General features: G+C 37.4%; 2 protein-coding genes across 2 annotated transcripts; both read right to left on the bottom strand.

Moving 5' to 3' along the window:
• Positions 1–15231: 15231 nt before the first annotated feature.
• On the bottom strand, positions 15232–67295 carry LOC149233505 (U-box domain-containing protein 13-like). Its single transcript, XM_089379779.1, has 4 exons — positions 66560–67295; positions 65948–66064; positions 17142–17582; positions 15232–17052 (listed from the first exon to the last, which is right to left on the bottom strand). Exons 1-4 carry the CDS (start codon positions 66881–66883, stop codon positions 15991–15993), a joined length of 1944 nt encoding a protein of 647 aa, XP_089235905.1. The 5' UTR covers positions 66884–67295; the 3' UTR covers positions 15232–15990.
• LOC149233506 (uncharacterized) lies at positions 45992–46644 on the bottom strand. The gene is made up of 2 exons (XM_089376905.1): positions 46574–46644; positions 45992–46457 (listed from the first exon to the last, which is right to left on the bottom strand). Exon 2 carries the CDS (start codon positions 46430–46432, stop codon positions 45992–45994), a length of 441 nt encoding a protein of 146 aa, XP_089233031.1. The 5' UTR covers positions 46433–46457; positions 46574–46644.
• Positions 67296–72089: the final 4794 nt, after the last annotated feature.

Raw genomic sequence — 72089 nt, 5'->3', positions numbered from 1 at the left:
AGCCATGTGGCTCCCATGGCCATCTAATATCAAAAGGTGTCTGTTATTAGGCGAGACGCCACCTGGTACCGATGCAGCAAAGTGAAAAAGCCAACTTAGAAACAGTTCTGTAGTCATCCATGCATGGGGATGTGCAGCCATGCATGCACCTGGTTCACAGTTCTGTATATAGTTTTTCAGTTGATTTTTACCTTTGAATAGATAAAATCCTGGGATTGAAGTACCAATTGCATTAACACAACATAAAATAGTTATCCACTCCCTGCTCTTGGGAAAAATCTTTGGCACATTTCGGCTCCCTCTCTTGGCAATTACCCGCATGCCACAATTCCTCCCTGCCTGTAAACCTGTTTCATCACAGTTCCATATATGGTCTGCTCCATAAGAATGTTTATCATAAGCACTAGAAAGTGTGTCATAGAATTTTTGCACAACTGCAGGGCGCAAATTTAATGTTCTGTCTCTGTCAAAGCCCTCAGCAGTACGCAATACAAGTTCTGGATGCCTTTTTTAAAACCCAAACCACCATGATTTACCAGGAAACCCATCTTTGAATGGGTTTGGCCTCCCTTGACAGATTTGAGCAACTGTTGATTTGAGTTGTATCAACTCTAGCCCATGTCCCTGTTGGGCCATCTCTTTACACCACTCAACCACCTCGGCCTCCTCATCCTCAGTCATAACTGTAAGAGGCCCTCTACGTTTTGTATGAGTCAGTCCATTTATCCAATAATGTATTGATGAGGGAGGAATACCATGTTTTTTTGCAGATGCCCGAACTGAGTATCCATTAAACTCTATGTCGTCAATTGCAACTAACATTTGTTCTTTTGTCCATCCTCTTATAGCACTGATCTTTTTAGTTGAGCTTGCCCCTTGGACTGTTGTTGATGGTGGTTTTGTGGCTGATGCTGTGTTAACATCAGCGGCTGTCACATGCTCATCTTCAACAATGTTCCCTGGTGCATTGCTGGCATCGACATCAGCTGGCCTGTCATCATCAGACGATGTGCATCGCAGCTGCGCACCCCTTGTCACTCTCCTGCCACTTCTCCTTGTACGAGCAGAGTAACTTCCTTTTGCCATAGATGCAACAACCTGTAAAATTATTGCATGCATTTAGACATTAGAATATATGTTAAATTATGCTTTATTACTTCTGCAAAAATTACTTTTCCTCTATTACAGGAAATTATCAACATGTATGTTGCATTTAGACATTAGAATATATGTCAAATTATGCTTTTTTACTTCTGCAAAAATACTTTTCCTCTATTACAGGAAATTGTCAACATGTATGTCATTGTTTTCATAATGAGAGCAAATGTTTCACTTTCATAGGGCAGTGTCAGGATATGCGTATACATTAGGATACAGAGCTTGTTACATTAGGATATGCGTATACAGTGATTACAGTCTATCCATATGTATTACATTAGGATATGCGTGTACAGTGATTACAGTCTATCCATATGTATTGATTATGTATTACATTAGGATATGTGTATACAGTGATTACAGTCTATTCATATGTATTGATTATGTATTACATTAGGATATGCGTATACAGTGATTACAGTCTATCCATATGTATTGATTATGGAGAGAACGGTACTCTATATACCAATAAGAAAAAAGGTATTTATATAATAGGAATGACTAAGAGTGAGAACCCCAGGATATCATGTTGTATATTGATTAACTTGTCACCTTTGTATCTTATCTAAGCTTATGACAAGATATGCAATTAGAACACAGTAGTTACACATGACTCTTTCTAACCATGCTTGTTTACCTAATCACTTGCTTGTCTCATTCTCATTACACTCGGCATAAGTAATAGCACAGATATTTTACAAGTAACATCATCTAAAGGTTGACCTATCAGTGCTAACCTAAGAAATACATGTATAGATATGATAAAGTACCTGTATCACAGGTTGGTTATCTCCCTAATAGACTGGATTCAGCTCACTCATAGATAAGGGTGAACTGAAACCATGCTCAGATACTAATACGATCTTTTTAGTGTATAGAGCTTACTAGTGATAAGATGAATGAGATGTATTCAATAGGTTCAATTCCTGTACGCTAAGGTTCAATTCCTGTAAGCTAAACAAGCTATGACTACAGTACTAACACGACATACGTAACCTCTGTGATATGTAAGCTGTAATCACTATCACATTTTATTCTATGGTCTCCTAGGTGTCATAGACAATTGGTTTTACTTCAGTTTAATCGAGTTTCATTGTAGTCATTTATTTTTTATATTTTTCATATAATTTATTTAGTTATTTTGAATATTGTGAAGAACAATCTCTGCTCCAAGATTTCTCTCCATTATCTGTGACTTAATTTACAGTGCTGAATTATGTAAATCCCCATTCCTTTGGTCCAACTTTTACAACTCCGTATGGCTCGGGCTCTCCATACCCTAAGGTCTCGAGCTCAACGAGGTGAAAAGATATGAAGGCCAATAAGACTGTCATCTGCTATGTTACTTATAATTGTGTTTTCTCATTATCTAAAATCTTACAGTCATCTAATCCAATAAAGAGAAATGGTCATCCACTCGAGCTTCCATTCTAAGAAACCATTCCTCAGTTCTATGGTCCATTCACCAGTAGCAGAAATTCACTTATTTGCATTCTTTCGACTCAATATCAAAATTTTTGCTTTCTCAATAGCTTCATGCTTCTGAAAATACATGTCTTTCGATTATGTTTCAATGTGATGTCTCAATGATGATTGTCAAGGTCTGAAAATATGTGAAAAATTACTAAGTTTATCAGAGTCATTAAAGTTACAATTCGTTTTTGTTCTATGTTTTAACTCATTCTGCATAGAACCCAAGCCATAATAATCGCTCAATTCCTGTAAGCTAAGGTTCAAGGTTCAATTCCTGTTAGGTAAACAAGCTATGACTACAGTACTAACACGACATACGTAACCTCTGTGATATGTAAGTTGTAATCCCTATGAAGCTGATGATCGAATAATTCCTGTAAGCTAAGGTTCAATTCCTGTAAGGTAAGCAACCTGTGACGTTGATTAGATGGATACGACTGTATTCAATAGGTTCAATTCCTGTAAGCTAAGCTTCAATTCTTGTAAGCTAAACAAGTTGTGACTACAGTACTAACACGACATACGTAACCTCTGTGATATGTAAGCTGTAATCACTATGAAGTTGATGATATAATAAGCTAGAACACATACATAAACTCTGTATAAAAAAGGTTAACTGTAACTGTATAGGTTAACTGTCACCCTATGGACAGAACTGTAATGTAAGAAATCTGATAAATGAAAACAATGAAAACAGAACTGTAAGAAGAATGAGTTGTAATTCATATAACTAACTTGAATATATTGGCCACTGTTTTGTGATGTTGTCTTCAAGTTTGCTGAATAGTTTGAAAGCATAAGATGCAACTTCAACAGTGGGTGGACTTCTTTTATAGTTTTGGGGACTTGATTTTAATTGGTGGACATGGATGCACATGGATTGCAATGGCTTCATTTTGAATGTGTGGTATGGATTTAATTTGATGTGATCTAATGGTTGGGAATTGTTTATTTGTTGATCCATGTGCTTTGATCTGTTTTAATGAGAAATAGAGTGAGTTGAGGGTCATTTATTGTAGTTATTGGGTCTGGGTGTCATTTATTGAACAAAGTGGATTTAATTGTTATTGGGTTGGGTGTCATTTATTGAACAAAGTGGATTTAATTGTTATTGGGTTGGGTGTCATTTATTGAACAAAGTGGATTTAATTGTTATTGGGTTGGGTGTCATTTATTGAACATAGGGTGTTTAGTTGTTGAACAACACAGCAGTTATGGCTGACATACATTCCTTTTGTTATGTGCAGGTAGGCATATTTATTTGGGATGCAAAGTTGCAGTTCTGATGAGTGGGGGTTGAAGTGACTGTTGTTTTGTACTTCTGGAATAGACCAGTTTGGAAGCCTTTATGGCTCTAGCTGTTTTCTACTTGGGTCAATATGTTTTGCAATATTAAGTAGTAAAATACTATTTATGGACAGTTGTGGGCCCAGTGAATGTATGGGTGATTTTTGGACATAATTTAATACTTATTTATACATAATGTTATTTATTTCTGTTTAAATTTTGGTTTCAAAAGTCTTAATCACTGGTGGTTTGGTGGGACCAGTATTATATCAACTACTGGTCCCTGCACAACATTAGGAATCTCTCCCCTATCTCTCTGGTGTACTAGCATGTTCAAATAGGATTACACTGTAGCAATGCCACTCGTAAATTCTTATGATTGTTTGGTTATTTATGGTTGTCTACTTATTTATATCAACATAATCAAAGTCCACGAAGGAAAACATATGCATGTTCACCTCTACTTTATCATACATTGATTTAACGCTCTGCGGGAATTTCTAGAAGCTTATCATCAAATGAACCATCACTTTGACTTGTTGTTGGTTGATTGACCAACTCTAGCCAACGTGCATTTGGTGCAAATTCAAGTAGTCATCATTCTAACCCTCGAAGAAGCAATGGAGAACTTGCACTCTGCTCTCAATTTTATTGCAAAAATTGTGAACGAAACAAAGTCTCCACCTCATCCAAAGATCAAATATGTGTTACAACTCAAATAGGGATACTGAAACTTAGTTTGTTTCGGCCATTTGAGCCCTCTAAGGTGGGGCAATGACAAAGAAGTGGAGTAGAAGAATGAGATTTGGGGAAATGGTTAGTGGCAACACTTGTTGCGGCTTTTGTTGTGAGTTCCACGGAAGTAGAGGTCTACATAGTGAGGCCACTGTTGTATGCAGATAGAAATTTGATAGTGCAAGTGAGGATAATAAATTCTACTCTTAGCACTTGGAAAACCAGCTGAAACTTTGAGGGAATTCACTGAGGACACTAGTAAAAATAATAATCGTGAAATTTATAAGGTGTGGGCAATTTTACGATACAGAGTGGCTTTATCTCCATCTTGGCTTCTTCATAGCTCTAATACCATGATAAATTTAGCAGAAGTGTCCTCGAACACATTTTTATTAAAAAAAAAATTACATAACAAGTTAGAGGCATAACATATATATAACCTTTCTAGCCTCATCTCAACAACAATCATTGATCAACAATTGATAATCATTATGACAAGACCTATCTATCTTCTAGGAAATACAACGCTTCTAGAATTAACTTTATTATTTTATGAAAAATATATATCTATATTAACTTTATTGTTTTAAGACCAGCTTAGATCCATCTGAACTTCGAATCTACCAAGCGTCAAAAAGGATCAAATCTCTTGAAATGCAAACCTCTTTTAGAGTGAAAAGAGATTTGATCCCTCTCAACGTTTGGTTGATCCATAGTTCAAATGGATCTAGGCTAGTAGATACATAGTTCACATTGAAATATTTTATTTATGATTCAACATTCTCCACCTTAAAATGTCAATGCATGCCCCTTCATATTTAGAAATAAAAAGCATCTCTCTCTCTCTCTCTCTCTCTCTCTATATATATATATATATATATATATATATATATTTGGTATTAATATTTTCTAAACTCTATTTATGTTATGAGTGCGTGTGTATAGATATATTATTAATATCTATTTAAATTTTACATATGAATTTCATATTAAGTATTAAAAGAAATAAAAAAAATTGCATTATACCTTGAATTACAAAACATCTTTTATTAGAATAATAACTCTCTCTCTCTCTCTCTCTCTCTCTCTCTCTCTCTCTCTCTATATATATATATATATATATATATATATATATATTTTATGGATGGAGTGATTAAATCAACCTTTATGGCGATTATCCCAAAGTCCTCTTATCGTAAGACTTTCAGGGATTTTCATCCTATTTCTTTATGTAACATCACATATAAACTAATATCGAAGATTATTGCTCTCAGAATTGAAGAGAAGCTATCTAACTTCATTATAGACAAGCAATTTGGGTTTCCTCGGAATCAGAAAATACATGATGTAATTGCCATTGCCCAAGAATGTATTCACACTCTAAAGGCCCACAAGAAAGAAGCATTGATTCTCAAATTGGACCTTCATAAAGCCTACGACTGTGTAGATTGTACATATCTACATATGGTCTTGTTCAAAATTGGTCTAAGGCAAAGCATGGTTTTTTGGATCATGGCATGTGTCTCTTCAGTCAACTGTGTTGTACTCATCAATGGTTCTCCAACTTTCTTCTAGCCACAGAGATGGCTAAGACAGGGTTTTTATTTGTCTCCATTATTGTTCATCCTTGTGATTGATGGTCTGAGCAGGAAGACCCAGGAGGTGCGTAAGAATGAACATTTTCGTGGTTTACATATCATTGAGAGGACCCCTATCTCCCGCCTCATGTTTTTGGATGATGTATTGGTCTTTGGACAGGTATCCAAACCACAATGGAGCGCCTTATTCCACATCATCTCCAATTATGGGCAAGCCATCGAGTTAATTGTGAATACCCACAAATCTGTGTTGATTAAGGCCTCTGAAAATGATGATGCAATGGTAGAAATTGCTAATTTATTTAGTCTTAATACCTCCCGGTTGGACGATGGCTTCACATATTTGGGTACCAGGCTAAATTCAAACAATTACATGATCAAAGTTTGGTTATGGATCATGGATAAATTTGAGAATCAACTTGCACACTAGACCCATCGATGGCTCTCATTGGGTGGCATGTATATCCTCATTCAATCTATTTTGTAGAATATTTATGTTTATTGGATGCATTTGTTTATGCTACCTTGTAATATTATCAACAGTGTCAAAGCTATCATGGCCAAATTATTATGGGTGGGTACTAGTGGCAACAAAAAATTCCATCTGGTGTAGTTGGGTGCAATATCATGTGACAAAGAACATGGGGGCTAGGGGCTTAAGGATATCAAAATTTTCAGTTGGGCTCTACTTATTAAGAGACTTTGGTGGGCTTTATTAGGGAAGGGCATTTGGCAAGACATCATACAAGGTAAATATATGAAGAGTGTGTTGATTTCCCAATGGTTCATATCTGGTTTTAATATGCCTCTAAAGGGGCCATACATCTAGAATGGTTTGCTCAAAATTAGCGCCTGGCTTATTAAAAATCTGAGATGGTCCTTTGCTACAGGAAATCATATACTCATTGGCATTGACCCTATTCAAGGTATGAGTAATCACTACTTATTTAAGGATATTTTAAATGCCCTACACGCACTTAGTTTCTTTCTATTATCACAAGTCATCATGGATACAACTTCAAGGAACTCTAGTCTCACATGGAAATTTGCATAGGATATTGGGCTAAGGGATTCATTGGCAGATTAATGGGAAAGATATACCCTCGACCTTAGGATGGCAAGTATTTCTTTTCATAAACGAGAGGATAGACTATGCTAGAATGGTAACTTGAAGAATGACAATTTGATTGTAATTGAGACATACTCCTTCATATACCATGATCTACACCCTGAGATAACTAAAGGTTGGTATGTTAACGTATGGAGTTGGAACATTCCACCAAAGTTGATTCTTTTTGGATGGCTAACATGGAAGAATCAGATTCTCACTATTGACAATATCATCAAATGTGGTATGTATGGTCCAAATTGTTGTTTATTATGCATGGGGCGAAGGAGAATGTCACTCATCTATTTTTGCAATGCCTACACGCTTTTTCTATATGGTATGGGGTTACAAAGTCTCTCAGGCTACAACATAATAGATCATTCCCTTCTATTGTGGATTGCCTCACTTGGTGAATGTGCAAAATCAGACCTATAGATTCCTCCCTTGATTCATAATATGGGGAATATGGTGTGCTCATAACGACCTGATTTTTAAAGGTCGTCCTCTCGAGATAGGTAAGGTTGTGTCCCAAATTTGTGCCCACTTCGACGAATCAGCCAGAAGGTGTGGGATTCCAAGCCTGACAGGAACCTGGTGAGCCACAAAAATATGGTATACCCTCCTGGTGTTTTTGATGGGGCAACGCAACATAATCAATGTGGGTGTGATGCAATTTTGTTATTGAACTCAGATCAACAGCTTAGTGTTTACTGGAGCAAAGGGAATGGAACCAACACTCTTGCAAAGGCTATTACACTGTGGGGATTAATGTTCTTTGCAAAGAGGATGAACCTGGCAGACATTAATATCCTAGGTGATGCAAAAGTCATTATAGATTGGTTGAATGGTAAGGAAAATATTTGTGTTCCAAATCTAGCAGACTGGATGGACCGTATTGCAAAGTTGAAGGTATATTTCTCTAGTATCTTCGTCAAACACATTTTCAGATTGTTAAATTTTTCCGCAGACTCCCTATCCAAAAGGGGAATTAGTGTAGAGTTGGGTTCTTTCTATTACAAAAAGCCCTCAACAATGGAGTGATTCAGGAATAAATCTGTAGTGCCCCGCTCTAGTTGACTGACAATGATATGTCATTAACATTTATTTAGCCCTAAGGCCCACACTTTATTCTTTGGGGACCTCAGGTCGGGGATCCAAACACTTAACTCTACTATTAGTGGACGTGATGGATGTGTTTATTTCCTATTCGATATTATGATGATGATATATTTGATGAATATGTATTATTTCTACTGATGTTATGTTGATGATATCTATGATGGACATGCTTCTTACATTGGCTACTGATATTAGTTCTAGTTCACGATGAACAATGATGTGAGTGACTAGGAGTTGTTAATAATGCTATTATGACAATGACTAACACTGAAAAACCTGGTTACTGATTATTATTGAGTATGGCAGGAACCCACCAGAGGCACTCGCACATGACGAGTTGACGACACCGGTTTGATGAAAAATTATATTATTTTATCTTTGAAATTCTAATCGATTTTGAAATCTGCTATATATGTTTATCTATATTCTGATGATATGGTAATGGTTGCAGGCACATATGAGTTGCTTGACCGAATGACTCACATATGGGTGATGGGGTTGTACAGGTGGATGGAATTACATGGGAGGAGTGGAACAGTGTCCCTGATCTCACCCACTAGCACTCCCACCGTGACTTGCGCTGGAAGGGTTGAAACACCTTCGCCTTGAAGATCACGATGCCATGAGGGCAGGTCCCAAAGTTGGGTCGCTCATGAGGACTTTACCGGGGAGCGTGCATCAAGGCGGATTCCTTGATCCCCGACACCATTAGTCTCACTATAGCAGGCAACATAGGAGATGATAGTGGTCTATGACGTTGCACTATACTTTCCCCTCGTAGTCACTGGATGCTTGAAGGGCAAGTGGTGTGGCACCCTTGGAACTTCAGGGGAATTTCTTGAAGGGCACGACCAACTTGGCACCCTTGGCATCACAAATAAACTACTAGATGTGGCACCCTTGGAACTTCTAGGGAAGTTCTTGAAGGGCACAACCAAACTGGCACCCTTGGCATCACAAATAAACTATTAGGTGTGGCACCCTTGGAACTTCTAGGGAAGTTCTTGAAGGGCACAACCAAACTTGGCATCCTTGGAATCATTAAAAATAAATAATAATAAATAAATATAAGCAAGGAATGAAAACTAGGTAAATTTACATCAAGGGTAAATGATGATTAGAAACCAATGTAATTAAATCAAAAATAAAACTTGGAATAAGGAGGATCATAGGAAGAATTAAAATAGAGTACCTTAAAAACTCTACCCTTCCCATGTTGGAAAATACTAGAAAGATTATGTGGTTTAATTAGGAAAAAGGGGAAAGACAAACATAATTGTAAGGATAAAGATTAATCCTAAAACTAATTTAAACCTAATTAAGAAAAGAGGAAGGTGAATTAAAATGAGAATAATTAATTTTTTTAGAGAAATGTAGAGAAGCTCCATGTGTCAACAACCATCATAAGAATATCCATCTAGGAGATAACCTGAGTTAAATTAGGGAGTAGATTGGGAATAAAATCTTGACTCATTAATTGACTTCAAGTAATGAACACAAATTAAGGAATAAAAGGGGGAATAAAGAGACAACTAGGAGGAGAAATAGGAATCTTGTTGAGGTGAGGAAAATATTAGTTTTAAATAAAAATTTAAGTAAATAATTTTGGGAGACCCTTGATGTGAGAATGACACATGGGTGGGTGAATAATCAAGCTATTGAATTATAAAAAAAATAATTAATTATGCATGACATGACAAGTGTCACCTATGAGGACTCCTATAAAAGAAGGGGCAAGCCATGGGAGAAGGGACTTTTGGGAACCCTATTGTTGGATGGATAAGATGGTGTCAGAGCAGTGATTACGAAGCTATAGTGAGTTTGGTGAGGTAGAGGATTTTAGAGAGGGAACTCTGGAGCCAAGGTGTGCTCTCCTCTACCAGCTAGTGCTTTCCTCCATTGTACAACCCCATTGCAGCTCGGGGGTCCACGGGGAAGAAGAGTACCCAAGGAGTAGGCTGGGAGGTTAACCGGTGGGTCTTCGCATTCGGATCAAGTGCGTCATCATTCACTCGCGGAGGTGACCAGCTACAAGGGAATACCAGCAACAGCAGAGCAAGTGGAGTCTCACCTTCTGGTGAACGGTACATATGTATTTCATTACTATTGATCTTAGTTAAAAGTATGAAAATGTTATGATATGTTTCCTGAAATGAGTGGCAGGAATGTGTGTTAAATAAATTTGAATTCCAATGCATTTCTTTTCTAGTTGAATTTGCTAAAAAAAAAAAAAAAATGTATACAGTCTGGATATGGTTCTTACAAAATCTCACTACATAATGGATAATCCACAGGCTAATGCCCTATTTTTCGCAAGACTGTCTTTTTTGTTGTATGTAGTCAATTTGATAATCTTTTTTGCTCCTCATGGAACTGTACAATTAAGATTAGACCATCCATAACGGGTTTTAACTATTAGAACTTTCTCCTCACTGTCTTAATGCCAGGGATTCGTTATCATTATTAGTAGTGTTTAATGCTTTTGATGATGTTATATTTTGTGATAAGGCACTGTATGAGGACAATACAGTCCATATTAGCTTCATATATTACATGTACTAGTACTTTCATATAAATGGAACTATCAGCATTTTTTTTTCTGAATATATATATATAATGTGAAAATATTTTACTCAAGAGGCATATCAAAATATTTTTTTGTTATTAATATTTTTAAATGTTATATATCAACTCCATATTAAGAATGAAATAAATCACATATATCACTTTAAATGGAAAGTGAATTTCTTTTTATTTAAATATAAAATTATGTTATTTAGTATGGACATTGAAATATTTTATTTATGGCTAACACTAAAATAGTCTTCTCTATTAATATATTTTTATTTTAAATACCACATGTCAATTGAACATAGAATTGATTACACAACATGTATTATCAATAATATTATTTTTACTACTATCTGTAAACTCCATATTAAGTAGTAAAGAAATTATATGTCCCTCATCCATCCTAAAAAGTTATTTTTTTATTTTTTGTTATTAATATATTTTTGTTTTAGATATTACATGTCCACTAAACATAGAATGAATTAGACATCATGTAATATCAATAATATTATTTTTATGTGCTATCTGTAAAATTCATATTAAGTATTGCAAAAATTATATCTCCCTCATCCATCCTAAAAAATATTTTTTTTAACTTTAAAGTTGATGTAAAATTAAGGTGGCAATTGAAGTATTTTATGTATGGTTAATATTAAAGTTTTTTATTATTACTAATTTTTATTTTTTAATGTAACTATTTATTTATTATTTTTAAATGTAATATTACATGAGAATATCTCTCTCAAATTGGGTTGTAGAGCACCTCTCGGTGCAAAAACTATTTGACTAAATAAATTTTAAGATTATGAGATTAACAACATGTGTACTATTAGCACAAACTCCAATGAAAAGAAACATGCTAGATATATAAGTGTAACAAGATCTAAAGAGACATGAAATTGACATAAGCCTATATTTAAACATTACCATATATTTGGAAGTACTAAATACTGACATATTCCAAAAGAACAACATAGCTCAAAGCTAGTTGATTAAGAGACGGGTAATTTTTTTGCTATCGCCTAAAAAGGTTTATACGGAATCAAATGTATATGTAATAATTGGTCAACTTGGTAGTGGATTCACATGGGCAATGAGTGAGAAGAAGTGTAGATAGAGATCAAGATATTCATCAATGTACACATGAACTTATCATTATGATATAAAGATGTAATTGGGTTATTCGAGAGTTCTCCTAAGGTATAAAGAGTCACTGTAAGTCATCATTATTATTTTTGAGAGTTGTGTCCCATGGCTATATTTGGCATACATTTGTATGTGTAGACTTATCACGCTTTATCGTGCATTGGGTTCACAACATTTCGTAGCAAATTGATGATTTTTGGTCTAACGCATTCAAGCCATTCCTCACACGGTTTGAGTTATTTCTTTGGATAAGGATCTCTAAATTCAATGTCACTTGTGGGAAAGAAGACATCTTCTAATATATCTATTCAAAATTTCAACATTGAAAGCATAGGATTTGGAAAGCTATAATCCATACAATTTAGGCGTTTAGCCAGAGCTAAAACCCTGCTTAAACTACTAATGTTCACTAAATCAGATCTATTTAAAGATTGTGAGTTCCAAATGCAACAAGACTAATGGACTCTAAAAAGTGCAACAATATGTTGTAGGTTCAAAATTCAAATTTGTTAGGCCAAAATTGGATTGTCACTTATACAACCTCACCCTTTTGATATAGATTAAAAGTAGCGAGATTCAATGAATCCTCCATAATTCTCGTGTACAATGATGACTTTTATATATATATATATATATACTCATTGATTTGCCTATGTGAGCCCACTATCAAGCTAACCTGCTAAGCTACTGTGACATATACTTGTCTGTGTTACGAATTCCATTAGGGTTATATCAATATTTTATTTTCATGGAGCATGTGCATTTCATCTTAATTTACAATGTCGAGTAAAACTTTACAAGAATTGCCCCTTATACAATCCATTGTATGTGTGATGATAAAAGAATTGGAATCGTTGATCTTTACTACTTTAGAAGGAACATCTAAGATTGGTCCAGGAATCATTTAACTCTTCAATCATATTGTTTGTGTAAAAATTTTACAGCTTTGAGTCCCTATAATGTGAGTGTGAATATACTTCAGTTTTAATGATAGTTTAATAAATTCATTAACAGCCTTACATAAAGGGATAAACAATAACCTTTTTTTATTTTGCAAAACATCAGTAAAATAGTTTCATGAAGGAATAAAAAAATCTTCAGCCCATCATGTATGATTTACCATACACCCTAGATCATTCAAAAATCAAGATACACGGTGTGCCATTCTTACAGCTATCAAAAGTTGGGAGCTTCATATAACTTGCAAACCATGTCACCTTGGAAATTTTGGAAAATTTCAAGGTCTAATATTCATGATGGCGGAGATTGAGGTCATGGCAACAACGATGGAGCCTGAGATTACAATGAAATTGGTGATGGAGTTAAAGGCAGTAGTCAAAAAGCAGTGGGTGATGCATCTAAAAAGGGGTTATTCTCTTTGATACAATACTATGTACTGTCATAGTAAATTGTGACTTTCCCTTATCTTCTTGCATAGTCAAATATGATTTTCCTTTCCCTTTTTGCAATTGCCATTTAAATATAATAGTATTTGAAATTGCAATAGGTTTAGGTTAAAGTTTTATGAGAGCCAACATTCTCATATGTCAATTTTCTATTTGGTATATTTCAATATTATTTCACAATATTCGCCATTTTTTTACAATCCTGATGATAGCATCCCACCCACTGGTAGACAGATGGCTTTTCATCCAACATTGAGGATAGCAGCTAGCCCAGCCTAAGCCTAACCCCAACCTGGTTTAGATTATTAAAAAAACAAAAAAACCAAAACCAAAACCTTCACCACTTTTTGGTTTGGTAACCTTTTCATCCAACATTGAGGATAGCAGCTAGCCCAGCCTAAGCCTAATCCCAACCTGGTTCAGATTATTAAAAAAAAACAAAAAAACCAAAACCAAAACCTTCACCACTTTTTGGTTTGGTAACGATAGGTTCAATACAATGAACCTCCAGTATGGGAAAAGACAGCAGAACATATAAATACAATATATACATAAAACACTAAAATTAAACCATTTTTTAAATCTGACCATTTTAAATTCCTCGTAACAAACATGTTTACTACAAAATTGGAATGCTTAAATTCCCCCAAAAAAAATTGTTCAATGTAACCACTGATTGTCTTGGCCGTTTTTGGCCTGTTTTTCTACACTCTGCACAAAAATGGAAGAAAAGCGCAGCGCAGCAAACAAAATAACTATTTTCTGTTATTATGGTGTTGCCCATATTTAGCCTGCAATTTCTAATTTTCTATGGCTCGTAACATTTGGTTGCACACTCAGTTTGAGTAACTATTTTGCCAAATACCCCGGGACTTTCACTTTGACCTCCTCCCTTTTTTTGAGCCATCCATTTGAGTGGGGACTTTCACTTTGACCTCCTCCCTTTTTCTTGAGCCATCCATTTGCGTGGGGTAGTCTATGGCAAGAATGAAATCCTGGTCAATAGATCAATACTTAGTTGAATCACCAGTTAACAAAGGCCCTGTCAGCCTATAGAGTAGTGTTACACATTTTCAAGGTAAACTCTTTAAATCATGTGCCATGATAAAATAAATTAAACATCTCGTTTAAAATCAATTCTATCTGCTACTAAGATGTAGGACCCACACCCCTGTGCATCCCATTTATATGCATATAAACAAGGAAATTAAAAATTCCTTAAAAACAGAGATACTCTGTTGTTTATATGCTCTCCAATCATTTATGCTGTCTGCTCTATTTGGCAGAATGGCATCGTTGTGTAGCCAAAAGCATTGCCATGGCCCTCATGAAGGCACACGTGGATACGGGCTAGTAAGAGAATTGAGGACTTCAGAATATAATTGACAGCCGAGGAAATTCCATCAGGAAGAGAATTCTATTCTTGTCAAAATTTAAAAATTTTATGAAAAGTCTTCCGAGTTACAGCTTCTCTGAACAACAGAGCAGCATTAATCTGTGTTTTCAGATTACAAGAACAGAATCAACAATAAATTAAAAATATAGTATTATCGCACTAGGTTCACAATTGACTGATGACAAACATAACCATCAAAATGAACTGTGTCTAGACATCCTGACACTTCGTGTCTGATGTCCTTGATTGAAGAATGCAAATGGTGTAATGGCCTGGTAAGCTTTCGTTCCTGGGATGCTTGCTTGTTCTACAGCTTCCCAAGCAATTGCATGCTTCTTTTCATTTATCTGTCCACTGCACCATTCATAATCTACAAGTCTAAATCCAGCAGCATCCACCCACACTACTCTCTAACTTGTCAAATCAGATAAAGATTCTCTTCATCCTAACCATCCCAACTACAAGCAAGAACAGCATCCCCCTTCAAAAATGTAAATTGTTAGTTTCCTTCAGTATGCACAAGTTCTGGTAAGTAACACCAGAACTATAAGGCTGGTCATGTTTGTCAACGCTCCTTCTGGCCTTAAAACCACTGAAGCTGAAACACATTTAAACGTGCACCAGAAAATATTCTAGCAGAACATGTCGAAGCACCAAACTAACTTCTCCACTGACACATACCCAGATATAGAATCCAAGTTAAGAAGTTTAAAATCCAGTGAGGGTGATGTCACATCTGGTGCAGAACTAGAATCCCAAGGGATTGGAAGACAGAAAAAGGGATCCCAATTGCTGTCAGGTAACTTTGTTCTTTTAACAATACCTGATAAAGAATGCAACCTTAAATTTGTGTATAATGCAGTTCATGTTCAGCTATCTGGTTTGTGAGCTACACAAGATGAGGGTTACATTTCCAATTAAGAATGCACCCTTTAATTTTCATGACATGCAGTTCATGTTCAGCCATCTAGTTTATGAAGTACACGGGCACATTTATGGAACATGTTCCTGTTTGCTTATAAGGTTCAACAGATCTCTTGCCTTCCGTCTGGCTCTAGTAGTTCCATTCTGAGCAAGTTCAATCAAGTATTCAAATACACCAAGCTGCATTGCTGCCAACAAATGAGATGAATCATTCATACCCAAAGCCAGCAATACAGCAGCAGCATTCTCCTTGTTACGAGCTGAACCTGAATGGATCAATTCAACAAGGATGTCTATAGCAGAGTGCTGGCCAATGGCAATCCGGCCCTCCTGATGAGTAGCAAGTATTGCAAGAATAGCAAGAGCTTCATCAACCATTCCAATGCTTTGGTCAACAAGCAACACTATTAGAGGAGGAACAACTCCAGCCCTAACAGCCCTAAATTTGTTCCCTTGATAAATTGATAAATTAAAAATAGCAGTAGCAGCATCCTTTTTCCCTCTCACAGTTCCATCACGAAGTAGATCAACTAAAGGAGGGATGGCTCCTGAAGCCCCAATGATCACTTTATTCTCATCCACAACAGACAAGCTGAAAAGGGTCGCAGCAGCATTTTCTCTTGCTTCCATGCTACCATGCTTCAGGACATCTATTATACGATTGATAGCACCTGCTTGAACAATAAATCCCTTATTGCTGCTGTGAATAGATAAATTTAAAAGGGCAGTGACTGCATGCTCCTGGGTCTTCATGTCAGTTGAAGATAACAATTTCACTAACTGTGGAATAGCTCCTGCCTCTGCAATTAAAAGCCTGTTATCTGCATTTCTTTTTGCAAGTAGTCGAATCTCTTCTGCAGCAGCTCTTTGCACATCTATCTGTCTAGAATAGAGCTGCTGGACCAAAATATCTATACTTGTTCTGTTTCCAAAAGAGACATCCGAGCTATCAGACCGACTAGAACCTGCTTTATTTGGCATTTCAACACCATGCCTTTCACACCATTGTGCAATCAAGCTTCGAAGAACGTAATTTGGTGTTAAAGTCAGGTGGGGTAAAACTTGCTGAGTTTTGGGGCATGTTTTGTGTCCTGAGTCAAGCCATCTCTGAATGTATAATCGGTCATATGTCTACACACAACCAGCACACATTTTATTTAATTTTTCTAAACTAACTGCATATTCAACTTCAAATATATACAAAAGAGATTGGTCCCTACCTGTCCTGTGGCAACAATAACAGGATCTTGCATTATTTCTAATGAAATTGGACAACGGAAATCTTCTGGACAAACAGGAGAACTAATCTTCTCTAATGAGACTTCAGATAAAGAGAGACTGTCCAAACCAATCGTATCTCCTCCAAGGCTTCCAATCTCTTGCATATCTTTCATCTTTTTCAGAAGATAAAGTATATGTTCAGCAGTCTCACCGATATCACCACCTCTTTCTTTCATAAGTTTATCCACTGCCCTTGACTCCACAGTTAAATCTGACACTGTTCCAAGCTGGAGTTTGTCTGCTAGCCTTTCGAGAACAGCAGAATCTGCATTTCTACCATCCTTGTGTGAAAGGGCAATCATAATATCCATATAAAGTTCAATATCTTGAGTATCAGCCCTCCCTTTGGATCTCTTTAACTGCAAGTGCATTAATTCAACCTGAATGCAACCAATGGCTCAATCAGCAGTATGAAATGATTTGTACTTACAAAGCTAAAAAGCTTGCCAAGGCTGCATTAATATATTATTGAATGCATGCAAAATACATGGCCATCAAGAACTAATACTCTCAATTTTAAGAATGTACCAGTGACTCAAAAAAACAAACCCAGGCCCCAAGTATTCAGCTGACAAAAAAAGAATTTTATTTTGCGAAAAATGCATAAGATGAAGCACATCTCTGATCAGGACAACCCCAACAACTCGTGTGATATCCAATGTCACCATAAGTTGTATTCATGCTGTATTAAAAGTATTAATTTGTTCTCCCAAACTTTAGACAGCAATGACTAAAGATAGGGTGCCCATTAGTTCCTGACTTGTATAGACAGTTCGAGCTTGACAACAAAATTTCAGGCTTACTTCCAAAAAAAATGAGAAAAGAAAACTAAGGATCTCTTCCTCTGATCATGCTTGAACAGAAAACAGTATAAACCTAACTGTTTCAAAATTTTGAATCAATCTTCAATCCAATAATAAAATCTAACTCAGTTTGACTTAAATATCGAATCATTTCCCCTCTAATTTGTAGTTTCTTTTCTTTCCAGCTTTCATCATTCAAGTAGCTGCCATAAACGTGTACAAAACAACTGCTTTAACTTCAAGAAGTTCCTATATGTCTAGATGTTAAAGACGCCTCTCATTTAACGTCTTTGGAGCTTATACTCTCCAGCAGTCAGTGGAATTGTAAAAAGAAAGATCAAACTATATCTAAAAGCTGTTTAAGCATACTGCATTGAGAAACTAAATTGGTAATGTAGTGCCAACAGAAGATTTCACATTGAATAATTAAGTAAAGAAAGCAGGAAAATTTTTCGGCATTGAACATAGAGTCTAATCTGCAGCAATTAACCTGCAACATTCCTCTTGATCGTGTTGCACTCATTTTCGTCAAAGTTCCAAGGAAGCAGATGTACCTATTTTTTCAAAAGATTGACATCATCAACCATCAGCGTTATGTGTCGTTGTAAACCCATTATGCAAGTTTTTAATGTAAATGATGCTAGTAGGACCATGTATGTATGTAACAACCTAGGTAAGCCTATTACTTTGGCAAAAATTTCATCCTAGGAGGTTTTTCGTCTTACAGACTCATCTGTGTTTCTAAACACGGATGGTTGGGACTCAGCGTAGTTTTTCCCTCCAACCTCACCCCAAAGCTAGGGTGGAATTTGTCGTCAAAGTCTAAGGTCAGTCCTAGTGTTCTATTCAAATTTTATTCAAAAATGATTTGGAAATAATTTAAGCTAATTGGCTAAATTATTTTATTATAAATCACTTGGTCTACTAGATCATATTGTGTCACAGAATTGAGTATGTAATTTGAAGGTCTAAGCCAAACGGGTATTCCCCCTTTGAGGCTTGAATTGTAAAAATTATGTAAAAAATATTTTAGTGCATGGTCCTTCGTACTTAAACACCATGGTTAATATATTAGAGGGTGGGAAAATATTTAATCCCCTCAAGTGTCAATTAATTAAATTTTCTGGCAAAAATAAATTAAAATCCTAAGCCAGAAATTTAATTAATAAGAGTCAAAATTAAAAGCCTAGAAAAATTAAATTCTCCAAATGGAAAAATTCGTGGGTATCAAAAACATTAAGTTTTGGTGGTCCCCCACGAAGGGAATATTGGAAATTTCAAGAAAAAATGGACCCTTGGACTTTAGCAATTAAGTGAAAGTCAATTTTTTGAGTAAATTAGTTCAAAATAATTAATTTTGAGCGAATAAAAAAAGGATTTAATGAGAAATTTGAAAATTCCTCAAAAAATAAAAATTCAGTGGCTAAGATTAAAAGATAATAAAGTATTTTTAAACGGCCAAGATTATTTTGATGAGGATCAAGCCAGCTAGTCGTTATTTTCCACTTGGAGGATTTATCTATATATAGAGAGTCAATTGTATGTCAAAGCCATCTAAAATTTGACTAAGAAATTGCTTCTGAAATATTGATGTAACACTATTGTCCCGCTAGGAACATTTATTTGAATCATAATAAAGACTTTAGGGTGCAGTTAAAGGTGTTCAGTGTTAGTTGATTTGTGGTATGTGTTGGGTATGGGTTTTCCTATATTGTGTTGATTAATGTTAAAATTTGTTTTTCATTAGATGGGGATAAAATCATTCTATTGATAGATTTTGGGTTTATCTTAGATGATTTGATTCGCCATATTGTCTAACAAATTTTCTTGAGAAATATATAGTGTTTGCAGGTTCCCCAATTCTTGGTCTCCAAGTTCACAAACTATGGGCATGAACCGACTTTGTTTGGATTCCAAATATTTATGTGGTTGATTTAAATTTTGCTTAGCCTATAGCATGCATTAATTTTTAAAGAATTTTTAGCCATTTATCAAAGAAAAAACTCCATAAAAATTATTTCTCAAAATTTATTTCAAAACCCTTGTACATTTGTAAATTTTGTAAATAGATTTGTAAAATAATTTTGTATATTATTTTTGTTAATTGGGGTTTCGGGGATTTTAGATTTTTTGTATATATTGGGGTTTCGAGCATTTGTATATCTATTTGTGATCAAGTGGAGAAAGTTGGAATAAAGCTAGATCTAGTCCCTTGAGGGCAAGATCTAGTCTCTAAAAATTTTTGCAGGGCCAGCTATTTAAGAAACCAAACAGAATTGCAGATCTAAAGGAATAAAAAAATTCTAAAGTTGGAGTTTCAAGTTTTATCCCTCTCGGGCCCAGATCCGGCATCTCCAAGGCCAGCGTTGGCCTCTAAACCACTTTTGTCATCACTTTTTCCCTCTGTGTCATCCTTTTAGGGCTTTTTAGGTTGGTTGTACCCTCTAGGGGCCTCGGCCTCCCCTTTTAGCCCTTGCATTAGGGTTTCAAGACCTTGAAAGGCCTAGTCATGGGCCCTAGGCCACACAGTTGCCCTCCCAAGCCCTAGACGGTTGCCTCAAAGGCTAGTCGTGGCCTTTTTAGGCCATAATTTGCCCTAGTTACCCTAGCGTCAAGCCCTTTGGGGCTTTCCCTCTCTCCTTTGCCCTTCGCTCTCCCTTCTGTGGCTTTCTTGACCCTTCTTCAACCCCTCTTTGACCTCTTTGCCCTTTTTGTTGACTTTCTTGAGCCTTTTCCTTAGCCTCTAGCACTCTTCTAGCCCTATTTTGACCCTCAACCATTTCTGAAATTTTTTGGGACTAAATAACTGGTGGGTTTTGCAAAATTTTGGACTCGAAAAAATTGATTTGTAGGTGGCAACTTCATTGCAAAATTTTGGCAAGTTTGGGCAAAGTGATCTTCAAGGCCTTAGGCCTAGGGTTTGCACTCTAAACTCTAATTTATCACTGTTTTGTTACAGTTGTAAATTCTGATTTATAATAGTGACTTAAAATCCCTAACATACACATTAAATTGGTCAAAATGCTCTAAAATTGCAAAATTCAATTTTTCTATAAATTTGGCCACTTGGTCATTGAGAATCTAGCTTGGATCTAAATTTTAGCTTGCTGGAAATTTTCTGCATAAGTGCTAGATCAGATCTGAATTTTTCTGAATAACACATCTAAATGGGCTCAACAATTGAATTCTTCAGTTTTGGCAAATTTTTCCAAGTTTTGGGCTTAATTTTGGTACTTGTTACAACATCAATAGCTCACTGATTTTAGGATCTACTTACTGCTATAATAAGTTAAATCAGATCTGATATAAGTCTAAACCAATGTTGTTAAAAGCGCGAGCGGGATTAAATCGGCGCCGGGAATGAAGCGGAAAAAATCGGAAAAAGCGGGAAAAAAGCGTTTGGTACAAAAATATTCATTTTTTTTCATTTTTTTTCAATTTTCATTATAAATCGCGCTGCCAGGGACCCCCGAGCTTTTTTACGAAAAAAGCGCGCTTTTTTCGAAAAAAGCGACAAAAAAAAATTTAGGCGCTTTTTTCCCATAAAAAGCGCGATTAAATCGGCTTAGGGAAAAAAGCGCGCTTTTAACAACACTGGTCTAAACATTGCATCTTAAAGTGGGCTAAAACTCATAATTTACATTAGAAAAGTGTTGGGCATCTCATTGATCATCTGTGGCTATCATAGGCTTGTTGTTTCTCGAATCTAAAGTGATTTTATTACTACTGTCATAAGAATAACAAGTGTTGATATTTCTAAAGTATTACTGCTGATTTTGATTATTGGAAATCTAACATTCGTTTGTCTTGTCTTAAGCTCTAATAATTGTCAAAGTTTGCACTTAAGACACTCACACATCTAAGCTCTAAGTTTCTAAATCTTGTTTAAGTTACTTTTGACATCTTAAGTTTTACTCTTGAGCATCTTTCATTATTGGCATCTTGTGGATTTGATATTGGCATCATCATTGGCATTTACTTGATTGAAATATCTTTGAAGATCTCTAATTGTTTCAATTGTGGCATTGTCTTTAATAATCTTGCAATTGATATTTTGACTAAGTGTGAGTTAAGTTATTACAGGATTTGTGTACATCCCATAGTCATAAGAACTTTGTGATTTATCTTGAGGGATTCAACCCTTCTTAGTGGTTAACACAGTGACCTTGCAGTTGTCAGAGCCACAATCTCTACAACGTCAGAGGAACTAGGTGGTTGGAACACAGGGGGAGGTATTGTTAATCAAACCATTGTCTGCTTCTCGTTGGCTTCCATCTCACAACCTACTCTGAAGACTGTTTCTCAAAACACTTAAGGGAAAGGTTTCATTTAGACTAAGCATATAATCTAAGATTAACCAAGATCTTTGCATCACACATAGGTCTTAAGAGTTGCATTGCATATAGGTTAGTCAATCATATAAGCAACATTTGTCCATCCAGTTACTTGGTCATAATTTATAATAAGCAAGAGCTTTTGACTCCATAAGGCACTAGTCTCCATTCTAAATCTAATTGAATCCTTAATCTTGTTAAATTAAACCAAGTAACTAAGCCACTCCGCTGTGTCTCCCGGGCAAGTTGGTTTCCAACTTGCTTTCCATCATTTCATTTCCATAGGGACTACCCCCCATAGGCTATTGTTGGGAGACAGCTAGAACGGAGTGGACGGGGATCAGAGTGACAACCCCCGCCCTAAGTCATTATAGCGGTGCCTGTACAATCCGAGCGACAACAGATCTCATCCACCCTTTTTCCAATTTGCTATTTAAAAAAAAAAAGTAATCTGCTGAAGCTGGAACTATGTCCAATCCATTCGACAGATCTATCATACAGTGAATTATATTTGACGTGTACAGTATTACAATCTAACCATTAACTGTGCCATTGGCTCACTGACCATTTAAACCAAGTATCCCCTATCATAGGAAATTTTGAGACAGACTTTAGCTATCTGATATGTCAGACTCTACCCATGTTACTATTGTAGTGAACATTTCTAAAAATGTTTCCAAATATGAAAAAGGAATGCAACATAACTATATAAACTAGCAACAGCCGGCGAAGTACTATAGACTCTTAGCAATCACTTGAGGATGCTTTAGGATCAAAGAAAGGAAAATCAACAATTTGAGGAGATGCAACATTTAGAAGACAGGACACTGATTGTTGGAAGAGTTCAGACCCCAAACTTTTCACATGTTATGGAAACATTTTAGGAATGGGCTCAAGAGTTAGTAAATGGTTTTCAGACAACTAAAAGACGATCAAAATTATATTAAAGTGTCAATAAAAGAATAGAATAGTAGAATGTATATTGCAATCCAATGGTGAAATTGCTTCAAGAAATGGCATCTCTGTAGAAAACCAAGATATTTTATGTTTTAAATTGGAAAATTCCTAGTTATAACAAGTCTAAACTTCGGAATTTGCAAGGCCCTTCTCTATGAATTCTTAATCTACTAGACAAGTGTATATTGCATGAGCAATTGTTGCAATGAGACCATAGATTTTGTGGCACTTAATTATTCAAATTTAACAAACTTATTTATCTTAGTGTTCCACAAGGACACATGCTACATTTCCCACACTCCAAGTACTAGGGGCCACTAGGGGAAATGTCGCCCCACATCCACCTTTGGGGGAGACATGGGGAAATGTTTCCCCAGTGTTGAGGATATGTTTATGGGGCACTTATTGAGGACAACTTGATGATTGAGCATTATTTTTTCATTATAGTGGCATTTTTGGGGGTCGGGCTAGACCTATCCACCTTGTATCATGGATTTTTGTGTTAGAGCTTTTAGTGGATATTAGCTCTTGTAAAGGAAAAGTGTTTGGTTTCCTCATTATATATAGAGGAAGCACTACCCTCATTTGGATCACTGCTACTTGTGGAGATAACACGCAACCCATCTACTCTTATTCTCTTATCTAAGCTATGGATGAATATCTAGTGAGACCTTCTGGAAAGATGAAGTTTGAATTGTGGACTATTTTTCAAGTTTAATGAATGGTTCATGGCTAGGGTTTATCGATGAGCAATGATTTATCAAGTAAGTGTTCCTCTTGAGTTTGTGGATTTATTTGTTATATGTATTAAGTGCAATTGTGCTTATCTAGTGGTGAGGATGCATTCTTTGCATATTATTCTTGGATAGAACCTATATTGTAAACCCTGAGAAGAGTTCTAGTGGAGAATCTTCCCTTTATTTCACCTTGAGAGCTTGCAAAAGTCATAGGAGGATCTTTTAAGATTAATAGTGGACAACCCTAGTCATCACTCTATAGAAGGAGCTCCTCAGGTTAGTAGTGAACAACATTACTCATCACCTTTTATCCATTCTTTACTTGTCCAAGAGAGTCCTTAGTTTGACTCCATGTGCCAAAAAAAAAAAGGCACTAATCTCTCCCAATAACCAATCATTGAACTCAGATTTTAACCTTTTATTTTATGTTTTGTGGTTAGACTAGGGTTTGTGACAGCTATACTTTAATTTGCAGCCATAGATAAGTTAGACGTCTAGGGTGGGTTAGCACTTGTATGGTCAAAAATACATCTTATCATCATTTATTACATCACTGATTTATGTTTCAGCCCTTTAAGGACTTTACGTCTTGCATTTTAGGACTGTTAATTGCTACCTTGTTTTCAGAAATAGTTAGTTAGTTTAACCTTAGTTTAACTTATATTTTCATCCCTAATTTTAATTGGTCATTTGCTTGTTAAAGCACTGATTTGTTTGCTACTGTTATAACTTCATATATTACTGAAGTCTACCATCTTTCACCTAAGTTTTACAGCAGCTACAGCTTTTTCTTATTTTGTAATGTTGGGGTGCCCTCTTTGACCTATCTTAAATCTAGAAACTTCACACACTCAAATCTAGAAATTGCTTTGAATGAACCACTTTGTTCTCACCTTAAACATCTTATTATACTGGTGGTGTTATGAGTAGCTAATATAGGAGAACCTATACTTGAATCACCTTTAGCCTAAGGATTCCTTGAAGTTACTAGCGAAGCCTCCCTTGTGTTGAATCCATCCTTCCGTAAAAAGGGAAAGTTATGTGCTACTTTATTTTCAGAAATAGTTAGTTAGTTTAACCTTAGTTTAACTTATATTTTCATCCCTAATTTTCATTGGTCATTTGCCTGTAAAGCACTGATTTGTTTGCTACTGTTATAACTTCATATATTGCTGAAATATACCATCTTTCACATAAGTTTTACAGCAGCCATAGATTTAGATTATTTTGTAATGTTGGGGTACCCCCTTTGACCTATCTTAAATCCAGAAACTTCACACACTCAAATCTAGAAATTGCTTTGAATGAACCACCTTGTTCTCACCTTAAACATCCTATTTTAGTGGTGGTGTTATGAGTAGCTAGTATAGGAGAACTTGCACTTGAATTACCTCTTTCCTAAGGATTCCTTGAAGTTACTAGGGAAGCCTCCCTTGTGTTGAATCCATCCTTCACTAAAAAGAGAAAGTGATTGCCTAGGTGATAGTGGTAACATTTCCATATTACACTTGTCTTAGCCCCTTGTGAAAGGCTTTGCACTAAGGTACCAGATTTTGTAATAACAAGTACCACATAACTGGTGTGTGCCAAATCAATTATATAACTTATATGTCGGCAACAATATAGCCCACTTGAAAAATGAGTAAGAATCTATGTTGCATGAGTTTCTGGAACGCGGAACGTTGGGAACTTGGGTACGGTGTCGGGAATGGCTAGAGGTTTCCCCAAAATCTACAAGAAATAGCTAATCCGGAGCTGTAATATTATATAATAAAAAAAATTTAAAATATAAAAATAAATTTATGTAATAATCAAAATTAATATTGAATCAAAATATTCAAATATTAAAATCAATTTAAATATATAAATAATAAATATATAATCTCTTATATATATACATATATTCTTTGGGTGTCTCTCTTTGAGTCTCTCCCTTTTATATATATAATATTAAAATGTCAAGTTCATTATGACACATGACGAGTCTTTGAAACAATCTAGCTTAAAAATACAAAGGAACAGGGTTACATATGTTCTTTAGTTATTCTTAAGAGAAAAAGTAAAGCAACTCTAATGTTTAAACATTGACTGCCACATACAATATGCACACACAATCTTTTGCAATATATAAACATAAACAACAAAAGAAATACTCATCAGCATGACATCCCAAATATCGCCCTTACATCGAGGTGCCACGCACTTCCTTAACCCATCAAGAGATTGCTCCAGTTTCTCAATTAAAAGGATATCGGTGTTAAGGATGTCTTTGGCCTTTCTTCCTACGAAGGTTTCAACTTAGGCTCATGTTTTGTGGGCAGTTCAGCATATTTCTCTATAGATTTTGTATTCCCCAACCCCAGGGAACGTCGGAACTCCAAAAAAAATAGTCTTCAAAGCTCCCGGAACTTTCCCAAGCTCCCACTGAAAAGGGAGTGTTCCCATACTGTTCCAAAGCTCCCAGGAGCACGAGAACCATTGGAACGAGATTCCCAACTCTTGGGAGCGGTTCCCGTGTAACAAAGGTAATAATTAATATATATGGAAGATAAACTCATTTTACTCATATACATATGATATAGACAATATCATTATTCGATATTGTTATGCTTTGGAATTATATGGAGTTATTCTCTTATTTATTTGGAGTTGTGCAACTCATTGTCATTAGAACCAAGCCAACGTATATATATATATATATATATATATATATATATATTAGGTTAGGTACAGACTCACTCAATCGCAGAGTAATGTAGTGCAACTTAACAAGTAACTAACACAATTCTGCAAGGAGTGCCCAATGGATAAACCTCGCATGTAGTGCAAGAGGAACACGTGTACACAATGCATGAAGCTGACCCATCCATGCACCTTCTTGTAACTTGAGACGCTAACGATACAACATTAATCTTATGCAATGTTACTTGGGAGCGGGAGCGGAAGCGGGAGCGGGAGCGGAAGCGGGAGCGGGAGCGACCATTTTCAGAAGCTCCCGGTTTGGGAGCGAATCCCGGAGCGATTTTTTAAAAATATATATATATTTTATATTTTTTAATTTTTGATACATATATGTCAACAAAAACATGTAGAATGATGAATTAGATATAAAAAACATAAAAAAGCATAGATTGAACCATATAACAACAATCATCTAGAAGTTATAATCTTCATCAACCACGTCCGCAAGTTAGTAACATAGTAACATACAACATATTGAGTCTCATGATTCATCAATCTTAAAGTTTCAAGCTTTCAAAATTCAATATATAACATTTATCATCATTGATCACCAAAGTTGTACTTGTAAGCTAAGTGTAACCATTACAACAAATAATATCTAACATGAAATGAAATGTTATAAAATGAAACGAAATGAAACAACTTTCAACTTTCATGAAGCATCATATTCATAATTCATTACTAATGAGTTATAATTGCCAACTTCAAACTTAAATTGTCATATATTGTTTAAAAAAATATCATAATAAATATGAAAGAGTCAATAGTTATAAAAGCTACTAGAAACTAGAGAAGAGAAGTAAATCTATTATCTATTTCTTATGCTTGGGCCTCTTGCCACCACGAGAAATGTCTAATTTTTTAGTCTTGTTGCAAAATCAGGATCTTTGTCATTAATATCACCCTCCAAGCATTAATATCCAGAGGTATCTTTGTCATTACCTTTGTATCTGTATAGGGATCTTTGTCATTAATATCACCCTCTAAGCATTAACATAAGATAGAAAAAGCATAGCATGTCAAGTCAAGATTTTGTTTGAGTGATGCGTACATTTTTAGAAGGGTCATGATAGAGGAGTTCGACAACCAATGTCACTAACATCAAGGTACATAGAGGGATTGGTACTCTTGATTAAATATGAGTTCCATACCCTAATACATGACAAAATTCAATGGAAACATTGCAATCCCCCAATCCTGAAATCCTGAAAAACTGATAAGTCTGCTGGATTTTGAATGAAATCTAAAATTCTACTTTCTGCATATGAAATCCAATGAGGACGAAACCACTCTCAAACATCCTGAGTCATTTCATGGTAATGTTAAAAATTTAAGTAAAAGGATGAAAATGAAAATTAAAGAAAATGTCACTTTTACTTTAAGAATTTAACATTACCATGAATAGCATATCAATACTAGGGCCTAGACTTGATCATTAAGTTGCCCCACTCAAAAACTATTTGTTTCTTTCAAAAAAAATTGCATTTCGAACATTACTACAAAAAAAAAATGCAAAAAAGGCAAAACGCTCCCGAAAACGCTCCCGAAAAGGCAGGGAGCGAAATTTTTTTTAGGGAGCGCGCTCCCGAAATCGGGAGCGATTTCGGGAGCGCGCTCCCGACCCTCTCCCGCCCGGAGCGCGGATCGGGAGCGGGAGCGGGGGGGGGGGGGGCGCTCCCCCGCAACACTGATCTTATGTAAATTAGCATTGTTGACCACTGAAGTGTACCCAAATATTTTTGAAGACTCCATGCCCAAGGATGTATCATAGGCTTCATGTACTATCAGATTTCACCATATCATCAGAGTTTCTCAACTCTACTTTTTCTTCTCATCTTCTTCTGTTGTACTCAAATTCCACAAGCCCTGCGGGGATGATGTAAAGTGATGCTAGTATGATGAATTGAGTCATGTAACAGACCTAAATAACTTGGGACCTTGTCACCAAGTGAGTTTACTCTGGGAGGTTTTCTTTTACTTGGTTAATTATTATATCCTTACGGGGACTTGATAATTAATTGAATTTTTTTTCCTCCAAGCATAACCCCAAAGTCGGAGTACGGCTTGAAGGCGTGGCCTTGGATGAGTCCTAGTATCTAGAGTCACTATATATTACCATACTAGATTACTCATAAAATTTCGTGGAATGCGATTAGGTCTAGGGGTTCCTTTTCTTCTTTTTTTTCCACAAAGCAGATATTTGAATAAAATTTGAATATATAATGTAAAAAATGATATCTAGAGAAGTTGTATGGGATGTGTGTGCTTAAAATTACACCTCTCACCCTCAAATTTCTACTATGACACACTTTGAGGGGTAAAAATAAGTTTTAGACCCTCAAAACCCATTTTTCTTAAGTTTAGTGGGAAATTTGACAATAAATGAAACTAGAAAAATAAATAACTCCATGTGGCGAAATAACATGGAAATTACTTAGAAATTATCTCAAGTCAAAGGAATGAGTCAAAGGACAAGTGGAGCATGATTTGGCACCTTGCATCATAAATACATGGTCCACTCAAGGAAATAGAATTTATGGCATTAATGAGGAAACTTCTTACTTGGAAAATCGAATTTCTTGGAGTAAATGCACATGTGGGACATCTTATGGAATATTTGATTGAGATTATTATGGAAACATGTCTCCACTTCCACTCCTCTTAGCTCTCACACTCAAGAAGAGGATTAATGCGATTCCCAAGGAGGCCCACGCAATTTCTATAGGAGGATCAACGCATTTCATGAGGATGAGGTGTCATCACATGGTTTGATCATGGAGATTGACATGTGTTAACTTCTTGATTAGTTCACACTTGGCTTGGCTTGTATGCACACTTGGAGTTCGATTTCCTCCCTTGGGATCTTCTCCATGGCCATTTGTCACTTGGTTGCTATATTGGGATTTGCTCCCATTTCTCTATATAATAGAGCTTTGTGCTTTCATTTTGTATCCATTGTTACGAGCTATTGTGCTTGAAAAGCTCTGCTCTTATGTACACTTGTTCTCAATTGCAATAAAAGACTTTGGGGTTCATTCATGAGTTGTTCCATTGGAGGATGATGATTGGAAGACTATTGGTATAACTTTTTTGCTCATGCTTTGATCAATTTTATTTCCATATGCTCTTGTAGATTTGTTAATGTAAAGTTATTTTGCATTGGCAATTGATTTAAGAATATGCTCTAGGTGTAGAAATCTCTAGTTATTTTCCAATAAATTCTAGAGTTTTCATATCATTACTTATTTGCTAGATCTATATGGGACTAATGTTTGATTGAAGTGTTGTCGAATAAAAATCTTATTGGAATCAAATATCAAGCATGAAGAGAAGTCTTTGGAGAGACCAACCCACTCTTGACACATTCTCCAAAGAGCTCTCATTGGTTCTTTGAGCCTCCATAATTTTATCTTATAAAGTAGTTGTTGTAAAGGTTTTCTTGGACATAGCTTGTATACAAACAAAATATTTCTAAATTTAAACCTCTTTAAAAAATTGTGCTTTCATTGATCTATTTAGCTATTCAAGAGCATTTTCCAAACTAGGCAAGTGATGGGGTTCACTCCTATCACTTGATTTGTTTTTGTACACTATTTTGTATCATAATTGTTCATTTTACACACTCTCTCTCTACACTAATTGTGTCTTGGTTTTGCAGCCCATAGTTGGAGTTTTGACAAGTGCCTTGAGGAAAGACCATTGAAACTCTAACTATTTTTCTTACAGGACCTCTCAAACATTCAAGATTCATTCTAAGAAGGTCGTAGGGACTAGAAGGAGCCGCAAAGAAAGCTAGGTCGTGGGCCCTATTGGAGCTTGTAATTTTCTGATGTTAGGACTTCACTGGTCCTTGAGGTTACCATAGTTTGGAGGGATTTTCTAGATTTTTCTAGCTCTCATCTTGTACAAATCTTTTTCATCTTGTGGGCAGCCCTCTAAGAGCCTTTTACGTCATTGTAACAAGTTAATAAAAGGCTTAGCATTTTTGTGGGAGCTTGGGTTTTACCCAAGGCATCCTTTCTCCTTTTAGAAAGAGGAATTTTGTGGGTGGATTAACTTTTCTTTTCAATCTTTCCATTTGCATATTTTAAAATTAACACAACCTCACTCTCACACTTTGCTTTTCTAAGTTAAATTTTGCTACAAGTTTTCATTTGATGCGTTGCATTGTATTTTTCTTTGAAAGTACATGTTGATATTTTACAGAAACTCATTTATTACAGTGCAAGTATCTCAATTTGTGTAGCAAATTTAATTTAGTTGTTTAACATTTGTTCTCTTTACAATTTGCCTCACAATAGGCTCACTGGTGGTTTTGCTCATTTATTTTCAAAGCACACTTTACAACCAAGTTTCCTCTTATTTTCAATTTCTATAAGTTTATTGTTTATTTATACAATTTCCTTTACTTATAAAGCTTATGTTTATATGTCTTTACAATTTTGAGAGCAATATTTCAAGTTATATCATTGTGAGCATATTTCCATTTACTTGAGGCAATTCTTTTTTCGCAAAGCACTAATAAACTTACTTGCATTTTTAGCACAGTTTGCATTTTAACTCAATTAACCTCCAAGCATAAGCTTCATTGATAGACATCATAGGGAAAAGAATTTCTTGGAAAATTCTTCCAATTGGTACAAAGTAAGAATAGGGTGTGTGACCCTGCAGTTATGGGTGTGGCTTGTCCCCTTGTAGGAACGAAGACACACACTAGCTAGTAAGACTGAGGGGAAGGGTATTGTTAATGACATCTTCGTGCCCTCAACCCCTCTTTCTTATAGTCACCCTAATTTTTACCGTTTGGCAAGAGTTCAAAAATAAATTTTTCTCACTTAGAGTAAGCATCTAGCTTAAAATTAACCAACATAATTGCATCTAACCTAAGTTAAGTGCATTTCATCTTAATTCATTTTACTTTTCAAGCTATTTTACTTGCAATTTATTTATATGCTTGTCATGATGAAAATGTCTTGAATTGATCATTTTGAAATATCTCATTAGGCAAGTACCATATCTTTCATTTTGCAAGTAAAGCTTTAGTCATATTGCAGGTTATTTTACATTGCTTCTTTACACGTTTTGGAATTGTCAATGGATAAATTTTGAAAGCATTTCTTTAAGAGCAATTTTTATATCTTGCAATTTGAATCATTTGATTTGCAAGATTACTTGATCTTTTATTTTGAAACATTTCATTTTTAAAGCAAGTGTTATTTATTTTGAAGCAATATTGAAGGCACTAGTTTTATATGCTCATCTTTGATTTATGTGTTGATGGTTATTGAGGATATATTTCATTTCATATTGTTTATCATACTTGTTGAACTTGCTCATAATCTTTAAGTAATCAAATTGACTTTAACATCTCCTAGAAAGCTCACACCCTTTTTAACTTAACTTTTCATTTAGGGACCACCCTCGTTAGCTTAACTAGGAGAGAGCTTAAATAGAGAGAGTTGGGAATAGATGACAACCCCATCTCTTGATTTTACCACCAACCACAACTTGTGGGGTTAAGGGATTTTCTCACTAACTTAGGTGTGTCTACAAGACGGCAACAACAAGCAGTTTGTATGAAAGTTCATAATGTCGTATCAAGGTCTTCAACTCTTTAGTAGAGTATATTATATTTGTAACATTTGTATAAGTTCACATGCGTGAAGTAAGCCCTAATAGACTTGTTACCACAAACTCTAGCAAGCCTTGAAGAGGGAAACCCTACAAGACAAAGAGCTAGACCAAGTGCTAACAATGGGGCAATGGCCCATTGTCACCACAGCGAATATCCCCTGCTCTTTATAGACTTTCATTGATGGAAGGAGTCTCGGTAGGAGGATAATCACCCTTTAATAGATGTTCTAGGGTTTAAGCTGCTATGTGATGAGATAGGACCTCTAGAGGGAAGCTTAGGGTGATGAAATGATGCTTCAAAGGGTACTTCGCTCCCTCTAAGAGACTTGTACAAGACCTAGGGTTTATGGATAATCGTAGGAAGAGGCACTTCCAAGGTTAAGGCAAGGAGGAGAAAGGAATTCTTATGATTTATTTCACTAGGTACTAAGCCCATACAACCCTCAAAGAAGTCCCCAAGTTGAGGAACTACAAGCCAAGGTTGCCCTCTTAGGGCACGACTAGGGCAAGAGATTTTATGGACGAAAACCTATGGGATTCTCACCAAACTTTAAGGACTAGGATATAAGATCCTAGGCTTGGTGTCTATGCTCCCGGAATCCACCAACTCGCTCTCTAATGCAATTTTCTATATGCCCTAGCCTAGTCATCCTACTTTAGGGGATCGAAATTTTGGAGAGGAAAATTATAGAGAATTTGAGTTTGATCACCAAAGGCTTGGACCAATGCCTTGTCCTTTGGGCATTTGGAGTCATGGATGCTTTAGATTAGCCAAAATTGTCCTAAAGGAGGTCAAGAATTGATGTCCTAGGTACCAACCCTCAACAATTACCCGCTCAAGAATTATGGAGTTTTATGGAGAAAAACAATATTTCACCACTAAGAACATTCATCACATGTCATATCACGAGTAACATATGCAATTCCCAACCAAATAGATTTTTAAAATTTATCTTCACAAAATTAGGGCACAATGTAGCATTAATCTAGTTGCAGCAATTCCATACATTAGACATTATTTCAAGAGAAAAATTTCAACAAAAAGGCACTTACAAGATGGCATGTAATATATCCATCTACAATCAAGAGATAGCTCCAAAAGAAGATCAAAAATCAGCTCCAAATATCGAAATGCATCCAAGATACTCCAATAGCCAATCCAAGAACAAGTGTGAATTTGCTAAAGAGGTTGCAATCCCAAGTGATGACAATGATAGACTAGAAATTATCTTTCTCTTATTTATTTGTGTCTAACTATGTCGAATTATACCTACTAGCCCCTTAACATTATAAAAATGGGTAAGATACATCCCTTGGTCACAAGCTAACCAAGTCGCTTCATAAAAATATGAATTAGCCATCCAAACACAAGCTAAAATGATGACATCAAGTTGATGTAGGGTTGTTGGAAGGCAACATTGAGTCCTCTTTGTGCCAAAATGTGTGAGAGGGCTCCATAAATCTCGAACAAGGGGATGGCCCCTTAATCTCCATGTAAATCATCATGTGGGCCCCAATTTGTGTTTGGGGCACAAAAATTGGTCTCATGGGTCTCCCAGTGATAAAATAGCTTGTAAATGCTCAAATGCTAAGGGCTCTAGAAATGGTGCTTTCCCTCCCATGTATCAAAGGGTGAGACAAACCTCCTTTGGGCCTTGGATCAGCTGTCACACCACCTGGTAAATGCTAAGCCAGATAGGGCACACTGGTCCAAATGCATCATCTCGTGAATAATGAAGGGCAATAGAGCGGAATATTGAGGGTGTTGAAGGTGCCCATGGCATGGAATGATGCTTCGCACAAGATAAGAGTCCCATGGCTCTCAGCGCTTCATCTAGGGGTGTTCATATGATCCTCTGGTGGACTTGGGCCCCAATTAAGTTGCCTAGCCCATAATGAAACCACCTACCAATTACATCTAATGCCCAAGGTTGCATCCTCACCATCAGGTACAATAATTAATTAGTGCATCTAAGTGAACCAATCTTGTTATTCAAGTGCAAATTGAGACTTCATATGGGGCTTCCCTTCCAAATTTGGGGTTTTGATCTCGTAATAGTATTACCTCCCTAGGTAGGAGTGGTTAATAAACAACCATATTAGGTGTTCCCAACCCTTAAGGGGAACGATAGGTCCCGTACATCCTTCAATCAATAGGTGGTATGTGAATGATGATAAAATGGATGGGGTCACAAGGGCCTTGAAGCCAAATGCCACGGATTCAAGGGTGGCAATGATGAGGGATGTCCACATATTGGGTGTATAGATGTAGGAGGGAGCAATCGTGGATACATGAGTTACCCCGACCTTTGTTTCTCCACCCTTCTTTATTTTCCTTTTCTTGATTTTTTCTTTATATTATTGTTTAGGGCTCCAGGAAATGAGAACATGTTGTGTTACTTGTGTATGATGTAAAACAGTTATTACCCCGTTATGGTGGTGCAGTTCATCGGCCCCCAAGGGTTGGCGCGTGCATGGGTTCCTTAATGATGTGGGGGCACTCATAGGCCTTAGGAACCAAGGTGATGGCCATGATAAAGGGGTAGAGCTCATGTTTGGCTTTTGCCCACGTGCTATATTAAATGTCTCAGACATCTTTTGCATTTTATAATATTCTTTTCTTTTGTTTATTGCTTGTGGCCATGATATGTTTTTAATGCTCCTTTAGCTGCATCAATCTCTAGAGCAACATTTCCAAGCCCGACCCAGCTATGTGGACAAGCGAAGGGGGAGTGTCAATGCCTTCTGGACCTAGTGATGACGTGGAGACAGAGAAAGAAAATGATGAAATAGGGCTTGTATTGTGTGGAGGAGAGTGAAATATGTGGAACAGGAAAACAAGACCACGCTACCCAAATAGGGGTTTCCCAAGTAGTGCCCTTCCTAAAACCATAGGTCAATAGGAGAGATCCCACAAGAATAGGATTAAGGATTAAACCTCCATTTAAGGTGGGGGAACAAAACCACGGTCAAAGCCCTTCCTTCTTCCAAGTCACCCAATAATCCATGCCCAAGATGCCCAAGATGCCCAAGCCTTTTGGGTTGGATTACCCACCTTCTAACATATGCTCTCGACAGATGGGCAAGGGGACATATGACTAATGTAGGGAGCAAAAATCAAATGGCACAATATATCAGCTACATCGATGGTTGTTTGTGCTTGTTGGCTGCGAGCTGAAGAGATCAAATTCTCTCATGGGGTCACCCACTTATAGTGGATAACAAGACTTTAAGATAATTAATAATTTAAATAAGAGCCTAAATACACTTTAATGTTGAGTTGGGCCCCTAGTAAGGGTTTCATCCTTCTCTTATATATCAAAACAAAATGAAGTTTTACAAAAGTGAAATTAACATTGTTATCACTCAAAAATTTCCTTCGAGAAAACCCAGGGGATTTCAGATGAACAGATCAGGCCACTGGCAAAATACCTTTCACCTCCAATTTAGTGCTTGATAATCTAAGAGGGGTGTCCCTAGATGATTCTTTATGTTTGAACTGTGAGCAGCTACAAGTAAACTTCATGTCACAAAGAAGACTCCTTGAATTTGATGACTGATTTGTCAATTACAGCACTTGAAATCGTAATTATATGCTTGAAATTCACTAGTGACTGGTGCCAAGTTATTATGGGCAATCAAGGGGATGGAATGGACAAAAATCAGCAAGGCAAAATCAGTTTAATCTTGCTAATTAAAAATCCTAAAAAATGAATTGTTACCACCTGAAAATGCATGACTTATTTCGCATTTACAAGATCCTTCTCTCACAAACACGACAGGAAATCTTTGGAGTTCAGTGGCACTTACAAGTTGTGAGGCTATGCGCCTTGTTCTATCTCGCCTAAGCATCATTCAGGGAAGACCAAAGATGCGAAGGGGTAATGTTGCCTTGAAGGAGAACCATAAACCCATGGATTGGAGAATGCCCCACCCTAGAAGAAGAAAGAAGCAGGCTGCAGGTAAGCATAAGTTGACAATCCCTCTTAGGGTTAGGGTTAAGTGCTTCGTTGTAGAGAGGACATGCACATATGGAACCATTCAATCTCATAAAACAAGGTTTTCACAATGATGGAAGAACACTCCACTTCTTGGAGCACAATGAGGTGTTTAGGGTTATCATGACATGAAAACACCCACTAATGGGGAATGCCCTACCTCATTGGTGGCCTCAAGCATGACACATGGAAAGAAAAGGGGTTATATTGGCTTGATGAAGGAGTTTCCACCTATTTGGAGATGTACTTCACCTTTAAAGAACACTTTTGGGGTAAAGATGCATTGTTCAATGTGTGTTTCACATATTTGGAGGCACATTTCACCTTAGTTTCACTTTGTTAAAAGTCTATGTAACATTTGAAGTGTTGGTTTGGGAGGTAACAAATTTGTGTGGTTGCAAGAAGAAAGTCCAAAGCCCAAGATTAAATAAACTGGCTATAGTAGCTGGGCATTTATCTTTTGAAGATCTTTTCTCATCTCGTGACTTCATGAAGGATCAAAGACTCCACCAAAAGATTTTGAAGTGACATTATGTTTGTAAAGGTGGGGACATCCAGCAGAGTTTGAATGCATATGAACACTCCTTTGATAACTCCATTGATATGAAGAAGTGGCATGACCATGATGTGTTTCCAAAATTACATATCAGTTTTTCAATTTGAAGATTTGGAAGCGAAGAAATATGGCATCATTCCAAGAAGAGTAGGGCATCGTAGGGTTTGGTCCTTTAGATTCTCAAGTATCCTAGGATATCAAAATGAGCTCTTGGATCCAAGATGGGGCAAAGACATTTTCAATTTCTATGGACATACTAGTTCAACTACACTATTGGTTACATATTTCATTAAACTTATTTCAAATATGAATGTTGTCAATGAGAAAGTCATGATGAAAAGATTGCACTGACCTTGAAAATGATGCAAGTGTTGCACCTCATATAGCATGAGGTATTGATCCAGTTGATGGAGCTTCATGGTTTTCTAAGGAGGATTATTATTGGTACACACACTTTCCTCCGCACTTCCCTTCTGACTTTGTCAACTACTTTTTTTTTCTCGTAACACCCCTAGACAGGCTGAACTCCTACCCAATCGACTCTACCACAGGGAACCTAACCCTAATGGACCCTGTTGTATATGTTTCTCGAACGCAGTTCTTGGCTGCGAAACTGCGCCAAGAAGCCAACTCGGCCAAACTTTAGGTTAAAGCTGGCCCTCGAACCAAAGGGGGCTCCTTCAAGTGTTACGAGGCTTTTTTTAACGTTGTTTATTGTCACTGAACAGCAACCTGTGAAACACAACGACCAGATCTATGATTTGTATAGGTGGTTGCTGATGAGAATCCAATCTCCGCTCAAAAATAAATCACTCTCTTGCAGAGACCTTATCAAACTGCCAACGTCCAGCTTCGACAGAATAACATAGCTTTAGAGAGTTTGGTAGAGGATAGAAGAGTATATGATAATTAAACATTCATACTTAATCAACCAGATATAGTAGATGTGTGTAGAAGAATTCTACAGCCAAACAAATATACATTCAAGAGATGACAGAAGGCAACAATTAAATGATGCAGAGGAGTTGTTTTAAACAGACTGTTCAATTAGCTAGTGCCCATAACGATGATAACTTTGCAGTGAGCTGTCAGGGAGGTTGATACTCAAACTTAGCCTTGCCCTAGCTCCTATGTTACCTTGAAAGTATGCAGAAAAAAAATTATGAAAATCACAGGGCAAGACATACATGAGTCATGAAACTAAAGTCAGAATACTTTAATTAAAAATTATGCAATAGAAGTCTTTACAAAAATGGCAGGGTTTTGGCATCAAAAGCTAAACCTTTTACATTACAATTGAAACAATATATAGAACATTACATCAAACTAATTGTCTAGCTTTCTGGAATAAAAATTTGAACAATATACTAAAATAAAAATAATCTCTAGAAAATTGTAAGAAATTTGGAGTTGTTCCATTGATTGTTGATTAGCTCCCTTTATTCTTGGGACTTGTTACCCACGATTTTGTGGTTGATATCCCTCGGAGAAATTTTTTTCTACAAGATGGTCCTCAGCCGGCAGCCACCAGCCACCAGCTAGCTCATTGTGCCATTTCTCCGCCACCTAAGCCAGCCATGTGGTTCCTCGCCCATCTGCCATGATTGTATGTTTGAAGGTGGGCCTCCTGAACCTTAGGGTATGCCTTATCATTTGGTAATTGAGTATTGTGGTTTGCTTATCATGGACACTTCTAGGCATGGATTAATAGGGGGATTCGGCAAAAAGAATGGGCTAAGTTTGTGCTCTTGTCCCCTAGACCCTTTTTGGATACTAACCTTGAATTCTAGTCCCGTGGGATCTCTTTTATTGACCATTTGGCTTCAAGGATGGTATTTCACAGGAAACCCCAATTATGGTTGAATGGTCTTGCTCCCTTATCCACATATATAACCCCCTTTCCACTCATTATTACCCCATTCATCATCTCTCCCACTTGGGTCCACATTCCTCTACTGGGTCCACATGGGGTTGGCTCACCCCTTCCCCTTGCCCGCACCTTGGGTCAAGTTTGGAATGATTCCCAGGGGGTTGATGCATCTAAAACGAAGATAAAATCATATTTGACCACATTCAATAGGAAAATGCACCACAGAATGCAAAAGATGGTCGAGACAAACACATTTAGCACGTGGGCAAAAGCCAATACATGAGCTCTACCCCATCATTACGGCCATCACCCTGGTTCCAATAGGTTCTATGAGCCTCCATCATATAGGAACCCATGATTGTCCCAACACCTGTTGGGCAATGAACCCCCCTACCTTAAAAGGGGGTAGTCACTGCTATATCTTATACATCATGCTCTTACCCCTTGAGCCCCGAGCAGTTAATCAAAGAAAATCATAAAAAGACAAAAAAGCATATAAAAATAGGTGGAAAAATTAGGGTCGGGGCACCTCATCTACCATGATTGCTCTCTCCTATACATTATAAACCCAAGTGTGGGCTTCCCTTTTATTAGCTACCCTCGTACCCCAACATGTGGCCCAGAGTTGCCCCTTCTCATCCCCTACTTCATTCACCTATTTGTCATATGCCACCACATTCTAAAGGATGTACCTTGAACATATTATCCCCTTTAGAAGTAGAAATCGCCTAATAGGATACTTGGTTAATCTCATTTGGAGTTTAGGAGACATTGGCACATCCCGGAGCCCATTATGGAAGGGCATGCCATTATGAAGTCCCCACCTGTGGTCCATGATTGGTAAGCTCATTTACTCGATTTCTCTAATGACTTGTTGTATTGGAAGGCTAGGGGACGCATTGGATCTTATGCAGGATTACAGATGGTCTCCATCTTGGGTTTGGTCTCCCTATACGGGGTCCTAATCCTCCAGAGGGCTACATTGGCACATGTAGGGTGTGTGTTGAGACTCGAGAGCTATCGGCTTTCACAGCAGTAAACAGTGCTACATGGATCCTCGAGTATGTTCAGAGATTGCTCAAGATTCACCTATTGGACGAGGAAGATGCACCTGTTTCACCTTTGCCCCAGCCAGCCCCACAGATGTACCATTCACTTGGCAGTTGACCCAGGACTTTTAGGATGATGTGGCATCACCTACACCATCATCAGAGCCCTTGCAAATAATCTACAAGCATCTTCAACTGATTTGGAGACCCATGAGGTTGTTGTTGTGCCCCCACACCCATCGGGAGCACCACAGGTTTATTGTTTGGAGAACAAGGGGCCAACCCCTTGTCCATCACTTTTGAGGGTCCTATTCTTCAATATGGCACCTATGGACCTCATCAAGCCTCTCGGAAGGCCCTACGACATATATTATTCATCATTTAACCTCTTAAGAGGCTTATTCTTTCATTTGTGAGCTAGTTTGGTGGGCTTGTCACCAAAAGTTAGATTATTAACACATTATTTTATTTTAGGGCTTATGTAGGCTAAGGTGACTAATTCAAACTCCTCATTCCTGTATCAATACAAGCGAGATGAGTTCATTTGCTCATCATCACTTTGGATTGGATTTCTTCTCTCTCTTGAGAATTTCGCACTTTTTCTTGGAGGATGAATTGGAGCTTTATGGATGAATTTTGATGTGTGGATTTGGTTTATCTTATCTTGGAGCTTCTCTATTGTCAAATTGTGGATGGTTGGATATGTTCTATTACATGTAAGTACATGCTTTTAATGTTATTCTTGTTTTACTTTGTCATATACATTGGATTGGGATTTTCACTATTTTTAGGGCTAATTGTTGCATGCATTTACTGCTTAAATTGTGGAATTTTGTCTCTATATAGCATCTCTCAATGTATGGGCCATGTAATTTGAATGAAATCTCCTAGGGATAATTCTATCAACGAATTCATCTTGATAAGCCATCACCTTTTGCACATCGAAGTATAAAAGCTGCAAGATTGCTTCTCTTTGTCCTAGAAGGCTAGAAAGGTAGTCTTGAGGCCTCCTTGACTAAGAACCAAGGCACTCATTCATATTTACCATAGACTCCATTCTCCCAAGACTAAGGCACTCATCTACCAAGAGGTGATAACCTAAAATCAACTCTTTTTCACCTTTTCCTAGGTCTAGCCAAGTTGGGTCACCTAGGGCATCATTTTCCTAACAAAATAGCCCTCCAAAAAGTTCAATCTCCTAGCCTCTCTTGCGTTGGTGTCTCATCAAGGCCTCCTCCAATTTTGAAGCCATTCCGACGGTGGAGTTATGAGAAAAGCCAAGCCCTAGATCCGAGATCAAACTTTGCCCTAGTATCCCTGAGGCTAGTGCCTCATAGGATCAATTCAACACCTTTAAGTGAAATTTTTTTCTTTGATCCTTTCCCCCTCCTTGTTTGGGTTAAGAACATCATTGGTTGCTAAACTCTTACCTCCTAACCTAAGCTGGATCCACTTGGTCCCGGGGAGTCCCATTCCTTTGAAAAGATAATTCTTCAAGAACCATCCAGGCTAGCAATTCCAACAAGGATTTTATGGATTGGAAAATTCTTTCACAAGTCATATTCCCTAAACCTAACCCTCAAATCGTTCGTTCCCTCTCCATATCCATTTATTGATTTATCCTTCATTGGTGACTCCATAATATACTGGGCCTCCTCCCATCAGTGAAAGTTTGTAAATAGTAGAGAGCCTTAACTGAGGTAACAGTGGGCTAAGTCTCCATTTGTTGCACTTGGTCTAACATTTGCCCTTTAGGGATCCCCTTTAGGTCCCCGGCTAGTTTGAGCGATAACATTTTGGCGTCGTTGTCGGGGACACGAAACGCATGTTTTGTTCCCCATATGACATATTGACATATCATTATTGGCGACTCCATTGGAAGAACGAAACCCTAGTTCTCCATTGAACTTTAATGTCGATGCTTGTAGGGTGATGCAAGCATTTTTCTAGGCATCTTTAAATTCACCCTGGCGACTCCTACATATTTTTCATGTGTAACTCAAATAGGTTGTCTTTCTTTAATAAATCTCCTGCTTTGGACATTGCTAACATCCTTGGGCATCCTAATCATGTCGTGGGAAGGATGGTACAAGGGGTGCCCGTGTTTGATGTTGATCTACTCTTCACAATTGACCACGTGGAAAGATTTAATGCACATGTTTCAAGAGAGAAGGTTGTTCGCCAAGATGTCCTTATTTTATTATCCATGGGATCTCTTGGTGGTCATAACTCATGGTTGCATGATCATGAACCTAGGAGCATCTCATCTATTCAAGAGTTCGTTGATGGCTTTCTTAAACATTTTCAAGTACACCCTGCATTAAGCATCCAAGACGAAGTCTTCATCGAGCATCATCAAAACATGAAAAATCTGGGTAATGAGCAGGAAGACGAGTCCTCCTTAGGTCCGCATGTTGAAAATGATGATTTTGAGGACACATGTGCTGGGAAGGATGAGTTTATGGAAAGTGAAATAGAGACCAGCCTTACCCTTCTCAAGGATATTACTCCCGATGAATCCTCTTTTGAAAAACTTGAGAAAGATGATCCCATTAGCCCCTTGGAAAATGACATTGGAGATTATTTCCATATTGAAAAGGAGAAGTGGGAAATCATTGGTCCTCAATTTGATTATGCTCCCATTTATGATACCGACAAGGAAGATGAGGATGAGATTGGTCTTCCCTTCCCCTCAGGCACTATTTATGATGACATGCCCATTGATACCCTTGGGAAGGAGAATCTTCATTTTCCTTTGCATAAAGAGGGGCAGTTGGAGGTGATCAATTTTCCTTTTAGGAGAGACTCGGTCTTTGATACTTAAGGAAATTGATAAGGCTCCCACTTCTCTTGAGTATGATTCTATGTTCAAATCACTCAAGCCTTTAGATTATGATTTTGGGAAAGCAGAACCCGTTGAATACAATACTTCTCCTTTTTTCCTATTGTTCATCATCTTGAGTCTTTAGCAAGTGATTCCCTCACCCCTAGTCATATGATCTCCAGTCACTGTGAAACCCTTCCCCCCTCCCGATTATAGTGTCATGGAAAATCCCTTCATTGATTATACTTTTCCTCCTTGTACACACCCTTAGGGTTTTGATCACTCCATAGTCTCCCCTCTCCAGTGTAATAATCATGTGCAACCTACTCGTGTTTCTCCATCTCGTCGGCCTCCTTTTCCTACTAATCATAACCCGATGAAGGCCATAAGCCATGATGTAAATAATAAGGACAATGATGGAAGTGATATGCTAGAGGTTGCCATCCATCAAAAGTTTATGAGCTTGGTTGTTGACATCTCTATATTTTGGTTGCAAGAGAAGATCTCATGGACTAGAATACATCCTTTTCTTACCTATTCTCACATAATCATCCATGTGTGGGCATCATATTTTCCCACTTCCTGCCCACAACATCCTCCATGTGTTTGGGTTTGCATTCGCTTTGGGATTTGTTGCATGAGTAATCATATAGGCAAGCATATTTATATTGACTTGATGATATGTTGGTTGCACTGTCTTTATGATTACACTTAATAATAGCTTTGGCATATGCATGCTAGGGTAGGATGCATTGCATGTTCATTTTCGCATTAAAAGTAACATCATATGATATTTCTCATGGTAGATAGATGCATATTTGCATATTTTATTTTTTGTTGATTTTATGGCCTAACATTTAGCACGTGCAATCATGAGATTTCGCGAAAGCATGTTGCCTCGTGTTTTTCATCTATTATGGGTGCAAGGGACAGGTCTACGGTAACCAAGAGATAGTTGGAGTTCTCGTGATCTCCCGTTCGAGTAGCTTCCCCCACTTTGAGAGAGATCACATCCTAGTTGGAGCCAAATGTTACCCACCATTTTGTGGGTGACATCCTAGGAGAAAAAATTTCTCCAAGATAGTCCTCAGCCAGCAGCCTCTTGCAGCCACCAGCTAGTTCATTGTGCCATTTCTCTGCCACCTGAGCCAGCCATGTGGTCCCTCGCCCATCTGTCATTATCGTATGTTTGAAGGTGGGCCTCCCAAACCTAAAGGTATGCTTTGTTATTTGGTAATTGAGTATTGTGCTTTGCTTATCATGGAAACTTATGGGCATTGATTAATGGGAGAATTCGGCGGAAAGAATGGGCCAGGTCTGTGCTCTTGTCCCCTAGACCCCTTTTGCATATAAACCTTGAATTCTAGTCTCATGAGATCTCTTTTACTAACCATTTGGCTTTAAGGATGGTATTTCACGAGAAACCCCAATTTTGGTTGCGTGGTCCCACTCCCTTATCCACATATATAACCACCTTTCCACTCATTATTACCCATTCATCATCTCTCACACTTGGGTCCACATTCCTCCAATGGGTCCACATAGGGTTGGCTCACTCCTTCCCCTTGCCCGCGCCTTGGGTCAGGCCTGAAATAGCTAAAAGGTAGATAAAAGCATATTTGGCCACATTCAACAGGAAAATGCACCACAGAATGCAAAAGATGGTCGGGACAAACACATTTAGCACGTGGACAAAAGCCAATACATGAGCTCTACCCCATCATCACGACCATAACCCTACCTCCTACAAGTTCTATGAGCCTCCTTCATCATATAGGAACCCATTATTGTCCCAACCCCTGGTGGGCAATGAACCGCCCTACCTTAAAAGGGGGTAATCACTACTATACCTCATACATCATGCTCTTACCCCTTGAGCCCCGAGCAATTAATCAAAGAAAATCATTAAAAGACAAAAGGGCATATAAAAAGGGGTGGAAAAATCAAGGTCGGGGCACCTCATGTACCACGATTGCTCCCTCCTATACATTATAAACCCAAGCATGGGTTTTCCTTTTATTAGCAACCCTCGTACCCCAGCATGTGGACCAAAGTTGCCCCTTCTCATCCCCTACTTCATTCACCTATCTGTCATATGCCACCACCTTCTTAAGGGTGTACCTTGAACATATTATCCCCTTTAGAAGTAGAAACCACCTAATAGGATACTTAGTTAACTCCATTTGGAGTTTAGGAGACACTGGCACATCGCGAAGCCCATTATGAAAAGGCGGGCCACTATGAAGTCCCCACCTATAGTCCATGATTGGTAAGTTCATTTACTCGATTTCTCTAATGACTTGTTGTATTGGAAGGCTAGGGGAAGCATTAGATCTTATGCAAGATTGCAAATGGTTTCCATCTTGGGTTTGGTCTCCCTATACGGGGTCCTAATCCTCCAAAGGGCTACATTGGCACATGTAGGGTGTGTGTTGAGACTCGAGAGCCATGGGCCTTCATAGCAATAAATAGTACTACATGGATCCTCGAGTATGTTCAGATATTGCTGAAGATTCACCTATTGGACGAGGAAGATGCACCTGGTTCACCTTTGCCCAGCCAGCCCCACAGATGTACCATTCACTTGGCAGTTGACCCAGGACTTCTAGGATGATGTGGCATCACCTACACCATCATCAGAGCCCTTGCAAATGATTTACAAGCATCTTCAACTCATTTTGAGACCCATGAGGTTGTTGTTGTGCCCCCACATCCACTGGGAACACCACAGGTTTATTGTTTGGAGAACAAGGGGCCAACCTCTTGTCCATCACTTTTGAGGGTCATGTTCTTCATTATGGCACCTATGGACCTCATCATGCCTCTTGGAGGGCCCTACGACATATATTATTCATCATTTGACCTCTTAAGAGGCTTATTCTTTCATTTGTGAGCTAGTTTGGTGGGCTTGTCACCAAAAGTTAGACTATTAACCAATGTTGTTAAAAGCGCGATCGGGATTAAATCGGCGCCGGGAATAAAGCGGAAAAAATCGGCAAAAGCGGGAAAAAAGCGTTTGGCACAAAAATATTCATTTTTTTTCAATTTTTTTAATATCTAAACCATCTACAACATAAAATAAATACATTGACACATAAATATGATAAAAAAACTAATATATAAGATGTTTAATATCATTTCTAGCGCTAAAATCACACATAACATTGAATCATGTCCTGAATAGTAAGTCCTGAGTCCCAACTCAGCCTCAAAATATCAACAAAAAATATGATAATGTATCTCATCACGTCATAATGTCATATACAATAAAATGAAAGTCTAATCCTATTGATTTCCTCTGCCCCTCTTGCGAGAAAATGGCACAACTTTCTCTTTCCCTCTAGATGTAGAAGCTGGTGCCTGTGCTGGTGGAAATGGCAGTGGAGTCTTACGTGCTCTAGAAGCTGAAGAACTAGTAGTAGCAGCTACAGGAGGCTGAGGTAGACGGAGACCACGTCCTCTACTGGTGGTAGTGGTAGCCCGGGTAGGCGGTGTCACCTCCTCCTCCTGCTCCTCCTCCTCCACCTGCTCCTCCTCCTCCTGCTCCCCCTCCTCCTCCCCCTCATCCTGCACTAACCAATCATCAGTGGGATCCATGAGAGGCCTCTCGGTCTCAACCCTCCATTCAGCAGTGGTGTCAATCCCATCCAATGAGATGGCTTCCGTATCAGGTGTCCTCTCTAGTTGTCTCACCCACAATCGAAGATTGTAGTAGACATAGACCATGTCATTAAGTCTATGGGACTCCAACCTGTACAAAGTTCATGAAATAATAATTAATATTATAAAAAAAATATTGTTTAAAACTTTAATGAATTCAAAAATTTATTTGGAAATTTGCAATATTTTAAATGTTTAAGTGTTAACCTATTGCGCTTCTTGTTGTGTATTTTTTCAAATACACTCCAATTGCGCTCACATCCTGAGGAGCTGCATGTTTGGCTAAGGATGCATACGGCAAGCTTTTGCAAAAGGGGTACTCTGCCACCATACATCTTCCACCATGCGTCTACAACAAAATTACAAATAAAATTTTAAATAAACATAAGAAAAAAATGGAATTTGAAGAGACAATGAAATTTGAAACAAAGTTACAAAGTACAAACTAAAAAATACCTGGCATTTTAATCGTCCTATCAGTGACAGCCATCTCAAAGCCAAATGTGCCACCTGACATCTTATATGTCTCAATTTGTCTAGAGATCTCTATACGTTGTTCTGGAGATCTCACCATCTTCTGGACACAGGTTAATAATCCTTCCACGACCTCAGCATCAAAATCAAACCCACATGCATAAGAAAATGCAGGGTTCAGGAAAAGCCCAGCAGCATGAATGGGACGATGGAGTGTGTTGTTCCATCGCTCATCAATCACTTCCCATAGAAGGAGTTGTCTCTGAAACCCATCATCTCCCTTATCATCATAGTAGGACCGAATGGCTTCTTTGGCCCTGTCCATGGCTTCATACAAATAGCCCATTGCGGGCTTCTCACCATCAACCAACCGAAGAACCTTTACCAAAGGTTCAGTAACAGCGCACACCTCCTGCACTCCCGCCCAGAAGTCTTCCTGGTATGAAACTAGTCTGCACACGGCCTCTCCTTCTGGTTTGCGGCTCATTGACGAAGCACGCCACTCCTCTGAAAGAAACATTCTCTTCAAATCCCACATAGAATTCAAGAGGGATTGAAGAGATATGAAACTCGTCGCAAACCGTGTAATGGCGGGGTGCACCAACTCTTTGTTGTTGGTGCATTTTCTCATCAAGCTAAGCACAGATGTGTGATTGTAAATAAATTTTGTGATGCTTTTTGATGAGTCAACAATATCTTTGACAAAGGGAATTTTCCCTATGTCCTCTAACATCAAATCAATACAATGGGCAGCACAAGGTGTCCAAAATAAAGTAGGATGCCTGTCCATAAGCATTCTACCAGCAGCAACATAATTTGCAGCATTGTCCGTTATGACTTGGACAACATTTTCTGCACCCACCTCCAAAATAAACACATCCAGCAAATCACATAAAGTTCTTGCATCTTTGATTTGATGAGTTGCATCAATAGATTTGATAAACATAGTCCCCTTGGGACAACTAACCAAGAAGTTTATAAGGGTTCTCCCCTTTTGGTCAGTCCAACCATCTGACATAACAGTGCATCCTGTTTGTGCCCATGATGCCCTAAAATCCTCCAATCTTTGGGTGCTGTCACGCTTTTCCTCTTGAAGAATCCGGCCTCTGAAATCATGAAGAGAAGGGATTTTGTACCCCGGGCCAACACTGGCAATAGCATCAACAGTAGGTTGGAAAAATGGATTATTCCTTACAATGCTGAAAGGAATATCACTCCAGAGGAGAAATTTTGCCATCAACCTATCAGCTTGTTCTTTTTCAGTTCTTTTTAGCATTGAACCGATAGTTGGTTGTGAACCAGGTGTGGTTCGAGGAACAAAAAATGATGATGCAGCTACCGGATTGACTGACGCTGCAGTAGAACCAGTGCCACTTGGCCCACTTCCTTCAGCTGACCTTTTTAGTTGCCTTTTGAGTTCTTCTTTGGCCTCTCTAGTGTGCTCTAATTCTCCCAATGCTCTCATGGCTCTTTGGATAATTTCAGGATTTGTATTTATACAGGGCCCCACATCACGTCCAGGGATTTGTGCAAGGTGGAACTTCAACCTGTACACCCCCCCGAATATCTCCTTTCCACACAACTTGCAATTCAAGTTTTGTCTATCATTCGGAGCTTTAGGTTCACCATATTCCCAGAAAGGATCCAATTTCCTTGGCATGTTTGTTTTTGAATTTTGAATTTGCAAACCTATGGAAAAATAAGGATTAGGAAATAGGAATTTAGGATTACAAATTACAATTTAGCATTTACAAAATTACAAGTTACAAATTTACAATATCCCAAGTTACCCATCCCAAATCAATGAAAAATTACAAAAAAATCTTTAAAAACAATGAACATTGAAAACAAATGGTGCCCATATGAAATTTCTCAACCAAAAACAATGAAAAACAAAGTTTATAACAAGGAAAACAAAAAAAAATTAATCTACATACCGTTTTTATGGACAAATTGGTGATCTTGTCTTGGATTTCTCCTAAAACCACTTGGATTCGCTCCCAAACCCTTCAGCTCTCCTCCACAAGGCGTCTCCTCCTCCTCCGCGCGGCGAAAGTCAGAAATGACTAATAAAAAATCGATTTTCATAACTTAAAGCCCGCTGCCCCGCGCCTCGGCGCTTTTTTCAATAAAAATCGCGATTTTTTCGGAAAAAAATCGTTATAAAAAAAAAGCCCGCGATTTTTTGGGATAAAAATCGCGATTTAAGCAGGATAGTGATAAAATCGCGATTTTAACAACACTGCTATTAACACATTATTTTATTTTGGGGCTTATGTAGGCCAAGGAGACTAATTCGAACTCCTCATTAGTGTATAAATACAAGTGAGATGAATTCATTTGCTCATCATCACTTTGGATTGGATCTTTTCTCTCTCTTGAGAATTTCGCATTTTTTCTTGGAGGATGAATTGGAGCTTTATGGATGAATTTTGATGTGTGGATTTGGTTTATCTTATCTTGGAGCTTCTCTATTGTCAAATTGTGGATGGTTGGATATGTTCTATTCCATGTAAGTACATGTTTTGAATGTTATTCTTGTTTAAGTACAAGTTTTTAATGTTATTCTTGTTTTAATTTGTCATATACATTGGATTGGGATTTTCACTATTTTTAGGGCTAATTGTTGCGTGCATTTACTGCTTAAATTGTGGAATTTTGTCTCTATATAGCATCTCTCAATGTATGGGCCATGTAATTTGAATGAAATATTTTAGGGATAATTCTATCAACGAATTCATCTTGATAAGCCATCACCTTTTGCGCATCGAACTATAAAAGCTGCAAGATTGCTTCTCTTTGCCCTAGAAGGCTAGCAAGGTAGTCTTGAAACCTCCTTGATTAAGAACCAAGGACCTCATTCATATTTATCATAGACTCCGTTCTCCAAGACTAGCGCATTGATCTACCAAGAGGTGATCAACTAAAATCAACTTTTTTCACCTTTTCCCAGATCTAGCCAAGTTGGGTCACCTAGGGCATCATTTTCCCGACAAAATATCTCTCCAAAAAGTTCGATCTCCTAGCCTCTCTTGTGTTGGTGTCTCCTCTAGGCCGCCTCCAAGTTTGAAGCCATTTTGACAATGGAGTTGTGAGAATAGCCAAGCCCTAGCTCCGAGATCAAACTTTTCCCTAGTATACCCAAGGCTAGTGCTTCATAGGATAAATTAAACACCCTTAAGTGAAAATTCTTTCTTTGATCCTTCCCCCCTCCTTGTCTGGGTTAAGAACATCATTGGTTGCTAAACTCTTACCTCCTAACCTAGGCGGGGGCCACTTGGTCCCAAGGGGTCCCATTCCTTTGAAAAGATATTTTTTCAAGAACCATCTAGGGTACCAATTTCAACAAAGATTTTAGGTATTGAGAAACTCTTTCACGAGTCATATTCCCTAAACCTAACCCTCAAATCCTCCCATCCCTCTCCTAGAAGATATTGTACCTTGCTTAGAAAGCAGGCAAGCTCTATTCTTCAACCTCTTCTAAAAAGGGATTATTTGGGTCACTCCATATCCACTTATTGATTTATCCTTCATTGGTGACTCCATAATGTATCAAGACTCCTCCCATCGGTGAAAGTCCGTAAGTAGTAGGGAGCGCTAAGGTGACAGTGGGCTAAGTCTCCATTTGTTTCCCTTGGTCTAGCATTTGCCCTTTAGGGATCCCCTTTAGGTCCCCTACTAGTTTGAGCGGTAACAGTACTAATTACTCAACTACTGCCTCAAAATCTTCCTTTAAATTTGAAATTGATTTACTGATGTTGGTCTTTTGCCTTGGAATCTGGAGTTTTTGACGCTGCATCCTCAAAATCTGTTATCTTCCCTTCAATATTGGTCAACCCTGCCACCTATTCTCCAGTTGTTCTTTAACTATTCATGGTCAAAATATGCTTCAATCTTCACCAGAGTTAGCAATATTTGGTAAGGAATTCAACTCGCTTCTTTTATTTATAATGTTTTTCCTATTACATTCAAGTTATCCCTAAGATTACCATTAGGCCTATATTTATCCACTAGTAGTATTTGAACTTTCTGTCGATTGTATTTTGTATAATAGCCAATGAGTAACTCAACCTGGATAAAAGCTCAACTTCAACTAGGAATCTGTTGTTTATATTAAATCTATTTCAACAGACAAGTTCCTTAACATGAACATTTTTTCATTTTTAAGTTGACCTTGATAAACACTGTTACTTCCTCCCATGCATCTCAATAAGACCCAACTCTTATTTCTGGATTGCAACATTGTGAAATTATTTCATGGTGAATGTCTACTTGATTGGTTCATTTCTTATGTCGCTTGTCATTAACCTTTAATAACCATGTAACTTTCATATGCCCTAATAATGTAGATCCGATTAATTTTATGAGCATTTTCTTCTTTATAATTATTTTCCTCCTTATATCCGTAGCAAAAACATTCATTTGTCTGCTTTGTAAAATTTCATTTTCACCTCTGTAAAATTATTCCACAGGGAGGAAACATTTCTTTATAGCATTGGAAACTCCACGATTTGTATTGAAATGTACTTCTGGAACATGTATCTTCATTTTTACCTGCACGAAGATATATTTCAATTGTTGACCTAGCCTCCTCTTCCCTCAAGCTTTCACCCATAAGCTCATTCCAAAAAAATACACCCATAAAAACTCCCTCCCTTATCGCCTTTGATGCAGACTTTATAATTTTTTAAATTTCCCACCTCACATTTATCAATTCAAATCATTGTGGTAAATGGTATGGCAACAATATTGCAAGGGGGGGGTAGTATGTGGTAAATAGTTTAGGGGAGGGGGTGGGGGCGTAGGTTAAAAATTAGATAGTCAAGGGCCCTTGCAAACCATTGATTTAATATTTCACACATCTTGCGGTATTGTAGACTATGGAGTTTTAATGTGTAAAATGCAGGGTGGGCACATAGGTTTGAATGGACTTATTGATTTTGACTCTCGACCCCCATAAAACATGGTAACAAATGTGGTTCTCGTACTTAGAGATTGGGGCTGACTCAATATTTTTAAGATAAGTTTAATATTTTAAATAAATATTTTTTTTAAATATAGTTATATATATTTTATAAAATTAAATTTTATTTAAAATCAAAACTATTATAAATAATACCCCAAAAACTTGTATAAAAACCAATTTTTCCAACGAGGTTCACATATACTTGAGGGTCTGGCCAGGAAACCAATTAACAAAATTTAGAAAAAAAAAATTGTAACTTTTCTTGGACAAGAAAAAGTTACAACATCAGCTCCAACTGGGAACTGCTTCCCCCTATGGGATGTAGAGAACCTGTAGACTTGTGCCTTGAATCTGTTGGGCATGGAGTCAGTTCATCAGCCTGTAATCTGCAGCTGCATTTGCAAACTGAAACCATGTTGTCTGCACTATTTCAGAGATTGACTTAGACTGAAATCTGAAAACTGAAATTGATTCATTCTGGAAACCACACATTACAAACTGAATTCTGAAAATTGTTGCCAAAGAAGATTTAAAATTAACTGATCTATTGTATACTAACACTGCTGAAATCACTCCATTCATAAACTGCAAAAAATCCATATACTGCACACTGGAACCAACTGATCTATTTGCACACACCTACTTTACTGAGCTGAAATTGTACATTATTAGGTGTAATCATGCTTCTAGTGCAACCATGTGAGCATTGGATTAACTAGCAGACCACCTTGCATGTAGCTGAAAATATGACAAGAATATACACTATAAACATTAAATTCCATGAGTTGTTGATACTTACCGGTGAAGATCAGTAAGCTGATGAGACATAAAATATTGAAGAACTTTGAAGACTGCATAGTTGTTTTCCTCAAGAGGAAGAAAAATATACTGCTGATTGCAACCATCACTGAGCCTTGCACAAGCACATCAGTAAAGGCATCTGACATCTGGAACCAGTGGAATTGATAACCTAGTGGAATCGCCATATAAACAAAGTGGAGCCGCCAGGTGAAGGAATTGCAACCAATATCAAATGTCTACTCCTTGTTCACCAACAAGGAATAGATCTAGTCTTGATCGTTCTCTGGGGAAAGATTTCTTCGTTACTTCGCTCCCTGGCAATGGCACCAAATGTTATATCTATATCTCGAAGGCAGTTCTTGGCTACGAAATTGCACCGAGAAACCAACTCGACCAAACTTTAGGTTCAAGCTGGTCGTCGAACCAGAAGGGGCTCCCTCAAGTGTTACGAGGCTTTTTTTAACGTTGTTCACTTATCCAAGTGGATGTTGGTGGCCACCTGCCTATTCCACTTGGACCCCCACCACTGTCTCTTTCAGCTTTTTAGTTTCCTTAATTGTAGCACAGTTAACTATTTTTGGTAGTTTTTCGAGTCCTGAACTTCTAGAGCTGTTTTGAGGCCCTAAACGACGTTTTTTTGGGAAAACCAGGGCAAACGTGAGTTTTTTAATCATGTTTTCCATTCAAAAGTTGTAGTCCTTGGATAGATCTTTCTAACGAGGTATTGTACTCATCAAACGGAGATCGTATGCCAAAGTTACGACCCCGGGAAGTTGATATACCAATTTACCCAAATGGGGCCCATAGTTTTGACACTTCATCTCCTAGGGTTATGTTTTTGGATATTTAGGGTTTTCCATTGTTTTTCAATAATAAATAGGCCTTCGAACCTCATTGTAACACAATTCAAAGGCATGTAACTGCCACATCTCTTCTCAGAGATAAGCTACCATCGTCCGAGCTATTGCATTTCCATTCTGTTTGTAAGCTTATTTCAGTGTTTGATATTAATGAAATGATGTGTTATTTTTGTTGCATCTCTATATTTATGGTTATATCTGTAATTTGTTGCGTTCCTGTTTAAGTTTGGATCAGTGGTATCAGAGCGGTCTCCTCTTTCTCGGCTTTTCCTTGCATCTCCCTAACGAGGTCGAGATAAAAGGAGTTAGCGCTCGAATTGGTCGAACCTTTGCAAGACCAACCTCGCAAACCCCGACCGCCTCCCATGGCGGAAGAAAAGAAAAACAAGGGGACAAGAGATCCTTTCAAAATCTTGCTCGAAGAAGCCCTCGAGCGACAAAGGAACGTGATGATGGACAACTTTTCCCAGATCCTTCAGTGGCTACCCAAAGGCGACGCATGTCCTTCCAGCAACCACTCTGGAAGCGCCACACCCTTCAAAGTACAAGTGAACTTTAGCATCCCCATATTTGAAGGTCAAATAGATGCAGACATAGTAGATAAATGGTTAAATCTGCTAGAAGAGTATTTTTCTGTTCATGATTTTTCCAACCGGGAAAAGATTACTTTTGCACTTCTCAAAGCCAGCCCCCACATCAAGGAATGGTGGGAAACCTGCTGTGAGAATAAGGACAAAAGTACACCCTCACTATTTTCAGCCGCACCCACTTGGAATTCGTTCCAGGGCGCCATCAAGGAGCAGTACTACCCTGTCAAGAGCTCTGAGGATAAATACATAAAGTGGAGCACGCTGCGGCAGGGAAGGGACCAAGACATGCCGAAGTTTACCAATGTTTTTCATACCCTTCGCACGAAGTTGGGTATCAAGGATTATGGGCAGCATTTGGTAATCAGGTACCGTGGTTGTCTACACAAGTCCATCCAAGCCGAGATGGAGTTCCTAGACATCTCCTCGCTCGGCACAGCATACCGATATGCTATCAAGATTGAGCAGAAGTTTAAACAAAAAAATCGAGACTTTGGATCTGCGAATCCAAAACAAGGGAAAGGCGCCCCCAAACCGTAGAGCAAAGGACAAAGCCCAAGCAGGGCAACCCAGTATAACCCGCTGAAGCCGCAAGCAAAGAATAACACCACGAAGACAAAGGACACTATAAAGTGGTGTAAGTTCAATAAGAGCTCCACTCACAACACAAGTGAGTGTCGAGCCAAGCAGTCACTATTGGCCGAGCTGAAGGCTTCTGAATTAGACACATGTTCCGACTCTGAGTCAAAACCCGACAAGGGGAATGACAAAGGGAAGCAGATCATTTACACGGAGCCCAGTGCCACCGTGGCCACCACCAAGATCCATAAGATTGAGCCTGAAGATCCAGAGGAGGGGGAACGCCTCTTCCACTCATAGATGTGGGTGAAGGGTTCTCCGTTGCAGTTCATTGTCGACAGCGGGAGCCAAAAGAACCTCATTTCAACAGAGGTCGTGAAGCAGCTAGGCCTACAGACTACAGCACATCCGCAGTCGTACACCATCAGGTGGCTTCACCAAGGACGAGATCTCTATGTCAGCCAGCAGTGTCGCCTTCCCTACAACATCAAGCCCTTCACGGATGAGGTACTGTGTGATGTTGCTCCTCTTGAAGTTTGTGATGTATTATTAGGAAAACCATACTTGTGGAAGTGACATGTTGTATATGAGTCTAGACCTCGCTCTGTTATTATTTCTTTGGGTAATAAGTTATACAGGATACCAGAGGTAGCCCCGCCTACTGCCATCTCTTTGATCTCTGCTAAGCAATGCAGTAAGATCATCTCCCAAACTGGGAAATTTGTTTTCTTTCTGATTCGCTCTCAAAGTAAGGGGAAGATCATAGCCACATCCATGGCCCCCAGGAAGGGTTCCTCCACGCAGCAAAAGTAGGTGGATACGATCATGGAAGAATACAGGGACATCTTATCCTCACCCACAGGGGTACCCTTGCACTGTCAGGTCAAGCATTCGATCGATCTAACTCCCGAAGCACCTCTACCCAACGAGCTGATATATCGCCGCTCCATTCTGGAAAATGAAGAGATCAAGTGGCAAATCCAAGAGTTGCTGCAAAAAAGGCACATCCGACCAAGTTCCTAACCTTGTGGGAGCCCGATTGTACTTGTACAGAAGAAGGATGGGACCTGGAGGCTCTGCATTGATTATCAGGCACTAAACAAATTCACTGTCAGAAACAAGTACCCAATCCCACAGATTGATGACCTCCTGGACCAACTCAAGTGGCCCAAATATTTCAGCAAGATCGATCTGAAGCATGGCTATCACCAGGTTCCAATAGAGCCCATAGATGTATGGAAGACCTCCTTCAAATTTAAGGAAGGCCTTTTTGAATGGTTGGTTATGCCCTTCAAGTTGACAAATGCCCCTACTACTTTTATGAGGCTAAAGGATGACATATTGCGGCCCTTCACCAACTCATTCGTGGTTGTTTATCTGGACAACATCCTCATCTTCAGCAAGAGTTGGTAAGAGCACTTGCAACAGATTCGGCACGTCCTTCAAACCCTTCAGCAGCACAAACTGTGTACCAACTTGGAGAAATGCACCTTTGGCATGAGCCAAGTCCAATATCTGAGTTACATCATAGATGAGTGTGGTGTGCATGTGGATTTGACTAAGATCCAAGTCATTTGGGATTGGCCAGCCCCGACCACTCTAACAAAGCTTCACAACTTTTTGGGCCTTACAAATTTTTATCGAAGGTTCGTGTTGGGATTCTCCCATATCACTTGGCCTTTGAGTTAGATTACTAAGGGCGAGGGGAAGGCAAAGTTTTCCTGGTTCAAGTCCCAACAAAAGGCGTTCGTTGAGTTGAAGCACCACCTCTGCTCTGCACCGATACTCACACTGCCAGACTTGCAGCAGCCATTTGAAATTGAGATAGACGCCTTCGATTATGCTATTGGTGCAGTCCTCACCCAGTGCGGGCATCCAGTGGCCTGTCATAGTGAGACACTTTCCGATACAATTCAGAAGTACCCCACCTATGATAAAGATATGTATTCCATCGTGCAAGCTTGCCGGCAATAGAAGCATTACATTCTAGGGAAGGAGACGATCATCCACATCGATCACCAACCTCTTTAGTTTATACAGACACAAGGGAAGTTGCAGAATGATCGCCATCATAAGCGGTCTACATATCTACAATAATTCCACTTGAACATTAAGTATAGAAAGGGGAGCACCAATCACGTTGCAAACTGCCTCAGTCGGCCCACAATTGCAGCACTGACTACTGTTCTCAACTCTTGTGGCCACAAGGCCTCTGGATGGCCGCAACTATACAAAAATGATCCAGAGTTCGCCTCCACATACCAAATGCTAGTAGATGGAAAGCAAGTTCCTGATTTCCACCTCCAAGACGCATTATTATGCTACCTGGGCCACCTTTGTGTTCCTTCAAGCAAGCATGGCAAGCTGATTTGGGAGGCGCACTATAGTCGGGTCGTAGGACACTTTGGTGTGGAGAAAATTGTGGTTGTTCTACAAAAGAATTTTTATTGGCCAAAACTCCGACTGGATTTTGGGAATATATCAGATCCTACACTGCCTACGCCATCACGAAGCCAACCTTCAAGAAGCAAGGCCTGTACACTCCTCTGCCTACTCCCAACCAGCCATGGGAATCCATCTCCATGGACTATATGTCTGGCCTCCCTTCTACCAAGCATGTTAATGACTATGTATTTGTGGTCGTGGACAGATTTTCTAAGATGGCTATATTAGCAGCCTGCAAGAAGAGTATCACAGCAGAGGACATTGCCAAACTCTTGTTTGAACAAGTGTGGGTACATTTTGGGATCCCGCAGACCATTATATCAGATTGGGATAGCAAGTTCCTGAGCACATTCTGGTCAAGCCTCTGGACACTATTGGGCACCAAGCTCACCAAGTTGACTGCCTTCCATCCACAGATTGATGGCTTAACGGAGGTCGTCAATAGGATGATAATGCACATACTCCGCATGTACAACTCCAAGCATCCACAAACCTAGGATGAGAGTCTTCCCTATGTGCAACACAGTTATAACAAAGCTCTCCATAACTCGACTAGTGGCAATCCCTTTCAAGTGGGTCTAATATTTCAACGATTATGTCCAATTGATGTTACCATGCCTCATGCGACTACACAAACAGAATCCACACATGTATTGTCTGAGCCTGATAAAGCGACCAGATTTATTGAACGCATAAACCACATCTGCTAGCAGGTTCACAACATCTTAGAGAAGTTAAATGCCAAGTACAAGCAGCGACATGATCAACATCGGGTGCCACACAAGTTTCAGGTGGGAAACAAAATTTGGTTGCATTTGCAGAAAGAATGCCTTACCGGAGCCCATTGGAAGCTCAAACCACTCTGATATGGTCCTTACACCATTACCAAGGTTGTGGGAGACAATGCTTTTAAGCTCAGCATTCCCCCATTCTTTGGCATACACCCAGTGTTCAATGTGGATTGCCTTCAACCATACTTCCCATCATTACTGGACACATCAGACATTGCAGAACAACTCACACCAACAGAGTTAAACCCATACTACATGGAACAGGCCACAACTGATCGAATTATGGACACACAGATCAAGAACATTCGCCAGCAAAAGATCCAACTATATCGAGTTGTCAACGCTGGCCAAATCCTGCACCAAGGCAAGTGGCTCACCAGGGACCAAGTTTAGCAGAAGTTTCCCCTATCTCATGGAGGCACTCAACACAATGGGGACCATTGCTTCCTAGGGTGGGGACTAATCCGGGTGGATGTTGGTGGCCACCCGCCTGTTCCACTTGGAACCCCACCACTATCTCTTTCAAGTTTTCAGTTTCCTTCATTGTAGCATAGTTTACTATTTTTGGCAGTTGTTCGGGTCCTGAACTTCCGAAGCCGTTTTGAGGCCCTAAACAATGTTTTTTTGGGAAAACCGGGGCAAACATGAATGAAAGACTCATGATTATCATTTGAAAGTTGTAGTCCTCAGATAGATCTTTCTAACGAGCTATTGTGCGCATCAAACAGAGATCGTATGCCAAAGTTACGACCCCGGGAAGTTGATATACCAATTTACACAAACAGGGCCCATAGTCTTGGCACTTCATCTCCTAGGGTTAGGTTTTGGATGTTTAGAGTTTTCCATTGTTTTCAATAATAAATATGTCTTCGAGCCTCATTGTAACACAGTTCAGAGGCATGTAGCTGCCGCATCTCTTCTCAAAGATAAGCTACCATCGTCCAGGCTAGTTTATTTCCATTATGTTTGTAAGCTTATTTCAGTATTTGATATTAATGAAATGAAGTGTTATTTCTATTGCATCTCTGTATTTATGGTTATATCTGTAATTTGTTGCGTTCATGTTTAAGTTTGGATCATTCACTGTCACTGGACAACAACCTATGAATTACAACGGCCAGATCTATGATTTGTATAGGCTCAGAAATAAATCCCTCTCTTGCAAAGGCCTTATCAAATTGCCAACGTCTAGCGTCGACAGAATAACATAGCTTTAGAGAGTTTGGTAGAGGAATGGAAGAAAATATATGATAATTAAACATTCATATTGAATACTTAATCAACCAGATATAGTAGAATTCTACAGCCAAACAAATATACATTCAAGAGATGACAGAAGGCAACAATTAAATGATGCAAAGGAGTTGTTTTAAACAGACTATTCAATTAGCTAGTCTCCATAATGATGATAACTTTGCAGTGGGTTATCAGGGAGGTTGATACTCAAACCTAGCCTTGCCCTAGCTCCTATGTTACCTTGAACATATGCAAAAACAAATTATGAAATCACAGGGAAAGACATACATGAGAAACAAATTATGTCATGAAACTAAAGCCAGAATACTTCAATTAAAAATTTTGCAATAGAAGTCTTTACAAAAATGGCAGGGTTTTGGCATCAAAAGCCAACCCTTTTACATTACAATTGAAACAATATATAGAACATTACATCAAGCTAACTATGTCTAACTTTCGGGAATAAATTTTGAACAATATACTAAAATAAAAAAATAATCTCTAGAAAAATGTAGGAAATTTGGAGTTGTTCCATTTATTGTTGATTAGATGCCTTTATTCTTGGGACTAACGACTAAAACACTGCCTCAAAATCTTCCTTTAAATTTGAAACTGATTTATTGATGCTGGTCCTTTGCCTTGGAATCTGGAGTTGTTGAAGTTGCCTCCTCAAAATCTGTTATCTTCCCTTCAATACTAGTCAACTCTGCCACCTATTCTCCAGCTGTTCTTTAACTATTCATGGTCAAAATATGGTTCAATTTTCACCAGAGTTAATGATATCCAAAGCAATATTTGGTAAGGAATTCAACTCGCTTCTTTTATTTATAATCTTTTTCCTATTCCATTCATGTTATCCCTAAGATTACCATTAGGAATATACTTATCCACTAGTAGTCTTTGAACTTTCTATCGATTGTATTTTGTACAATATCTAATGAGCAACTCAACCTGGATAAAAGCTCAACTTCAACGACGAATCTGTTGTTTGTATTAAGTCTATTTCAACAGACAAGTTCCTTAACATGAACATTTTTTCATTTTTAAGTTGACCTTGATAAACATTGTTACTTCCTCCCATGCATCTCAATAAGACCCAACTCTTCTTTCTGGAGTGCAACACTGTTAAATTATTTCATGGTGAATGTCTGCTTGACTGGTTCATTTCTTATGCCGCTTGTCATTAACCTTTAATAACTCTGTAACTTTCATATGCCCCGATAATGTAGATCCAATTAAGTTTATAAGAATTTTCGTCTCTATAATTCTTTTCCTCCTTATGTCCATAGCAAAAACATTCATTTGTCTGCTCTGTAAAATTATTCCACAAGGAGGAAATATTTCTTTATAACATTGGAAACTCCATGATTTGTATTGAAATGTACTTCTGGAACATGTATCTTCATTTTTACCTGCACGAAGATATATTTCAATTGTTGACCTAGCCTCCTCTTCCCTCAAGCTTTCACCCATAAGCTCATTCCAGAAAAATACGACTATAAAAATCTTCCCTCCATTATCGCCTTTGATGCAGACTTTATAATTTTTTAAATTTCCCACCTACACATTTATAAATTCAAATCATTGTGGTAAATGGTATGGCAACGATATTGCACGGGAGGGGGGCGTGGGGGGGGTAATATGTGGTAAATGGTTTAGGAGGAGGAGGGTCCGCAATACATGAGATGGGAACACGTGTAAAAAGCAGTAAAAATGAAACAACTTTACAGGGAGGTAGGTTAAAAGTCAGATAGTCAGGGGCCCCTGCAAACCATTGATTTAATATTTCACACATCTCGAGGTATTGTAGACTATGGTGTTTTAATGTGTGAAATGCAGGGTGGGGACATAGGTTTGAATGGACTTATTGATTTTGACTTTTGACCCCCCATAATACATGGTAACAAATGTGGTTCTCGTACTTAGAGATTGGGGCTGACTCCAGCATTAATTGCTGGTATAGTGACCATACAACAGCAAGAAAGGCAGTTTGAGGCACAGTTTCCAAGGCAAAGAGTAGGCTGGAAATTGCTGATTGTTTGGACAGCAACAGGGATAATTTTTGGACACAAATCAAGCAAGGGACTGGCTATAATCTGGATTGTACAATACGATACAGCAGTACAGATTTCTGAGCAAGTTGGACACAAAAATCGAGGGGCAGATTTGGCACATTTCTCAAGGAAAGGACAGCAGAAATTAATTAGATAAGTTGTTGTATTTATGGCTGAGTTGTAATGCTGCAATTTATTCCTGTTTGCTCAAGAAATAAAAGAAATAATTTATTCCCATGGCTGAGTTGTAAAACTAGTTTGGCAGGAAGCCTAAAGAGTACTAGAAGAATGCATAACTAAGTTAAAGAGGGAAACATCAGCAAACAATACTAGAAGTCCATTACTTCTCTCTATTGATTCTTATGAGCCATGAACAATCCAAATGCTCTGAAAAAGGATCACATTGATAGCACTTAGAAGACACGGTGAAATTTGCTCCTGGAGTGTTCTTCATCAATGGCTTCCCATGTAAAATGGCATCAAATGAACGGAACTACCTTCTCCTGCATAGAAGGAAATCTTTAAGCGGAATATGCGGTTATGAAATAGATCAGAATTATTTTTTAATTAAAATAAAGCATTCTCTTTGTAATTAAAGAAGCAAATAGAAAGGAAGGCATGATAATGTTAACTACACTGCTTAGCTGCAATCAGCACAGGAAAAGAAAATCAATGGCTGGTATGAATACTTTGGTGCATAGAAATATTAGAATTATGGAATATAAAGAATTTTAATCAATGCCCGGGATGAAACACAGACCAATTTGCTATAACTTTTCCCACCATTTGAAGTTTGAACGATTTGTATAGTTCAAAACCTCCAGATTTCACAACCTCATCTTAGGTTAGCTTCATATGCATAGTTCTCATTTCATCTTTAAGCTTGACGACGAGATGAAGGGACCAGGCAAAAGACTAGCCAAAATCACATGAGAAGAGAAAGGGCAGTAGAATAACTAAAAACCTCTTAAACATGGCCTTCAGCAAGAAACCTACTATCATTAGTTTTGTCATCATTCTGACAACTTGCATTAGATAGTTGCAGAGAAAGCAGAATTTATGAATTAAATGACAAGCATCCCTGTTTTCTCCAAACTTAAGTCACCCCCACTCTATTGCCAAATTCATGCATAGGTGCATGCAACCGTTTTTCATTAGCACTTTGGTTGGAACTTCCAACTGTTCGAATCCCTCAAGAAGAGATGAGATGCAAATTCGAAAATAACTATCATACTTGTAATGAAACATAGTGGAAACCATTACAAGTCTCTACGAGACAGTATAGTTATAATACATATTTCAACACCAGAATCAACTCCATTGAAATAATACTGACGCACTGAATTTTCTGGATACAAACTATAACTTAGCTATTGAGTGGTTATTGATTTGGATAAGAGCCATGCACAAAGCTATAAATGGATAAAAGTAGCAAATATCTGAACTGCAGTCATCGCAAGTCAAAAACTGACTTCTACCAACCCATATTGTTTCACAGATAAAGGATATCTCCTCCACTTATTGCAATCTCCCCCCATTATAAAGACTGAACAATCGAAGGTAAGCGGAGATCTTCATTGTATAGACTTAGTGGTAACCTCATGTCAGAGAAAGCATTCTGAAAGATTTTAATATATGAAGATTGTGACTTATTTATCAATCTTTAGCATTATACCATTTTGCATTGACTGAACTTTGTCGCCCCAGCCTTTTCCAACACTTGTTTAAATAAACAAAAGATATGATGATAAACAATTTTCCAAAGTCCACAAAACACAACCATATAAATGCTAAAACTTTAGTGCAACCATAAAAGGCCAATAAAAAAAATTAGAATGTATCTTATGATGCACATGACTTCTTCATAGTTACTTAAAAGGCATTTCTCAAGTTTACGATGGTTTTTATGAGGCTGTAACATTATCATATTGTGGATATGAGCTTTGATCAATGATAAGACTTATTCTCGATGCAGCTAGCTGGACAAATGGCTGGGTCAAATACAACATAAAACTAGGTCCAGACACCAGGTTGGATGCGCTATACAAAATATTATCCAAAAGAAATCCACCTGCCAGGAGTGCAAGTCAAAACCTCAGAAAGGTTTAATAATGATGCTATCAAACTAACTATGCTCTGAGACACTTAGCATAGTAGTGATCACAGCAGGGAACATCAAATACCAAAGAGATATCAAGCATCCTTCAAAGCAAGAAGCCGCGATGGCAACTTGAAAAATAGTTGCCCCTTATAAGGTAGAAGTCAACTTTTATAACAGATAATGTGGCACTCCTGTCATGATTAAAGTTTTGATAACTCCATGAAATAATTTTCAGACACAGTATCAATCTGATAGTTCTAATATTGCTTATCTTCTTCGGGATGAAAAGTGGAGGAAATTCCTTGATGATGAAGGTCATAATATTTTCTTCGTGCTGGTACGGCAGGTGTGCGAGGTGTCATTTGTTATCCTGGAGAACAAAAGGAGGATATGTATGAATGGAGTCTAGGCCACCTGACTAACAATATGGCAGAAGGCTACGCCTTGTTTCAAGGCTTAAAGATTGCTCAAAGTAAAGGAATTGAACAGATCATTGTAATTGGGGATTCGCAGAATATTATATTATATGGGCTTTGGTCATGGATCGCAGGCCCAAGGATGTGCAATTGACTGTTGTTTTGTCTCGAATCCGAGGATTGATGACTAAATTTCAGTCAATTTCATTGTTTCATGTTCTAAGAAGATTTAATAAAGAGGCAGATAGCTTGGCCAACCAAGCTTGCAAAAGGGGGGTGGGGTCTTTATGTTTGAACTCTCACCTCAGCATTGAATCTCTCCCATGACAAATCCCATGGTAAGCCTTCCGGGCTTCAGACTCATTAGGGTCTGGTTTGATCGCAGCGAAGTGTTTATGGCTAGGTGTTGGACTGAGTGTTAGGTTTTGGTGGGGCTGCTTTTCACTAGTGTCTCTTGGGGAATTTCGTGGGTTTCCATCAATTCTCATTGGGATTGTCATCTGAGGGCAGTATGTGGTCTCCGCACTTTTGTTGTGAACTTGCTGCTGTGCTTTTATGTTCTCCATGTAGCATTGTTGGACTGGGCTCTTGAATCGGGGTGGAATGATTTGAATTCAGTGTTATTTGGTCAGGAGCTTCATCACTGTGCTGGGGCTCAGAAATCTTTACCTTGGGCAGTTTATTGTTTTCATTATATGATCATGGAATATCAGTGGTGGAATTCTGCATTCGGAACAGTAGTGTGGGCCTGGGCTCACTGGGCTGGGTGGAAGGCATCACTGGTTTTTTCTTGGTGTTTCGTGTCCTCTTTGAATTCTATCATTTCTTGTTTGGTGCCTCTTGTTTGCGCTAGAGATTGCACTGTTGGGTTTAAAGACTTCCATTTTCTGGTCTTTACTCCTATGGCTACTGCTTATAGTGCTAAAGAATTGCTGAGCGTTCTTGCTCAGGACTTTGAAGGGACTGTTATGGAACTGGAAAAGATGTCTGAAGGCCTGAAGGGTGACAAGGAAATTGATTGGGAGAAGCTGTCTGAGCAACTGGAGAGGTTGAGTGTTTTGCAATCCACCTTGGATGATGTCAAGCAAAGTATCTGGGCTAAGCTTGATGATCCAGATAACCCAAGTTCATTAAAAAGAACAATCATGTAGCTTCAGCAAGCACCTCTGCAGGCAAGTTGAACCCAACTCATGGACCGGAAAAGGGCAAAAGTCAGGACTGATTTTGTTAACTGACAAGTGCGTGTACTTCAAATGTTTTTTGTTCTTAGGCACATTTTGGAAATTTTTTGCGTATAGATATAGAATTCTGGTATCGGCTGAAATAAGGACTGAGCCTATATGGTTTCAGTTTTCATGGAGAAGCTTACAGCTCCCATGCTTCATCCTCAGTCCACCCTTGCACTCTCTTTTTATTAATACAAATATATTGTTTCGGCTAAAAAAAAATCTGTGTGCTATTTATGGATGGCCAAATTGAAAGCCAAATCCCTCTGGCAAAATTAAAATCCGCCAAGAGACTACAAAAACAGCCTAACAAAACTTGAATACTTTTACCAGCACTAGGAACCTAAGAAAGCAGAACTCGTTTAGAACAATTAATAAAACAAAAACAATCAAGTGTCTGTCTTCCAGGGAATTGTACACAACAATTTACTGAGAGCCATATGATGCAAATATTAGAAGAAAGATTGGCCAGACCTACGCCTATCTAGACATTCTTTAGTGAAGAACCATCCGTTAAAATATTTGCTTATCCAGATTCATTAGCACCATGTTCTGCCATAAAATCCTATGTGACCAGAGATGGGAAACGGAAAGAAACAGGAACGGAATGAGAAATAGGGTAGAGGGTTTGGAATGATAAGAAATGGGATTCCGCATTATCTCTGACGGCATATGTTAAAACTCGTTATAATGTACTAATATAGCGTTGAGACAGGAATGGAAATGAAACTAAAAATGGCCCTCTTGGTCAAGTCTCTGGTAGAACGTAAGGTCATAGGACAAAAATCTAATCAGGTATATTTATTAAACTCAGAATCAAAAAGAAGATGAGATTGAACTGGAAACAAGATAAAGATCTAGGCTTCCAATTGCTGTAAACATCCAGCTTTGCTAACTTATCTTATGATCTACACAGGGTACAAAATGATACCGCTTGCTAGGAGAAACTTGCCCCCCAACCATTATACGAAACCCATATAATGAAATGCAAACTGGTTCTCCAGCAGGTATCCGCAATGAGCCTAATCCGAGCTCAAACACTTACCTGTTCTCGAACTTCATCCGAAACTTTCAGTTGTTTATAAGACAAGCCATCTAAAGCCTGATCCAGTTCTTCTGTCAACTGCACAAACCACCCTGCGATTGCTTCACGCTCTAGAACCTGCATTAGAAGATAGATGCTCAACATTATTGCACTGAGAGAACTGAGGTGTACTCTACAGGAAATGTGGGAGGTAGTAGAGGTGATCCATCAAACTCTTCATGGTACATTGAAGCCAGACGGTGCAATGGGTAATTGGGATATTGAATATGGACACTAGCAGAGACCCATCTAAACCTGGATCTGATATGCACCTTGAGTTCACACAAATGAGCAAGGTATAATGATTGGAACAGAGACTTTACAATCCGGAGCTTGACAGCCTAAAGGTTCATATCAGACCCAGGATTAGATGGGCCTCTGCTAGTCCTAACATCATGGCCGAAAACCAACAACATTTGTTTGGTTCTGCTAAAAAGCAGCGACAGCGCAGTGGCCTGGTCATGGTAATGGCACATAAGCACCAAAACATAGTTTATTATAAGTGGATGTGTAAATCCATGCAGGATAATCAGATAAAGCAAAAACAAAAAAGTGGTTAAAGAGCTAAAGTACCAGATAGAGTTTACTGCCATCATGGCAGAGTTGAAGCAAAGCTTTGGCAGACAGCAGCGCCTTTTCCAGAGAAGAAACAGAGGAGAAAAAAGCTTCGTGAGGGGGGGATACCATGTCCTTCAATTCCTCAAACAAGGGCATCAACAGTTTAATTCTTCTGACCAGAGTCATGCAATCTTTCCTGTGGGTTCTTCTGTAATCCCCAATGACAGCTATCTCATTCACAATGTTTATCAATGATTGACATTGGTGGCGGGATGGCGATAGCAAGTCGCCCTCTTCCGTGGACTGTGGCGGAGAAGAAGATGAACAAGAATCTTCCATATTATCTCATTCACTCACTCGCTCACGCCCTCTCAACTCCCCCACTTTCATTGCATTGCACAAATGATGATGAAGCAGCAGAGAATCTGAATAATGCCACGGGCTACTGGGCTTTCGGCGATGCATATCCTGGCTTCTTGCTTAAACGGTGATCATGTTTGTTGTATAAAAGTTGGTCTACTCTTCTCTACCGTGGCATCCAACGACGCACCAACATTGCTGTTCATTGCGCGATTGAAGGCAAACGCGGCCAACCGAAGACACTAATATTTTACTTCAATCCACCCGACCATTAGTTGTAAGTCTGTTGGATTCCATCGCACTGCATGTCTTTTCCCTTTTCTTGTCCTCTCGTCCCACCCATCACTGTAAGCACCACCATTTTAAATAACTTAATTTTAATTTGTTTTTGTTTCCCCATCAAATCAATGGATTCCTACACATTTGGATCTGTAACCAAAGCACTCAAACGGGTTTGGGTCCTCTTGCAAGGTGTCCACCTTAAATAACCTGTAATGAAACCCAACACTTTTCGCTCACTTTTTCTATCCCTTTTGAATTATTTTCTACAATTACCAACGTGGAATATTTAATGGTCAATTTACTATATTATTTATTAATATTTTATTTTTTTATTAATTTAAATTTAAAATAAATAACATAATGAAAATTTGTCATTTAACTATAGATTAAATGGTTTGAAGAAAATTGTTATCATATTTTAAATATCATTCTCTGAAATATAATTTAGGGGATGAAAAAAAAAAAGGAGCTGTTCTCTTTTTATCCAATTTAAGCTTCATTTTCTTTCGTACTATGTAATATTTTCTTAAATTTAGTATTATTCAAAAAATAAATTGAAAATTTTATGAAAATTTTTATATCTTTTTAACAAATTTATATACACGTAAAATTTATTCTATTCTGAAATTTAAATTATTTAAATTATAAATTATAATCTATGATATTTTAAAAATAATATATTACGAAAACTAATTAATTAATTATAAATTTTATTCTATTATGTTTTAAAAATATAAAACATAAGATATTAGGAAAAGTAATTAATTAAATTGATCAATTGTAATGAATATGTTATAACTAAAAAACTAGTTTTATAATTAAAAAAAAAAAAAAATCACAAGAATTCTTTTCAATGATTATATTATATTTTTCAGAAGTATTGTAACAAAAATTTTAAATTACGATTGATTTGAGTATATGTAAGATATTTTTTTAAAAGTGTTTTTTATTTTTTATTTTTTTGGTATTAAAAGGATATGGATTTTTTTGAATATTTTATGAAGTGTTTAATATTTTATGTATTTTTTTTAGGGGAAGATTTGTTTCTATGAAGAGGATAGAATAAGGTGTATTACTTTTGATTTTAAGATTATAAATTATAAAGCATTTTTAGATTTATTCTATTTTTTCACAATTCTTTAAAGATGTTGAAAACCAAAATTTCACTATCATGTGAGAAAAATAAGAGTGACTAGAGCTACAGAATAGCCAAAAGTTCATTAATTTATTATTGCTTTCAAGGGCATTGTCTAAACATGCTAGATTTTTGGTTAAATCTAGCGAAAACAATTGGCCAAATCTTAATTTTTGTTTTTAAAAATGGGTTTTTGACAACATATATGGATTCAACACCATGAAAAACCTCTAGGGCACTCTTATTGTGGAGAGTTTACAATACAAACTTGTGATTCCAAGAATTCTCTTGGAATTCGAGACAAATCACACCAAAAACTATGCTAGAAAATCTTCCAAAAAATAGAACAAATAGACTACGCCCTTTACAAGTCTATAATAACATTTCCACCCCATTTATCTTTTTAATGTTATCATTTAATTAAGTTTACAATGAAAATTAATTCTTTAAATATAAATATGAAATCACTTCCTCCAAAATATTGTTGTCAAATACAAAATTTGACTAAATGGTCTTTTTAGATTTAATGATCATAATTCATTTTATCAATATTAATAGTCATAACATTGATGAGAGACCTTATCTAGTCCAATAAGAAGGAGATGATGTCCCATGTAACATTCCCACCCCATTTATCTTTTTAATGTTATCGTTTAATTAAGTTTACAATGAAAATTAATTTTTTAAATATAAATATGAAATCACTTCCTCCAAAATATTGTTGCCAAATACAAAATTTGAGTAAATGATCTTTTTAGATTTAATGATCATAATTCATTTTGTCAATATTAATAGTGATATCATTGATGAGAGACCTTATCTAGTCCAATGAGAGGGAGATGATGTCACCTAATATTAATAGTCATATCATTTAGGAGAGACCTTATCTAGTCCAATGAGAGGGAGATGGTGTCACCTAAGAGCGATTCGAAGAAGTTGTCACCTCACATTATATTTAAAATAATAAAATAATACTTACATTAACAAATTCAAATATAGTAATAACCAAACAATCTCAATATTAACTATAAATAAAATACTTTAATTTTTACCTTAATTTTACATCAACATTATATAGAAAGATTAAGTAATTGAAAGTAAAAAAATTAGCTTACTCTTTATAACAAAGGAGATAGTAATTCCTTGAGTATTTAATATGGAACTGATAGATGACATGTAAAAATAATATTAGTGATATTGTATGGCGTGTATTCATTTTATGTTCAAATAACATATAATATTTAAAACTAAAATATATTTGTAACTAAAATATTTCAATATTCATATTAAATGATATAATTTAAAAATAATAATAATAATAATAAAATATTTTATTTTTTCTAAATACTAATAATAAAATAATCATATATAGATAGATGGGGCATGTAATATTTCAAAAAATATTAATAATAACAAAAATAAGCATATATATAGAGAAATTTTCTACTTCCAAATATGAGGGGGCAATATATCAACATTTTAATATGGAAAATATGAATTATAAATAGCATATTTCAAGTCAGTTAAGTTCTTAGAGTTAAAACATTTTATTAGCATTACTCAAAACCAACATTGATCCATCTTAACTTTAGATCTATCAAAAGCTTAGAGAAATCAAATCTTTAGAGGTGCAAAAATTTCCTCAAGTTTTACACCGAGAAGAGGTTTACATTTGAAAGATTTGATTTCTCTATACACTTGAAAAACCAAAAGTTAAGATAAATCTATATTGATACTAAAACAAAATACTTAAAAATTTTAATTCTTTATATAAATCATAAAAAAATTTCACCATAAAAACAACACCATTAATATAAAAAAAATAATAATAATAATAATCACCATAGACACCACTTATTATAATTAATACTTTAAAATATCTTATATAATCCAAGTTTATTCACATTAATTATAAATATAGAATTGTTTTGTTATTATTAATATTATATAAGTATTTACTTAAAATTCTATCTTAAATAATATTTATTTATTTTTAAATAAATAAAAAAATTATCATCTTTTTATTATTAAAAATATAGTTTAAAAATTAATTATTCTAACTTTAATTATTTATTAATTATAAAAATAATTTTGATTTATTATTATTCTTATTTTAAAATTATATTACCTAAAATAATGTGTTCACTTAGAATTTAATAATAATTATTTTTTATTACTATTTTTATACATTTTTGTTACATAGAGTCTTAGCAAGAACATGGAGCGAGTTAGGATGAAGGTAAAATAAAAGGATTAAGTATAGCAAGGCACACTAAGGAAGTAAACCACTCTCAATTCACTGATGATACACTCCTTTTGGGTAATGCATCAAAGCAAATTGTATTGAGATTCAAATAGATTATTGATCCTTATTTGGATATTTATGGAGGTTTAGTGGATAAAAGAAAGAGTATGATATTCAGGTGGAATTACTCTATTTCGAGCCTTAAGGTGATATCCAAAGTCTTGGAATTCCCTTTGGACTTTGAATGCAACTTCATTAAATATCTTGCAATTCCTATATCCTTAGGCGCCTCAAATTCTGAAAGTTGGTCCGAAGTTTTAAATAAATTCAAGAAGAAAATGTAGTCATGGGGAGCACAATGGCACTCTTCAGTAGGTAGAGTTGTATTGGTCAAATTCGTTTTATCATCTCTACCTATTTGTCATTGTTCTGGATTATTAGTTCCAAAATATGTCCTTAATCATATGAGTCTCCTTATTCATGAATTCCTTTGGCAGGGAGGAAAGAATAGTGAAAGTCAATTCCATTTAGTTAACTGGAATATTGTTTGCCTTCCGAAGGAAAATGGTGGCCTAGGAGTGAAAGGTTTGTATATGCATATGGCCCTAGGTGCCAAAATCATATGGAGATTCATTCTGGATACAAAGTAATGGTGGAAGATGACCTTCATAAGAAAATATTGTAACAAAACTCACGTGCTCAGAGCCAAGTCAATAAATTGGTCCAGACCTAGATCGAAAATTTGGAAATTGTGTACAGAAGTTGCACCTCTAATAGTTGAGCATCTCATTTGGCATTATGGAAATGGCACTCATATCAACGTATAGAAAGACAAATTCTCTTACGACGGCCCTCTGGAAGGTTGTGTGGAATTTAGAGAATTGACTCTTTAGATGCATTAGAATAGATTTTCCAAATTAAGATATATATCTTCTAGGATAATCGAGGGAATTGGAAAGGTTGATTAAGGCCAGAGCTCTTGATTCATCTTAGGCTCCATTGGAAATGCAAAATTACCAATCTGAAAGGTTTGGCACCTATCTTAATCCCGTTTCAGGATCATAGAACATGGAATCTAAGACCTCAACACTGATACACTATAAAATTGGGATACTCACATTTGGTTAAGAGAATTCCCCATCTGCCACCTTACAAAGTTTGGTCAAAAATATGGAATAAAGATGGCATACCGAAAGTCAATATGTTTTGTTGAAGTCTTGTCCACGAAAAAACCCTAACTGCTGAAAATTTAAAGAAAAGGAATATACGTGACTTGTCTCGATGCATCTTATGCCTCAACTCAAAAGAATCCATACACCATATATTCTGGTTCTACCCCTTCACTCTACAATCATGGTGAGTTGTGTTTGCTTATGTGTCTTCCATCGATTCTATTCTTGGATCGTGGATGGATATGTTTGAATTATGGAAATTGAAATACCCTTGGATCTGGAAGGCCTCTTCTCTGCCAATTAGATGTTGGGAAACCCTCCCCAAGTATATTTGTTGGTCTATTTAGATTA

The sequence above is a fragment of the Pinus tabuliformis genome, chromosome J (genome assembly GCF_031772625.1).
Source record: "Pinus tabuliformis cultivar Carrire ecotype Pingquan chromosome J, CPIR1, whole genome shotgun sequence".
Classification (NCBI taxonomy): Eukaryota; Viridiplantae; Streptophyta; class Pinopsida; order Pinales; family Pinaceae; genus Pinus; species Pinus tabuliformis.
This window is presented reverse-complemented; position numbering and strand designations above follow the sequence as displayed.

Excerpts from the sequence above, each read along its gene's own strand:
- LOC149233505 (XM_089379779.1), bottom strand. The coding sequence starts at position 66,883 with ATGGAAGATTCTTGTTCATCTTCTTCTCCGCCACAGTCCACGGAAGAG. Across the intron at positions 17,583-65,947 it reads CGGATGAAGTTCGAGAACAG|GTTGAATTAATGCACTTGCA; the intron begins GTAAGTGTTTGA and ends GGTTGCATTCAG. Across the intron at positions 17,053-17,141 it reads TTATTGTTGCCACAGGACAG|ACATATGACCGATTATACAT; the intron begins GTAGGGACCAAT and ends GGTTGTGTGTAG.
- LOC149233506 (XM_089376905.1), bottom strand. The coding sequence starts at position 46,432 with ATGGTCTATGTCTACTACAATCTTCGATTGTGGGTGAGACAACTAGAG.